The sequence below is a fragment of the Ambystoma mexicanum genome, chromosome 9 (genome assembly GCF_040938575.1).
Source record: "Ambystoma mexicanum isolate Mex_15411 chromosome 9, UKY_AmexF1_1, whole genome shotgun sequence".
Taxonomy (NCBI): domain Eukaryota; kingdom Metazoa; phylum Chordata; class Amphibia; order Caudata; family Ambystomatidae; genus Ambystoma; species Ambystoma mexicanum.
The window spans coordinates 723,093,451-723,165,539 of NC_090931.1; positions in this window are offsets into that span (position 1 = coordinate 723,093,451).

Below are 72,089 nucleotides of genomic sequence, written 5' to 3' on the forward strand. Positions count from 1 at the left end.
CGCTGGGCATGCATAGTTGTGCTGGAGCAGGCTTCATACCGCCCCAAGCCAGTCTTGGATGGCTGCTAACTAAAGCCACCAGTTCTCCCACTGCCCTGGAGCCTCTCATCCCGCCAAACCCTGTGGCCCCTCCAACAGAGGAGGAGGCCTGCTTTCAGTAGCATTTAAATGGTACATGCTTATTATCAGGGAAACAATCAGTCAATTACAATGCACGTATTAAGAGTTCGTGTGTCGGCAACGGGTAATGGATTTAGCTCAATGTGGGATGGTGTGCCATGCTCTTTGTTTGACATTGTTCAATGAGTCATGTCCATGTTGCTTTATTAGTTGATATGTGTAGCCAACTGACACTGTTATTTGTATTTGTAATGCCTCGGTGTGTGACTTCGGAAATGCAAAATGTAATATTAATGAGTCTGCCCATGTTTTCAGATTTTAATGTAAAGGATTTAGATGGAGGATATGTGTGATTTCTGGAGTATGAGCCACACTCCACATGTCCACCCTGAACTTCCATTCTCAGGTTGGTGTTTTCGGCCCAACTGTATTTGTCTTGTTTCATCATCAAAGGCCATCAGGGATGTGGCTATGGTGTGACTTTCACACTAGAATTAATTCATGTGAAGTATGTCTGGACCGGCCGATTGTGTATATGCTGACACCTCACCCTTTGTCCTGCTAATGGTATGGGTACTGCCTGTAGCTGTGGCTGCAACCCCTCGTGCACCTCTATTGATATGCCAGGACATGTGGTTATATTATACAAGATGCAACATGCCAATATGATTTTACATGAAACAGCTGGTGCATACAATACTGCACCTGAATGCTATGGGCAGCAGAACCATGATCTCAGCAATCCAAATGTACTCTTGATTATGCTTGTGGTGGCGTTGTGGGCGGCATTGTAGCGGGCCTCCACCGGTGTGGTTAGATTTTTGGGTAGGCGTCATCAGGAATGTTGATAGCTGGTAAGCACTGTCCCCTATAAATGATAATAATCACATTTTGTTGTGGTATGTGATTTAATAGTGGTTTGTTCGGCATGTGACCCCCAATCAGTGTGTTTTGGTGTGTGTGCTGGCTGATACTCACCAATGAGCCACTTGTTGCTGCACTTTCCCGCTGCCAGTGCCTGGTGGATGGCGTAATGGCGTAATATGTATCTATCGTGGGTGCATCCAGGGTAGTTTGCATTCACATGCATGATGTGACCCTTTGCATCACAGATGGCCTGCATGTTTAGTGAATGCTAATTCTTTTGTTTCTGATAAATATGTTCTGTGGCTAATGGGGGTTGTAATGCAACATGTGTGCAATCAATTGATGTGGAAGCTGAGCTACTGCATAGAATTCTTGAGTCACACTTTGCCTTGCCTGCACGTTGCATGGCATGTCTATGTGGCTGTGCACACGTGCTATGATGCAGCTCAGGCACAGTTTGAGGCAGCGTGATAGTGTAGGCTGTGAAATACCCCCAACAATGGCTGTGAACTATTGGAATGTGACAGTCCACTGAAAGTGAAAATCACTTAGGATTTTCACCAATGGGTGGTATTGGTTGTGAGCACATGTTTGGGGACACCAGGTCATTCTCCCACTCCCTTACCAATTCAAGGATGACATGTAGGGGGAAGCAATATGTGCCATATACTTCCTCATCAGGCATGCCAAATATTGTGCGTCTATGGTAGATTCTGGCCCTCCTCCTCCTTCTCCACCTCCTTCCATATAGCAGAAGGTATGCGAGCAATGCAGAAATGGACTTGGTTTGTGCTGTTTTTTCTTCAGGAATGTTATGAAAGTTTGCATTTCTGATTAAACAGAGGGATCACTATCCTCTTGAGTTAATTTTCCAATGGTCAGGGTTGTAAGCACCACAAGGATGATGTCCAACAGCCAGAGGGGCTGGTTGGCGATGCCTAAACTTAACAAGGAGGCATTGGAAAGAATGACTAATTCACAAGAAATTAAGATATTCCCTCAAAACTGTTCAACAGATCAGAGGTCACACACAGAACTGTCTGTTTTTGATTCTTTGGTTAAAACTATCCAGGACAGATATATTGGCACACAGCGTCTCCCAGTTCAGGGGGTCTAGGTAATAGAAAAGATGACCCATGGTTTGATGCAGAATGTAGAATCTCGTAAAGAAAATTGAACTATGATTTAATGAGTGGCATGTACACGACTGGACAGATTTATTTTTTCAAAAGAAACACAAGAAATAATGTATTGAGAAATCAGGGAATCTTTTTCGAAGTACATCAAATTGATTTATGTATAATGCAATTGTCGAGACAGGCACTATACCATCTCCTTGGACAATTAGTCCTTGGACCACCAGACCCCCATGGTTATAGACTAGTGAAAATCGCCATTACGATATCCTCCAAATCTTTGTTGCTCACAATGGAGATGTGGGCTCAAAGTAACCATTTCTTGAAGCCCTCCCAAATGGGCTTCAGGAGAGGGTTTATGTATGTGGACCACTGCTTGACTCTGAGCACCATAATGGAGAAATATTGTACAGTTATTTGTGGCTTTTGTCAGATTTGGAGAAAGCATTTGATTTGATTGATAGAATCATATTGTAGTGTAATGTGCATTTTATTGGGGTCCTTAATGTTTTATTTAATCTTATAAAACATGTGATACGCAGACATCTCAGGGTTTGCCCAAGATACAAGATAGTGGGATTATACATTGTTTTCCCCCACCAATAAGGGTGAAAAGCAGGGATGTATGTGGGCTCAATTTATCCATTTAAGACTTTTGACTCTAGTACTTCTCTTAAGAAAGTTAATCCACTCTCTCAGAAGTGGACATTTTAAAGCATGCTTCTTTATGCTGATGACACTGCTATTTTGGGATAGGAGCCGACAGGTCTCCAACAGGGCCTGCTATATCAAAATGATTATTTTGGGAAATATAGTTTGAAATTAAATATAATAAAAACAAAACAAATGGTGTTTTGGAAAAGGGCAAAGCCTTGTAGCTGGTTCTTAAATTAATTTTAGCCTACTCTTCTCAAAGAGCGGTGCTTGGGCCAACAATTTCAAGGAGACAGTTGAAAGGGCATCATTAAGGATTAAAGGGCTATTTACATTTTTATTTCAAGTTTGGGGCATTCAGATTGGACAGGTTTGTGGCGGTATATAAGGCACAGATCTGCTCCATGATATTTTATGGCAGCAAAACCTGGAGTGGTTCGAACTGTAATGTCAGGAGGAATTGTAAAATAAATTCCTGTGCCAAATACCAGGTCGACCTTAAGGTACAACTGGTAGCACCTTATGAGCTGAATTTGAGTTGTTAATTTAAAGGTGTCAAGCCAGTTAAAATGCGTTATTTATTAAAAAGCAAATGATTAAGGCCTACCCTAGTAAAAAAGAAAATTACTTGTGGTGCGGTGGTTTACAGGGGACTTCTAGGGAACTGTCCATTTGGATGAGGGGGTTGGATATAACTACATTTGGCACATTAAGTCGATGCAAAATATTTCTTAAAGCAAGAGCATGTCCGATGGGGAGAGAGGCAGATGTCCAAAGTAAGCATAAACTGCCTTCTTTAGCTTTATATGCACACTTACATACTCATAGAAAACGGCAAGGAGAAATCTGTGAAATAAGATCCCCAGAATGCAGGAGGCCGATGTTATTGGTATATTTCAATGTACTCACCCTTAATAAATGAAGGGGTGCAGGAGGAAACAGCGTGCCTGCAAAATGGGAGTTGATGAATATTTGGTTAATTTTCTGTTAATTTGTCATTGATCAGGTTTTTATATATAGCTTGATTGAATATGTTAAAACTGCTTTTTTATTTTGGGATTGCTCTATATTAATTTTATGAAATATGATCTTGTGTTTAAATGTTGCTAACTTAATGAAGAAATCAAATTAAATAAATATTGATTGAGTAATACTAGTCATTACATGTAGGCTTTAAAGAACACTTCACTTGTGCTTTGGAGTTTACCTCCTAAGAATTCTTTTTTTCGCATGTAATGTCAAATAGTGCATTTTAAAGCCTGTGGGGCCTGTTACTTTAGTGAAAAAGAGGTTAGGAATACACATTCTAATGGTTCTGGAGCCTCTACTCTCTGCCCAAAAGGGCACAAAATGTGGCAAACATTGGTCAAACTTTGAGCATTTGACAACCACTTCATAGAGGGATGTGGTGGTGTTACCTAGGCATTTGGATTAATTAATTGGCTTATTTAAAGGTATTAATAGTAACTTAATTGGATTTGAAATAGGGCAAATTAATAAGGAAAAATGAGGCATGCATTTGCTTTATCTGCCCATTCTCCATGTGAGAGAGTATCAAATGATGACAATTTTGGCATCAAACAGAAACCCGACTTGTATAAAAAGCAATGCATGCAAATTATTATTAAAGGAAAGTTGGGTATGCATGCCACTTATTTGTCCATTATGCTCCTGCTAGCTATACAAACAAACAGAATAGGACCATTTCCTCAAGGACACAAACATGGTTCAATTATTTTGCTCATTAATTCATTTGTCAGCTGGGCAAGGTATCTGAAGATGTCAGGGTTTTAACAATGAGACTGCTTTAATAATTAAGTACATTTACTGAAAAATGATTTGCATGGTGGCAACAGACTCAAATCTTGCACCTACAAAAATAAGCCACCTGGAACCACAGCAGGTTCATTGGCCAACATTCTCGAACAGTCCAGTCCAGGGGTCTGTCCCGGCTATAATGCTTGTGAGGTCTCATCCCTTCAGCAACTCCTTCTAGGCCTCCATAACATGGCGCAGAGCAACTGGCGACCAACAATTTAGGGTGTCGCGAACAACACGTTGCTCCTGACCTACACGTTGGGGATCATTGTTCTACCCCCGTCTTGGTCTTTGCACTGGCCATTCCCTCAAACCTCACACAGCCCACACGGACATAGCGCATAGAGCTGGGGACCTGCTCAGTGGGCGAACTGTAAATCAGTGGATATAGGTTTGCGTGCCGCATAGTGCACATTTTTGCTACAAATTGCTTATGCGACACACAAACCTTTCTGTAAATCAGGCCCGCTGTGTCCACAAAAGAAAACATGCAGTTCCTCTTGGATCCAACATGTCATAAATACATATATATTGTTTTTTAAAGCTAAATGTTTTCTCTGTATAAAGGCGACCAGAGTAATTCTTCTGAAGAAACACATGATAATGGAAAGCGCTCTACAAATCAGCGTGAATGAATGCTGCTTTTTAAATGTAATGTATAATATCAACTACTCAAAAGCACACGCTTCCACTTTTTCACAATTGATCACACATGAGCTGCACCACGTGAGAAATCGAAGAATAGACAGTCCCCAGAGGTTCCTCAGTATTTCCGAGCTTCATATATAGATTTGCGATCATTATTAGTTTACTTGATGGCAGTAGCCACTCACATGAGGGCGTGCGTTTATCCAAATGAGGAGTTACTCTTTCCTAGTCCTAAATCCTGTCATGCTCCAGATTCTTCTGTGATGACCTACACCTTCCCTGTTTGCTTTATGTGATCATCACAGAAGGTCTGGGACCACAGACTGAATTTGAGGCACGCCATTAGGTGATTTTGTAATGATGTTTTTACATGCACATTTCTTTGCTATATTGGGCCAATGTCACGTCATTATTTTGGCATGCACTGAACTATTGCAGTATGCACAAGGATGATTCAAACCTGCCCTAGCTGCAGGTCGTGGACACTACAGAATTTTACAGACAAGTCTTCCTAACCTTTCATTGAGATACAGAAAATGGATGTGAGGCACCTCTCCGCTTCGCAATTTCATGCAAAATATAACATTCTGAAAACTCTCTTTGGCTTTTATTTGTTTAGGTGACAGGAAAACTGATTGTTCCAATTTCTACCACAGGCCAATGATTTATTTAATTTTCCATGAAGTATCCATCAGATGAAAAGTCATGCCTTTTACAAATAAATTATTCAGAGATATTCTGTCCCTTCTATTCTATATCAAGTTAGCTAATAACGGATGGTGGTTTGCTTTAACATTTTTAGTTTAACATAAAAGTGAGGAAATTACGTTTTATTCATCCATTAAATACTAGTCTGTAAAAAAACAATTAATATATGAGGATGTCCCTATTTTTGCATTGTCTTTTTACATTCATGAAGCTGTCTTCTAGAAAAATATCAGAGCAATGCATGATGTTAATTTGCCATGATCGCTACAAACGTCGTGTTAGTTCCAGCTCTTTAAAAATTAGGAAAGGAAAAACAACTAGAAAACGACTTAGGCCAGATCAAGCAGCAATATATATCTTAAAATGAGCTGTGCTATGAGTCAGTGAAGTTGACCCATACTGACAGTAAAGGCCGCTTGACATGACAGCAATGCAAGAGTGGACGGCCATTTTGATAAGCCGGTAGCATCTGCAAAAAATTGAATGACTGCGCACCCAGCAAGTACCCTCAAGTACCGCTTGGCCACGCTTCTTTGGCATCGTTGACAAAAGTGAAGAAAATGTCCTTCGTTCTACTGCATCGTTGGACTTTGTACAATCTTATTCTGTGGACTACTACCTCCAGAAAGCTTTGTGTGAAAGGCTTGTATAAAAAAGGACGGCTGCGCGCACCGCGCCCGCGCACCCAGCAAGTACCCTCAAGTACCGCTTGGCCACTCCCCTTTGGCATCGTTGAGAAAAGTGAAGAAAATGTCCTTCATTCTACTGCATCCTTGGACTTTGTACAACGTTATTCTGTGGACTACTACCTCCAGAAGGTGATTAATGTAAGGGAAATATATAAACACTGAGTGTTTTATTCAAACTTCATCTAATTACACTCCTTTGCTCTGTTTAGGCTTTGCGTGAAAGGCGTGTATACAAAAGGACAGCCGCGCGCACCATGCGTGCGCACCTAGCAACTACCCTCAAGTACCGCTTGGCCGCTTAGCCGCGGAGCTGCGGTGCTGTAGGCTTGAAAGGACTGTTCATTTATTTAATTGTTTTTGTCACTTTTATCCTTTTCTGTGTTTAAAACAACATTAACATTAACATTACAAGAGCGTATCATTCATCTAAACTAAACTAAACTAATTTATTGAGTTTTATTTAATTGCATGTGTACATACACACTTAAATCTGACATGCCAGATCTATGTGATTTACTGCTTACACCGATGTAAAACTCTCCCACGGTAAAAGCGGGTGCAGTAACAACTAAGAATAAACGCATTGCGACTCGTAAATCAATAATCCTTACCCCGGTTGCAAGAACACCTCAACCGAATCAGGACATCCGTTCCTTCTGTGCTCCAGCAAAACAAATTGAGCAATGAGGAACGAATCCACCCCCAGTGTTGAACCCAGTTGAACAACGTGCTGAGTTTCCTTCTCCTATGACAGAAAAGGAAGATCAAGGCTCGATAGTGCCACAAGCACAAAGTCTACATGCTGACAAGCCAGTGGAAAAATCGAGTGATGTAAAGATCGTCGATGTAGCACTCACATCGAATTTTGGCGAAGAGCCCACACAGGCTATTTCAGATAACACTTTATTGCAAACTATGCTATCTCCGGGGCAGAGAACACAGCAGAAAAAGAACAGCTGTCCCAAATTGAAGAAAGCCCGGAAAATGATGAAGTATTTGTAAATACCCTGACACATGTCAGCATAATTAACAATAATTCTTCTCCAACCTCTAATTCACCGGATTATCGAGCGCCATGCTCCATGGACTCGAGCATTTCTCTCATGGTATCATATATTCAGCCTACCCCGAGACGGCGTATCTCATCCACAGATAAAATGGCTAAATCAGCAACAGATAATCTCTTACAGATTACCCTAACAGCAGTTCATTCAACCATCAAAAGTTTACATAAAATGTTCAAATCTCTTGACTCGAAACTCAATCAACAATCAAGACAAATCGACAAAAGTATAGCTTGGATGGATACAAATGCTGGTGCACTGCACGCGGCTAATGCGGCAATTAACTCTAAAAAAGTGATGAAAACTCTATACAGTTCATGAGTTCCACAGAGTCCCAATATATAAACAAATCATACGACCAACTGAAGGCGAAGAACCGGTCACGAAAGATGTGAACTCCTCATGGATCAGTGTGGATTGTTCTGTATGTACTACTGAACAACCAGCACAGATCGAGTTGTACAAGGTTTTCACCAAACAGCCTCGACCAAATAATCGTACAAAATTACTTCTTACGAAGCCATACCAAAACAATAATAAATCAAGAAAGGCGGCAACAAAAGTCAGACAATGAAATGTGGTGGTTGACTTAACACAGGCACCACCCGCCGCACGTTCACATACCATAATGCCGCCAGAGCAGGCGTAAAAAAGTCAGCAACCATTGACAGTTGATATGGGACCCTCAGCAATCATTGTGGTAGATATTCCAATGAACCAAAAAACAGATCAACAAATTCCGCGAATAACTAATCCACCGGTACATTCACTGCTGAATGCCTTGTTAGCATTAGCAGAAAAGTCTGATGCAAATCGCAAGAACAATTCAACTGGTAGACATTCCTCAAATATATCTGAATTCTGCCAAAAGCGTTTTTCACTACCAGCCACTAAAGAAGCAATGGCACAGCAATACACGATTGAGCAAACCAAACAGATCAAAGCCGCTGTGGATGAATATTTACAATCGAGAATAAAGAACTGCAACACCGCTCTCCCGAAGAAGACAATTGTGGCTTCTGCAACTTCGCAAAGAGACAGAAATCCTGACTCATCATACGACATCTATGATCCACCAGGCCCTTGCCAGACCCTTTCAAACAAGACGCACTTGTCTAACCAGAACCAACATCGAGATGAACAAGCGAGAACGACACTGAGATCCGAGCAATTCCCAGTAGATAATTATAGAACACAAGCAAAATAAGAGACCAAAACAAACAAATTCAAACAATTTAATACATTAATATTCAAATGCAGAAATGCACCGTACGAGAAATATGATTTACAAAGGTCCAGCATTTTAAACATCTTCAATGAACTGCAGGAACTAGAAGACATCTCCTCTGCTGATATTGATCAGGTTGAATTGCTATGTGACACCAATCTCTCTTTAGTACGACTATAGATTCACTCTGGCCTAGTTCTAAACACCCTATGGCGAGCTGAAATGGCCTTATTTGAGATGGGCTTTTTACTTGCTTAAGACCCTGAAAGAAATACTGAGAGATTAACAAATGCCAAAAATCCAATAGAAGATCAGCACAGAAAGCAAAAATCTGCACCGGAGTGTGGATGTGCCTTTTGCACTTTTCCAACAAAATCATAACCACCAGCAGCCCCAATAAAATGTGAGGTGTCCTTGGCCTCATGGAACTTGTGAGGTCAAAGCCATCTGCAAGTGAATCAAAGCAGTAATCTCAATAACTTTTAAATTGTGGCCTTACAGGAGACATGGATGCTGGACAAACCAATATGGGATGATCACTCCTTTGCCTTTCTTCCTGCCATCAAATCAACCGAAGGCCGACCTATGGCCGGACTGTTATTAGCAGTTAAATCTAGTAGAGTCTTTACCGTGGACGAATGGGAGACACCAAACCAATTCATGCAACTGGTAAAAATCTCCAAAGGCAATGTGACCATACCATTAATTAACTTGTACAGAAACCCAGCTGCCTAACTGATAACCTCTTTTATGGAGATCTTTCGCTTCTATTAGAAATAGTAGCCAAAACAGCAACAATAACTGCAACAATCATCAAAGGAGATTTCAACCTAAAGAACATGATCTCCAATTTCAAGCAAACATGTGAAGATTCAGTTAGAGGCCTAAGCTTTATGAATGAGTGGAATTTTCACATGGCTAATGGCTCATTACCAGGAGATACACCGCCCAATGCGACCTGGCAGAGAGGTTCCTCCACAAGCATCATTGACTATACATTTGTGACGGAAGACTTGTTCATGAAAGCTACAAAATTCAAAATTCAAAAACAGTTAACAAGTGATCATAACATCATGAGCTTTACTTGGCCGTGGCAGAATGATATCATTGAACAACCGTGGCAATGGATGGCATCTAATCTGCTCATCAATAATTCCAAGATAAGATTCAGATGGTCTCATGACAAGCTCAAAGCTTTAAATCAAAAGTTACAGACACAGGAATTACAACTATCCATTGATTCCTATTCTGATACCTTGTTGATGTTCAGACAAGTTCAGTACATCCAAAATGTTCAACAAAAAAAAAACATAAACATATGTATGATATTCAACTTCACAAAGAAAAAACAAGATACAGGCGAGCCCTGAGAACCATTAACAAATTACCAATGAGTGAAAGACAGCAAGCTAAGAAAAGCATGAAATACAGATATAAGAACTGGATACGGGCACATAAGAGTATCATGTTTCACCGTGATGGAGAACAATTTCTAAAACTAGCACATAACAAGAACACTAAACAGATTTGGTCAATGTTAAATGAAATCTCGGGTCATAGTCAACTAGACACTAAATTAAATGGAGTTACAGAAGAACAATGGATTAAACATTACTCCACTCTGTACAAGGATGACCAATTTGAAAAATATGAACATATTAAGCGATCATCAGCACCATGGCAGATGGAATGTACTCCGGAAATCATTGAAGAATTGATCAGCAAATCCTCATCATCGCGTGCAGCAGGCCCTGATGGCTTAACCAACTTTATGATGAAGGAACATCCAAAACAATGGTCTTTTATTCTCCATAACATCTTTTCACGCATCTTACAGACGCAATCAATACCAAAATCATGGCCCATGTCGCTAATTGTCCCCATCTTTAAAAAAGGGAATAGAGCGGATCCATCTCATTATCGACCCATAGCCCTCCTCGATACGCCTGGAAAACTTTGTTCACGTTTAGTATTGAGGGATCTCAATCAATGGATGAATTCAACCCACCAACGCGATTCGAACCAAACCGGTTTTATCCCAGGAATGGGCACAGCGATAAATCTCCTCACTATTAATGCAATAAAACAACAAGCCCATTGTAATATTTTGCCTTCATCGATCTAAAGGAAGAATTTGATTCTGTGTCAAGAGTCAAACTACTAATAAATTGAAGGAAGCACAATGCCCCGGTCACCTGATTGACATCATTTATGCGTTACATTCGCAAACATCAGTGATGATTAGCCTTTCAATCATGGGCCTTCTTTCGGCCTCTATCAAGACCACTAAAGGCCTGAAGCAAGGCTGCATTCTTGCTTCAGCATTGTTTAACTTTTTCATTCAAACTATTAAAATGGTTTTATAAGATTTCGCCTCGGATTCTCCAAAGTTGAACAATGTCGCTATAAGGGCCCTCTGCTATGCCGATGATCTTGTCCTCATTTCTAAATCTCCCAGTGGGCTTCAGAAATTACTCACAACTGTCACACTGTATTTTGACAACAATGATCTGCAGATAACTTTGAACAAATCCCAAATTGTATTGTATATTCCGAAGATCACTAGGTACAGTAAGATGAATTGGCAAATCAAAAATGTAAACCTTGAAATTGTGCCAAACTATACCTATTTGTGTGTGGTCTTCAATGCTGTGTCATCTACAACAACCCAACTGAAAATGGTCTCCAAACCAGGCTAATCTTGCACAAATTTAGCAAATTTTCCATCTCTGCGGCCATCCTATATTGGCGACAGAAAGTTACACCAACCCTACTTTATGGGCTGGAAACAGACATGGCTATCAAAAATCATTATTTTGAAAAATTAGAAGCCAAATATTGGCATCAGATTTTGGGAGTGCCTCAATGTACCCTGGGATCCTGGTTAAGATATGAGCTGGTTCTAACCTCCTTGCATGCTAAATACCAATGGCAAGTATGTGCCTTATATCGTAAATGTTTGATATATGATCAATCTTATACATTGTTTGCGATATTAGCAAGTTATATTTTCAGGTCCACGCACTATTTTGCTAAAGAATGGACTAACTATGCAATACAGATTATGGCTAAAGCTGAGATCACTGTAGACAATTTGGTGTATAACCCTGATCTTGCCAAAACAAAAATCTTCAGACAAGACTGGATCGATACACGCTCTACTTGTCTCTCCTATAATCACTTCAACCCTGATCATTTTGGTGATAAAAATATGGGGACCCCTGAACTGTATCTTTGTAAAGCTCCAAACCCGAGCATACGTTCTGTGATATTACGATTGCGTTTGAATCTATGACCAACTCGCAACATTCTGGCTCAGAGAAAGCAAATTAGCCAAGAAAGCAATTGTTGCAGATATTGTTGTGAGATAACTGTTAAAGAAACATTGGAACATTTGATCCTACAATGTGTCAATCCATCACAGTTGAGAAATATCCATTTTGTTAATCATATGCATGAAATAGCGAATATTCCTCCTGAATGCAGATGGTCTTTGATTTTGAATACACGTTCTATGGGCATTTATAAAGCCACAGTGGGCTTTCTTAATGCCCTAAAACTAGAAGGCTAGATGCTTTAAACAAATCCCAGGAGATGAGCTAGTAATGTAATGTTGATGTATGAACCAAATTTGCATTCTATTTTTCTGTATTTTATTCAATGTAACTTAAAAATTGTTTTGTACAAATTGAAAAGTTGAGTAATCAGCTAAATGAATAAAAAAAGAAATAATGCTGCTACTACCTACGGTGTCCTCCAGACATCATTTTGATGCATTACTGGGTGAAGCAGTCTATCAACAGAACTGCACACAAAGATTGTGTTACACAGTAGCTTCACCTGGTCTTTACGTGTGTAAAATCCATACGTAAATCCATGTTATCAAGTGAACAGTTGTGGAGTCAACACCCTGGAGCACATGAGGCTCTACACAAGCCGCCAAGGACTGAAAACAGCAAGAAAACGTAATATCACTTGCCTCATGCCTCTATTCCTTCACCTGATTATTTATTGTAACCGACACATCTAAGCGGATTTCCATACTGTAAAGTAGACCAGTGTCCAGAAATTAGACATTTTGTGGCAATTGTGTAGTTTTACCACTCATATCTCATTTCTGAATGCCGTGTAATATATCCTTTACTGGCACTCTTCCTCTTGATACAATGAAAATCCTTTTGAATATTTGGATGGAAGCAAATCTTCAAATTCAAAAAATATTCATTAGCTGATTACCTTATGAAATTGGAGTATCAGTCCTTCATCATATGTAGCACTTACCAGTGAATGTTTATTTAGACAAACCTGTTGCTAGTCTGGTTTGGTTTACAGAGTTGTGGCTGAAGAAGCATACATAGTTTAATGTAGCAGGGGATGAATCAGCAACTGCCATGTTTTATCTGTGATTTGATGGGTGAAGAGGGGTCTATGTTTTCTAACGTACTGACGTACCCACCCCTATTAGAATAAATTGTTGATTACTTCTGTTCACAGCATGACTCCAGCCATATTATCATGTTGTTATTGATCAGCCCTTCGTGACTGCCTGACATGCCCAACAAGACCATCCTTTAGCCCAGCATTCTGCTTTTGCTCATCGGGCATGGGCACACTGCGTCTGAAGCCAATGTTGTGCAATACGTGGCAGTTCTCCTGTGGTTGTTTCTTGAAGACACCACCTATCCTGTCAAGGTGCCTGAAGGGGTTCTTCTGTACACCTATTCACCAATTGATGAGATTACCGATCCAGGTGATTTACATATTGTAATGCTGCTACCTGTGGTTAACTAGCTGGTGTAGTGGATCCAATAGCAAAGATAAGATAGGTTATTCAGAGTGCGCTGAGCCCAGGCTTGACTTCAGGAACCAGCCTACAGGGCCTCATCATGATTTCAGCCCATCCAGGGGCCGATTGCCCGATGGGTCAATCCGACCCTCATTTGTACATGTTCTTGTCTATGCAGAGACTACTGTTCTACTGGCTAGAACACCACAATCACTGCAGTGGCTCATTAGCAGACCCTGAATTCATGCATAACTCTATTTGAGTGTTAATGTGGAGAAATCTGCAGTGGTGGTGTGCACAGCACGATGAAAGGCCAGAAGAGCATGCCTACTTTTTGGGTCCACTATAAGGCATTGCCAGTAGTCAATTCTTATGACTACATGGGAGTCACTTTTACTTCCAGCTTCAGTGGCAGAAAACACATTAAAAAGCCATCTTAAAGAATGTTTCAGGCTATGAGGGGTATGCCTTACCGCCATGGTGCAAATACCACCATCGCGGACCAACCGTAAATGGTCATGTGCAGTGTTCCCAGCTGCCACAGGTGCACACAATCAGCACAGGTGGAGGCAGGTGGAGGCAATACAGACTCACCAAGTACAAAAAGAGCACACCCCACCCCTTCCCACACCCAGTCACACTCCACAGTGATTCCAATAGGACTAGCAATGTTGGGGCTGGAGGACCTGATTGCAATGCAAGTGCTACAACAACAACAACAACAACAAGCAGCACAGAGGAGACACAGGAGGAGAAGGAGGGCAAGGCAGGGCCAGCAATCCCCACCAGCACAGCCAATGCCACCACGCAGGCATCCCCCAATCCCACGCATCAGAGCCAGCCCATTCAACCTCACCTATGAGCAGATCCACACATTGTACCGTTTGGACCGGGACACCATCATCACCATCGTGGACATGATACACAATGACACTGTCAGCATGATTGAAACACCCACCGCCACCCCCCCCACTGAAGGTAGTGTCCGTGCTCCACTTCCTGGCCACAGGCACCTACCAGCACACAGTGGGGCATTTGCATGGCATTTCACAACCATTATTCTCACCTACGCTGATCCAAGTGCTCGATGCCCTCCTCAAGCACACAGACGACCACATTTCCTTACCACGGTCTGCCCAGGAGATTGCAAACACCAAAGTGGGTTTCCATGCACTAGCCGGCATACCTGGTTGTGTTGGTGCCATCGATTGCACCCATGTGGAATTGGTGGTCCCACATGCCAATGAGGTAGCGGACCGCAACCGTAAACTATTCCACTCAACCAATGTGCAAATGGTATGTGGCTCCAACAGGATCATCACACATTGTTGTGCCCGATTCCCCGGATCAACCCATGATTCAATGGTCCTGCGTAACTCCACAATACCACGCTACATGGAGCGACATGCAGGGCCAAGATCCTGGCTACTCGGTGAGTCTCATGTCATGGCCATGGAAATGTGAAGTGGGTAGGTGATTGACGTATCAATGCATACTTTACATGGCTGAAAGGGGGGGGGAAATACTTTACATGGCTGAAAGGGGGGGAGAGAGATGCATACTTTACCTGGCTGAAAGGGGGTGGGGGAGTGATGCATACCTTACCTGGCTGGGAGTACCAGAGGCAATGGAGCCAGCTCATATCCTAAAGCAGCCCAAACGTCAACTGACACCTGAACACATAATGCCTGATGTAAGCAGCCCTACCATGTGAATGAAGGTGTGTCCCAACCATGACACAACCATCTGCAACTGCACTGTACCGAATCGGACCACATCGAACTCAACAAAATGAACCTACATGCAATGACTTCAGCCAATACACGGTACCAAACACCATCAACTGAAAGGCCAGTCCCCCATAACTGCGCACAAAGGAGGCACATGACGGACAAAAACATCAATACACCGCTACACAGACACCGAGGCCCCAAAAAATTGCCTAGCAACAATGTTGCCATGATGAGAGCATTGATATCACTGGACACCTGCCAGGTCAACAAAACAAACGCCATGGAATAACACAGTGGATGGGCACTCACAAGGCACTGGACCCCCCTGCATACACTGGTTGATGGCATGGAAAACAGTCCATGAGAGGAATACACACATACCGGTCACATAGTGTGACTCCATTTGTGCATGTAAATGTGGTACAAAGTAAGAGATGAATGCATGCCATGGTGGCACATCATGATTTGAGATTTAATGTCATGACTGACACATACATTGTTGCCCACATACAGGTGATGCAGGTGGCTCCTTACCCCAGTCCGGAACCCACAGACCCAGCACGAGGAGGACTTCAATCGTGCACATACATGAACCCGTGTGGTGATTGAGCAGACATTTGGCCTATTGAAGGCACGGTTTCGCTGCCTCAGCAGGTCTGGTGGGGCACTCCTGTACCGCCATGAGAAGGTGGCAAAGATCGTCATGGCATGTGTCATGCTACACAATATGTGCATCGGACGGAATGTGCCCCTGCCCCCTGACGCTGAACTGCAACCACCTGACGATGAGGATGAGGAGGGTGGGGATGGGGCAGCACCTCAGGGAGGCAGCGATGCACAGGAGGGACGTGACATGCGTCGGACTCTGATCAACCAATGTTTCTAGCACACACGGAGATGGCAATTGGGGCACTGTGTGTGTCTGGGATATGCACTTTGTGGACTGTTCACCAATAAAGCACACATACGCAATGAGCAATGTCCACACATATGATTTGTGCTCAAGCAAAAATTGTATTGTAAATGTGAATTCAATTAACACACCCACTTCCCTCTCCCCCTCAACCCCCCAACACACCCACTCTCCCCTCCCCCCTCAACCCCCAACACACCCACTCCCCCCGCCCCCCTTACCCCCCAACACACCCACTCCCCCCTCAACCCCCAACACACCCACTCCCCCCACCCCCCTCAACTCCCCGCAAAAGTGCATGGATGCCTGTGATGAAGTGCCTAATGTGGGATTGTTCCACTGGGCCGCCTCTATTGGCAGCCCCCTCTGCCAGTCCCAGGGATACTCCTGCCTGTACTCTGCAGGTTCCTGGCCGACCTGCGGACAGGGCTGCTTGGGGCAGAACTGGCAGCGGAGGAGGTACTCGGCTGATCACTAGCACGCATGTCCCTCATTGTCTGTACAAGCTCCGAGAGTTCGGCACAGATATCCTTGGTGGAGGATTGCATGGCTGCCTTCACAGTCTCGGCACATTTTAGCATTTTAGAATTTCCACACTTGCACCTCCACATTCGGCCACATGCTGAGTCAGGAGTGAGGACAGTTGGTGTTGGCATGTTAAGATTTGGTCCAGCGACTCTTGTTTTTTTTTGGGTATTGGATAATGCCAGTGGCGTGTTCATTGGGCTGCTCCCCTCCTCCACACCTTCCACTGGGCATGGAGTGGCTGGCCAGGAGTCATCAGGGGATTGCCCATGTGTGCCATCATCATGCAGGCTACATGGGGACAGGTAGGGGGAATGAAGGTGGGCAGTGCGGGAGATTCTACAACATCATCATCATTCCCCACATCACTATCCGAGCAAGCTGCAATGGCAGCAGTCTCCCCAATCGTGCTGCTTCCTGCAGACACAGTCCCTTCAGTGGCAACCAGTTGTTGGATGTCTGTTGCTGGTGGTACCGTGCTGCTTGCCTTGGTGCTTATCGGTGCCCTGGCCTGTGTTGTGGCCGTCGATTTTGGCTGCTGTGGGGGTTTGTTTGGTCCAGCAGAGGTGGAGAGTTGGTGTGGTGTCACTTCGGGCCTGGCCTTCTTGGCAGGGGTGGTGCCAGTGTCTTCCTCGCCAAGGTCCGAATGGGAGCCTGTGGTGGAGCAAAGGAGGGAAAGTGTTATTGATGGGTCTGCAGACAAGCAGGCATTGTGATGACTTCCATCATTTTGATAACTAGATGGTGCACATTGGAGGCAGTGACATACAGGTTGTCTCCCTTTTGGGTGAGAGAAGCATGCAGGAATGTGGGTGCCTACAGTGAGAGTGTGCATACTGCATGTGTACAGGGTGTAGGTCAATAATGCCTGTAGGCAGTCTTCTGCTGATGTGTCGCGTTAACCCTATTAGGGAACATTGTGCTTCCCATGAAACTGGACTTCAGAGAGTTTTGCATGGCTTGATTTGAGGCACCTACCTGCGTCACCTGATGTGGGGGCTCCTCTCTCCATTTCTCCGACCCCCTCGATGCTCTCGATGCCAATGGTTGTGGCACATATCTCCTCTCACGGCTGCAATTTTATCGCTGCCATGCCCAGGTTTCTGTTGGCAGACAGTATACTCCTTACATGGAGCCGGAGGTCGTCCCACCTTTTCCGGCACTGTCTAGTGGTGTGGGGTGTTGTTCCAACTGCACTGACCCGCTGTGCGACTAGGTCCCATATGGCCTTCTTCCGTGCTATTGCCAGTCTGGTCATTTCAGTTGAGAATACAACGTCCGCGTTTTCCTGTAGGGTTTCCGCCAACATGGTGAGCTCTTCCCTAGTGAAGCGCTCCTGCCGCAGCCGATCGCAACTTTTTTTAACAACTTTCGGCATTCTGACGATGGGTGGATGTGGGCGAAGGTTTGTGGCGGGTCTCGGGGTCAGATATGCAACGGTTGTGGAGGATGGAAATGGATTGTGTTTTTAAAGATGGCCGCCGTGCTCTTTCCCATTCCGGTGCTATGGCGCAACTTCCGGATCCGCTTCTTTACGGTCACCGCTAATAGCGGTCACCGCTATTTGCGGTGATCGCTAATATCGGTGGGTAGGGTGGCGGTAGGGCACCTTGCACGGCATACGATGCCGGTAGGTGCCGGTTTTGGGACGTTACCGGCATGGCGCAGATTACATTACCGGCATGGCGCAATGCTCGTGCCTGAGAGGTCGTAATGTACCGCTTTTAACGGTTTCTGGACAGCACGGACTCAGACCTGAAGACTGCGTTAACTAATGTAAGAATTCCTAAATAGACTGAACGGGATGCTTCCACGTATTCAATAGATGCGGGAGCTTGTATAATAGAGGTCGGGAGACTCTTTACTTCTAGAAATAGATACATAATACCCTTGTCCTCTCTGTTTACATTTAGACCAGATAGAGACTGGACGTGAATTTACAAAAGGCCTGTTTCAGTTTTTACAGTTCTGTCAATTACCCCCCATTAACAGAGCGATACATAACATCGAGTTAAGAGATTTCTAGTGCATGTATGAACTCGACATCTTTTCTAGCCTCAACACCTAGTAATTTACTAAATTCAGGATTACTTTTTTCGTAAACTCCTGATAAGTGGAGGATCTGAGATATCGAACATCAATAAGCAAGATAGATGTTTTGAAGCCCGTGATCTCTCTTCACTTTAGAGAGTTAGATGAAGGAGACTAGAGACTCTGACCACCCGCTACAGGTACAGACACCCCAGGTGTTTCTTTGAGTTAAATATACTCGAGCGGCAAAATACCTTTTTTTAAACATTGGCACTATTGTACAAACAAGCATATATGTTTCCCATGTTGGCCCCAGTAGGTCCAGGACACCAAGGATCTGATTAGCAATCATTTTGCTTTACAGGTGATTTATCTCTACATATAGAGGGAATATCAACCCAAGAGAAGAAATGTCTTGCTTGATTCAAGGCTACATCTTGAATGCTCTCCACAGAACAAATCAGGTACTTTTACCCTAGGCTAGTTCAAGACATCTGATTGTCTTTAAGAGATTCTATCAAGCACATAGGGCTGATTTTCTCTTTTGTTGTTTTTCAACAGCTACAATGGTTACTGTATGAAGAGATCTACAGCCACACGGTTTTACAAGCAGCTGTAGAAGTGCTACAGCTATATACATTATCAGTAGATCTTGTAATTGGTTTTATAGAATTATTAGTGACACTACTCCTGACGAAGGTCCCTTTAATAACTTACAGAGGACTGAAACATGTTGAGCAAATGACAATGGTTTATGTGTTTTCTCCATTGATAACAGTTATATGTCAATTAACTGATGAAGATGTTCAAGAGATACTAGCTTTATTGATCCTCGATCAATTAGGATCGAAGCCAATTTCAAAAGGCAGAGTTTGTCACATTTTTTGATTTGTATTTTGTATACAGTGTTTTATAAATGTTGAAGTTTTAATAACTTGTATTTTTACGATTCAATAAATTATGAATGATTATTTTCAGTACAGTTATGTGTTTAATGTTGATAATTGTTCAATAGAGCTCTCTATCTTCCGTTTAAATAACGTCTTCACTACCCATTATAAGGTAGATCTTCCACCCTGGTGGTAAAGATGGGACTCCATCCTAAATTTAGTGTTCAGCATACTATGCCTTTGTCTGTAAACAAAATAGTCATATTCAATTTTGTCATCAAATCTCGTACTAATATGTTGAAAAGTGTTTGCCTCCAATAAAGCAGTGGCACCTGCATATCGCATTCTCCTATGGAGACTGGTAATTCTTCTGTGTAAGGAACTCGACTCGTTGCTCCTGTGAAACCCTGAGTATTCATCGCATTGCCAGACATTAAAAATGTGCCTTCCCATATACATGAACGCGTTGCACCCGTGTCCACTAACAACGAAAAAGCTTTGCTGCCATATTTACGTCTATCCTCGGTACCTCATGAGGATTCGGCATTATAGATAGGACTGAACACATCAGGTCTCCCAGTGAGCTGTCCTATTGCGGGTACAGTCTCACTCCATCACTCATGAATGGATTTCTTCCATCAACAGTGACACTGCCTATTCTACGAGTCATTGGCGGTTCGGCATTTGTGTTCTGCTGAAGTTGCATAGGAGATTGCTGCGATTGTCTTTGCGGTTGGTTACTTGCCATTTGCTGTGATTGCAAGCCTTGCTGTACTCTCGGCGCTTTCTGCTGCACTGTTTGATTTTGCACAAATCCATTTCCGCTCTGCTGCCAATATGCAGGTGGATTTGGCATTCCCTGTCTTGAAAAATGATCATTCTGCACCATCATTTGGCTTCTACACATATGAGCCATGCGTCCTGTCATTCCACATGTCCAACATATAGGCGTTGATATCCCCATCTGCCCATATTGTATATTCTGATTACCGTTTTGCATATTCTTAAAACCTCCCTGGCTATTCTGCCAATTCCATTTATTACCTTGCCAGCCTATTCCTCGATATCCCCTTCCTCGTGGAGCATATCAACTATTTGTCTGATCAAACTGTTTTTGTTTATTCACTTGTGGCGTGTTCACTGCCTGCTGCGGATTTCATCCATCTACGCTAGTTAACATTGCCCCTTCAATGGCGTACTTGGACAGTTTTTTTCTGAACCAATTTTGCTTCCTCACCTTTTCACGTATTGTCTTTTTTGTTATTCTTTCCCTGCAGGAGTCTGCAGTAATGTACAATGGTTAACTGGATTTCTGACCATGGTTTGGCTTCTATACCCACTCATCTCTTGACTATAGTCACACTAGGGGAGCCTGCCCGTGTCATACATCATCAGCTTTCTCGCCAAGTATGGCAATCAGAAGATCTTTAATATCCCCTATCGCTAATATATTCCCTCCCGTCATTTTTTCTAAATCATGTATCCATTTTCCAGCGCCGGAAGTTAAACTCGGGAGTTTGCACTTTAAATTATCTCTGTCCATTTGGGGCCTCAATATGTAGTGCGACCTGGCCCCTCCCTTTTCTATGAAGGGGAATTGTGACGCCCCAAGCTCATTCTCATCTCTCATCATTTGTCTATCTACTGCTGTGGTAATATTCACACATCGTTGTCTACCTGGCAATGATCTTAACCTGCTTACTTAAGACGGGAACTCTCCCCTCTGACCGTGGGTTTGCCCCTTATGTCGGTCTGACTGTGTCAGTGGCTCTGGTGACTTTGCCCTAGACATAGGTATTTTTTTAAAAATCTGACCACCTTACTTCCTTATCCATAGGTGAATATCCCTCTGGACCACATACATTACTTCTCTCTTCCCTTTGGAAGGTTTCCCTTTCTTCGTCTGATATTTCTTGTGCCCAACTCGTGCGACTTCTCTAATCATCATCTCTATTTAATGTTAGTCTGTCTAAAGACCGCTCCTTGTATCTCGCACTACAGGAGGCTTCCTCTGTATCATACAACTGAGTGCTCTCGAGACAATCATTTTTTCTCTTCCCTTGTGATTCTTTCTGGGCTTGCATTTCATGGTATACTTTGTTGATCACTTCCCCAATACTCTGCAAGTCAAACTCGTCTTCTAGATTTATTCTAGACGGGCCTGGTAATGACTCGGATTCGGGGAAAAATTCCTCTATGTCTTCCCATGCTACCTATGGATTGGGATTTTGTACTTCTCTTTCCAAATAATCGAGATTGCATGCTTTGTGCCTTCTTTTGCGTTCCATGTCGTCATCGACTTCTCTGCGCTTTCTCGCTTCTTCTCTCACTCTGCCTTCCTCTTTCTTTTTCATATCCCTTCGTTCATATGCCCATCGTATCTCCTCATCCCTTCACCTCTGTATTCTTTTCTCTCTTATCCTTTCCTGTTCATCATCGTCTATTCCTTTTCTTCCTAGCCTTTCTTGTTCATCGGCTATTCTCAGTCTATTGTCACATTTTCTTTGCTCTTCTGATCTCTCATGTTCCCTTTTTTGTTCATCTTGATTTAACAGTTTTCGTCTTTGTCTATCCTTTCTTTTTGCTCCTTTATCTTCCAATACTTTCCATCAAGTTTAAGTAAAATATGACCTCCCATCCATTTGTTCTGTAAGTGCGCTATCTCATCAGTTTTATCCTTGTCTCCTTCCCATCTCTTTTTTCTCTCCTTATATTTAGAGAAGTACTTGCTTGATCACTTCTCTCCTTGTCTCTCGGGACTTCGGAGGTTGTATCTTTCTCGGCATCTTTCTCTGGTCCCTTGTCACTACTTTGCATAGGTGACTCATATGACGGAGTGCTATATCCCATCGCTGCTTTAAGTACCCTTAATGGGTATAACCCTTTGTCATTCTTAGTTTTGTCTTTTATTTCAAACTGAGCGGGCGGAGCAGAACGCTCTTCACCACCCTCTTTACATATGTTGAGTATCCAACCTAAAGGATGCTCCTCCTCCTTTTCTTGTTCATACACTTTCCAAAGCTCTAGACTCGCCTGGTGCTTTTCTAACTTTTTTCCTGCATATGCTGCATGCAAATATGTTGTCATATGCTGCAGAACTGTCTTCGATAATGATACGCCTTGTGGCCATGGCATAAACATTGTATCTGCAGTTTCTTTAACCTACTCTGCACTGTATTTTTTAAGTTTAAGTGCGTGCTTCGGCAGCTGTTTGCAAAGATGCACTAATGGAGTAATGGCCTACATTTTTAACCTTGACTTTTCTCTTTGCTACTTCTCGCTTATGCTTGAATAATAGTTTCCAAATTACGTCACAATCAAGATACACTTATGAGCAAGCACAATTCGTTGCAAGCTTCAATCCCATAAAAACACAATTTTTTACTTTAATTTTGCTAAAAAACAACCATCAAAGTTCAATTTTAAAACAATCAATTTTTGTGTCTCAACTTCACGCTTCTCTATTACATCAATGTTTTTCATTCAACTCTGACGTCATCACACTTTCAATCACATAAAACAAACAGACAGGCCACATGTACTATTCACAATCTGCTTTAATGTCTTTAATCGATCCTGTATCCTACATCATCCACTTTATGGGACACTAGATAAAGGTTTCTGCTAGCATTCTTTAAAGTCTAGGAACAGGGTGTATTCTCTTATCGTGGCCTCACTCACGACTATTCTTCTTTATATATTGCTCAGCCACACTCAAGTCAATATCTTGTTTTCCATATACATATATATTACACTCTTACTCTTGTGTTATATTTTATCCCACCTCACTCCATTACTGTCTGTTATTTACTATACATGCATCGCTTTGCCACACTCTTTGATCTATTTACTCACTGCACGCATGTTTTTCTTCTTTGGACCCTCGGGATCACTGCCTTCATAACCGCCTCTTCGAGCTGCTTGTCGATCCGCTTCTCATAGACGTGGGAGGGGTTTCTATCTGAAAATAGGGGTCCCGTCAAACCATCCCTTGCAAGGAGTTGTCTATTCTATCCACTTCTACAGGGAGCTTTGTTTCCTGTCATCCGGATGGCAAAGGTTGTGTGATATTGTAGAGACTCTAAAGTTACTTATGTCGACAGCTGATGGTTATCTTATCTAACCATCCTCTGCTACCAAGTGAGCTGGGTGTTGTTTCAGACGGTCCTTTAAGATGAGTAGCAATACCCTGTAGATGGATGAGTATGCAGATTTTATTCATACATCAATAATCAAGACGACACAAATAGCTTGGCAAAATTTGTCTGTTTTAATGTCAAGTATCTAAAACAGGGTGTAAAACAAACATCAGCAATCGCTCGATACTCTGACTTTACTTCATAAAAAAATGGTCATCTTTGACGTTTTGACCTGCGTCATTACCAATGTCATCCTACGTGGTAAACTACACAAACCTAACAGAGGGTGTGATTGGGTCTCAGTGAAGTTCTAAGTAGACGCTCTATATCTGTATGAAGTAACGAAAGAAGGTGGTAGGATAATTACCATCAGGTGGGACAACTAAGTCCTCCCCTTAAAAGGGCCATTATAATGTCACTAGATGTACGACGTCCTATTGGCTACACAAGCTATAGGACCCCCAACTATGTGGTCCCCTACAGTTGCTTAGCTGTCAACCCCGTCAGTACTTTTCCAACTACGTCTAGCAGAACGCAGACGGAACAACCAGGTGAGAGTGAGCTTGTTTTAGCACCAGCTTCCCACCAATTAGCAGATCATCCATCATCATCTCAATGCTCCAGTGTCAGTTGGTGCTTTGAAGTTGGCCTTGAGTTTGTACTGTTCTCTGAGAATTATTAAGGAGTATGGGCACCAACCGGTCTTCATGCATAGGTGTGATCATCTCGTTCTTCCAACTTCCTTTCATCACGTGAATGAACACCATGAATTTGAGCCTTTTCGTGTATTTGATTTTATTCTCCCGTAGTCCTCTGATGACTTTTGTTTTGCTTGACCTTGCTGAACAGGAGCTTCTGTTCTTTCACGTTAATTTTATCTAATGTCAACCAATTCCAGTTTGATAAGACCTTGGCTTTCTTGGCTCAGTCAACTCCTTAGCTGAACTTTTATTCTGTTATAATTCAATTGCTTTCCTTAACTGCGACACTGAAATTAGGCGTTCTTGCTTTGTTCAGTACTGCTTATATGCGTAGTGGAAACATTCATCCTTTATTTATCCATATGTTTCTATATATGTATATGTTGGTGCTTGCTGCAGTCTAACTATTCAAAAGCATGTGGCTAGCTTCATGATTGCTTTGCTGCTTGCATTTTCTTGCATCTTTACACATACTTTGCTTCATATTTTTCAGGTAATGTTGGAGTGGGAGTACTTGGATTTTTGTCTACAAATGTGAGTTACCATTTTTGTTGGGACAACTGTGGGAACGCAGGACGGTAGGACATGTGTTGTTGCCTGTGTGTTTCGGTGGGTTGGCGGTGGGAAATATCTGAAAATGTTTGTATTTTAAGCACATATCAGACTTTCCCAGGGCTTGTGAGTAATAAATTAAGGGGCGATTCGCGCAAGTCAGACCTCTGTGGATTCCCACAGCTGTCCTCTTTTCGGAAATGCATGGGGTTCTCTGTTTGCCTTAGGGGCTGCGACACACCAGGCCCAAATCTGTAGGTTGTCCACTAGAGCAAATTCCTGCAAAATCTGCTCTGCCGAAACACTTGGGGTTACCAGTGGTTTAGCCTTTGCCTTTTGTGCCCAGGACAGTGCACCCACACATGTGAGGTTCTGTTTTCGTCGGGACACCAATGGGAACGCGGGAAGGTAGGACATGTGTTGTTGATGGCGTGTTTCAGTGGGTTGGCTGTGGTAAATGTCTGAAAATTGTGTTTTTTATTGCCATATTTTGGCATTTGCTTGGGCTTGTGGGTAATACATTCTGGGGTGATTCACGCAAATCAGACCTCTGTGTATTCCCATGGGTATCTTCTTTTCTGAAATGCATGGGGTTCCCTGTTTCCCTTGGTGGCTGTGACACACCAGGCACATATCTATAGGTTATCCACAAGAGCAAAATCCCGCAAAATCTGCTCTGTCAAAAGGCCTGGGATTACCAGTGGTTTAGCCTTATCTCTTTGCACCCAGGTAGGTGCACCAACACATGCTAGGTACTGTTTTCGTTGGGACACCTGTGGGAACATTGGAAGGTAAGACGGCTGTTGTTGGTGGCGTGTTTTGGTGGGTTGGCGGTGGGAAATGTCTGAAAATTGGGCTCTTTTCCCTAAATTTCGGATTTGCTGGGGCTTGTGGGTAATATATTCTGGGGCAATTCGCGCAAGTCAGACCTCTGTCTATTACTATGGGTGTCTTCTTTTAGGAAGTGCATGGGGTTCCCTGTTTTCCTTGGTGGCTGCGACACCCCAGGCCCAAATCTGTAGGTTGTCCACAAGAGCAAAATCCCACAAAATCTGATCTGCCGAAAGACTTGGGGTTAACAGTGGTTTAGCCTTTTCCCTTTGCGCCCAGGAAGGTGCGCTCACACATGTGAGGTACTGTTCTTGTCGGGATAACTGTGGGAAAGCAATAAGGTAGGACATGTGTCGTTGCCTGCGTGTTTCAGTGGGTTGGCTGTGGGAAATGTATGAAAATTGTTGTTTTTTTAAACAATTTTCGGACTTTGCCGGGGCTTCTGAGTAATACATTCTGGGGCAATTCACGCACATCAAACCTCTGTGGATTCCCACAGGTGTCTTCTACTCAGAAATGCATGGGTTCCCTGTTTCCCTTGGTGGCTGCAACACCCCAGGCCCAAATCTTTAGGTTGTCCACAAGAGCAAATTCCTGCAAAATCTGCTCTGGTGCAACGACACATGTGAGGTACTGTTTTTGCCGGGACAAATGTCGAAACGTGGGAAGCTAGGACATGTGTCGTTGGCTGCATGTTTTGGTGGTTTGGCTGGGGGAAATGTCTGAAAATTCATTTTTTTTCGCCCAATTTCAGAATTTGCCAGGGCTTGTGGGTAACACATTCTGCTGCTATTCGCGCAAGTCAGAGCTCTGTGGAGTCCCACCGGCATCCTCTTTTCGAAAATGCATGGGGTACTCTCTTCTCCTTGGTGCCTGCGACACCCCAGGCCCAAATCTGTAGTTTGTCCACAAGAGCAAAATCTGCTCTGGCGAAACACTTGGGGTTACCATTGGTTAAGCCTTTTGCCTTTGTGCCTATGTAGGTGTACCCACATATGTGAGGTACCATTTTTGTCAGGACACCTGTGGAAACGTGGAAGGTAGGACATGTTTTGTTGATGGCGTGTTTCAAGTTTTGGCATTGGGAAATGTCTGAAAATTGAGTGGTTTTTGCCATATTTTGGACAATGCTGCGGCTTGTGGGTAATAAATTATGGGCCGATTCGCGGAAGCCAGACCTCTGAGGATTCCCACGGGTGTCTTCTTTTTGGAAATGCTTGGGGTTCCCTGTTTTCCTTGGTGGCTGTGACACCCCAGGCCCAAATCTGTACAATGTCCACAAGAGCAAATTCTCGCAAAATCTGCTCTGACGAAAGACTTGGGGTTGCCAGTGGTTTAGCCTTTTCCCTTTGTGCCCAGGTAGGTGCATCCACACATGTGAGGTACCATTTTCATTGGGACATCTGTGGGAACGCGGGAAGGTAGGGCATTTTTTGTGTTCTTTTGGTTTTCTTAACGTTTTCATACATTTGCTGTTGCACTTTGTCACACAACCCTTTCATTTCTCAAATGTGACCTACATTATGTCTCTGCTTTAGGAACTATATGCTTTTGTAACCTGCACAAGTCACCTACCCTTCAAAGGGTCTTCCTGTGCTCTTTCAAAATATGTATGCTTTCAATTCCTCACCACATTTGTTTTCCTTATTTCCACATGCTAAATACATCTGTTTCGGCCATAAGAATACAAATCCTGTGTACCATGGCTCAGTTTTTGGCTTGTGGTATTTCTTGTTTTGCCTTTCTGTCTTCCCATTCAGCTTTCCTACCCTCCTCTTCCATTCCATCCACGCATGTCCTATTGTAAAAAAGGGCAAAATCGCCTACCTCTCCCAAAACGGATGGTAACCATATAAAAATATGTTTTTTTGGTTTCCACTCATCCTGTTCCTGGAAGCCTGGGAAATGGCAAATTCAGAACAGCAAACCATATTTTCCTAGCTCATACAAGGAATAAACCACAGGCTTCTTTGTCCATCATTTTATTGCCATTTTCTTAAAAAAACACAAAATGTGCTCCCTTTTTCGTTATTTCCTGTCACCCCATACAGCAAACTAGGATTGCTTCGTGGTGTTATGACCATCTACATGTGGGAAGAAAATGGGCCACATTTGGCCAAGATATCGCATGTAACAAAAAAGGTACAAGGGATTAAATAGTGACATACCAAAATCACAAAAAACATGCCTTGGTACTGGGAGAAAAACATTTGGGAGTTAAAGGGTTAATGATGAAAATTGGTGTGAAGCATCTGAGGTTGAGAACTGCTAAGCTGAAAACATACCTGTAAATGTTGTCCAAGAAATGAATATTGAAGAGTGTGGGCATCCGTATGCAGATGTGAAGGTGAATGTGAAAAACATCTTGATGATGGCAGACTCGGATTTCAAGATATCATTGATGTCAAGAGCTATATTTGAGAGAGGGATGCAATGGAATGTGCGAAATGTGTTGATACCTGATATAAACCTGGGATGACACAATCAATGCAGGATTGATTTATTAGGCTATTTTGAAGCAGAAGTTTAGCTCAAAAGCAGGAATGCACAAGGGAAAGTTTATATTAACAAGAAGGCAATGACACTACTTGGTTGGAATGATCAAAAGATATTAATGGTGAGGTTAGATACCAATAGAGTTCAGCAAGTAATGAAGATCGGTACATCCATGGGAGACACCTATAAGGAGGTATTCAGAAAAGGTGTTCGTAAGGTAAAAGGCATGCAACACAAAATCATTCTCAAAAAGGGATGTACACCTGTTAATACAAAATTGTGTCCAGTGCCGTTAGCTTTGAGAGAAAATGTAAAGAAGGAGATACACAATCTGTAATGCATGGGTATTATTGAAAGAGGGGGAGGAGTTGAATGGACATTGCGTTTAGTAATTGTAAAAAAGCCATCAGATGATTTACGCTTGTGTGTTGACTTGTGTGAGTTGAACAGATGTGTACTCATAAACGGTCATCCCTTGCCTAATATGGGCAAGATGTTGCCATGATAGTTCAAGGGCCAGTGTTTTCAAAACTTGATATGGCCCTGGCGTACCATCAGGTAAAATTAGATGAGAGTTGTAGGAAATTAACGTCATTTATTACTCACAAAGGGGTATTTCAGTTTTGCAGAATGCCATTTGGACCTGTTTCTGCTTCCTCTGTTATTCAAAAGATTATAGATATGACGTTTTATGGTGTTAAGGGAGTATTTTGTTTTCAGGATGACATATTGGCGTGTGGAGAGAATGTATGTGGGCATGATTGGACAGTGTTTTAAGAATATTGGGGTCAAGAGGAATAACCCTGAGGGAGGAGAAGGGTGTTTTCCATGTAGATAGGGTTCAATATTTAGGCCATGAAATATCCGTGCAAGGAATAAGACCAAAAAATGCCATAGTTAGGGCAACACAAGATGTGGTGGAACCAAAATCTAAAGTGGAATTATGTTCTTTTTTAGGAATGTTGGAATTTTATCAGAAACGTGTCAAAACCTACTTGGAAAGAGTCGTTGAGATGAGAAAATTGCTTAGAAAAGGAGATGATCTTTTCTCGAGTGAGAAGTGTGATCAACAGTTTAAGCGAATTAAAGAAGAGATCAACATGGCAGCTCCCTTAAAGAAATTCAATATGGGTAGGGAAAATGTCATCATGGTGGATGCCAGTGATGTAGGAATAGGAGCTGTATTGTCCCAGATAAATGAATGTGGAGAGGAGGTAATAATCAAACATGCATCAAGAGGGTTGAATGGTGCAGAGTTGATATATTCGGTATTGGAAAAGGAAGCATTAGGTTGTTTCTGGGCAGTAGATAAGTTAAAAATTGTTGTATGGGGCATGAATTTTATAATTAAGAAGGACCACAAGCCCTTAAAAGCTATTTTCGAATGTAAGGGTCTTGATAAAGTGTCAAGGCGTGTTGCGGGAAGGGTTACGTGCTTACAATGTCACAGCTTTGAAATGGTTGTAATACCGGGTAAAGAAAATATGTTAGCCGATTGTTTATCTAGACTTAGTAGTAAGCGAGAGGAAAGTCAGGAAGATGATGGAACTTGTATTAGTGACACATGATGGTGTAATAATTAAAGAAGAATGGTTGAATGCTGTTAATAATGATGAAGTACTATCAAAGGTAAAGTCATATGTTGATGGTCGGCTGGCCCAGGAAGGGGGATATCTCACAAAAGGAGAGAGCATTCTGGGATGTTTGCGATGAGTTGCGTATGGTAGATGGAATTGTGGTTCCGAGCGGTCATCACTGAACTCATTAGGTCAAGGATTATTGATGTTGCCCACAAGGGACATGTGGGTGTTAGCAAGACCAAAGCCATGTTGAGGAATGATTATTGGTGGCCGGCCTTTGACAGGGAGGTTGAGAGGAAACACAGGAATTGTGTAGGTTGTATCAAAAGTTGTAAAGTGTTGATGGCAAAAGAACAACCCATGGTATTGTGTGGGGTTCCACAAAAGGTTTGGGATGATTCTTGGACCAGTTGAGATGGGTTTTGGCCGAGGTAAATATCTGGTGATATTGGTGGATTTGTTATCAAAGTGGTGTGAATATAAAGTAGTGAAATAAATAAATGGAAAAAGCATTTTTGATTTCTTGAGAGAGGTTTTTTGTAGGGAGGGGTTTCCCAGTTGTATCCTGGCGGACAATGCCTTACAATTTATGGGTGGTCGTTTTAAGGAATATGTAAAAGGTTGTGGCAAAAAACACAAGAGATCTGCGTTGTACCATCCTGAAGGCAATGGGGTGGTAGAAAGGATGAACAGATGCATTAAAGGCAATTAGAAAAGCTATAGCATGTAGGTTGGATAAAAAGGTTAATGTTCATGAAAGGGTGTATGCTTTGAGGATGTCTCCACACTCCACCACAGGTGTGTCACATTTTGAGTTTATGAGTCCTCCATGGTTGGGAAGGGGGGGGGAATCAGACTGTGTGGTGGATAGGGGTGTACCGAATAGTAAATTTACTATCTGGCCAAATACCAAATAGTAAATTTACTATCCGTCCGGAAACGAATAGTGAGCCGAATAGTCATTTTGGCTTTTGTTTAGGCATAGGAAAGTCACTTGTCAGGCACCGCCGTAGTGTTATTAACTGGCTATTGATGGTTGCAGGTGCAAAATGGTGCGAGTACCTAGGCATATAAAAGCTGTTGGCTTTGCCAATGCTTGTTTTAACACGATTTTGGTGAAGGACATGCACATTGTATACAAACATTTGTGCATAGGCGCGTTATAAATGCCATATAATATCATAGTGCTTATAAATTGTCCCAATGAGAACTTTCATTCACAGACCCATTGTTCCAAGGTAATTGCAACAAACAAACCTTTCATTAAAGCTTTACAAGGGGGACTTGCCATTCCTTCCCTCTCAAAGATATTATCTCTTATGAACAAATATCTTTTCACATCTAGTCATAATTCTGTTAGGACAATGGCAAGTCAACCCCCCTAGTCACTTGGGACACGAGAAGGGTGTCTGCCTCCAGCTCTATAGTTATGTGAAGTGGACTTGATCGTTCAAGTTTTGTGTGCTGGGACCTGGAGGGGGCATGGGATTCAATTAGATCTTTTTGTAATTGGGTTACACTCTTCTGTGTTTGCATTTGTGTAACTTCAACGTGGCAGAGCATTTTGTAACCATGGTATCCATTTATACATTTTTATAAAACTGATGTACTTATCTCTGCAAGTGGCCGAACAATTAGGGGGCAGGCAAGGAGATTGTGCATAGTCATGCCTTGCAAATAGCCACAGAGATGCAGCATTGTGTACATTTACTTTGCAGCTGTGTTAGCAGAGCAAGCCTGCATTCACTGAAGATCGTTTAGTAAGCTAACTGCTATTGAAATTCGACAAAGCAGCTAGCAACACATGCTTAAGGGGCCACTTCTTTGTACCGCCACACAAAGAGATGCCATTAAAATAATCATTGCCTGCCCAGCACCATTGAGGCGGGGGTTGAGGGGGCCTGGCATTATCTGTCAGTGGGCGCACCTGCAGGATGGCGATAGTCACTGTGAGCATCCTCCCGAGGGCTGTGCTAAGCTCGCTGCAGTGAGCCCTCTCCTGGTTTTGGCTGGTTAGCTTCATAGTGCTGAGCCTGTGCATATCTTTCGGCTCCAAAACCCCCGGCCCCTCTTTTACTGCGAAACAGGGTTCTTCCTGTTTGTGCAGCAAGTACGATGATGTCCGCTCTCCACTGTGCAGAGCACACTAAAAACATTATTGGGTTCATGCAAAGTCCAGGTGCAGCTGTGCATATGGCACTAGGGGTGGTCCCTTGGTGTAAACTGAGTTGGGCCCCTAACTTGACAGTGCAGCCTAAAGGTCAGCTCAGAGTCCACACTCCACCGCCGCCCCTTCCGATCAGAAGGCCAGCTTCAAAGTCGCAGCAGACCCATGCCTCTTCCACACACCTGGGTATTGCAGGTCGGAGGGCACACGCCCAACAGTATGAGAGAAGGTAGTGAGCAGATGTGAAGAACGCATGCTGAATAGTCCTTTCGAGAATGTAAGATAGTGAACTTCACTTTTGTGGTTGGTCAATAATGTTTTGCAGAAAATCCATATAAAGTGACTGGACTGGTGGCAACAGGAGGAACGCGATATAAACACCCTTCATGCTGATAGTTGTAGCAGCTCGGTTTTCAATCAAAGCAAGTTATTTTGTGTGCAATCCTACTACCATCTAGTGGCTCAAATGGTTTGTGCAGCAACTGTTATATTTAAGCTCTGCATACAAGGCGAACACACACGTTGCTTTTATATGGGAGCAGGTCTTTTCAGTGAAGGAGTGTATGGTGTGTTAACTTCGGCTTTGAGTAAGATTGCAGGAAGTATTCTGCCGAATACCGAATAGCTGATGTCAGACGAATTTCGGCAGAATACTTACTCGAAGCCAAAGTTTGGTACACCCCTAGTGGTGGAGGAGTTAAAAAAGGATATGAAGAAGAAAAAAGAAGTATATGTGATTAGAGAGAATAAAAGGAGAGGTAAGAAGGAACTCAGGGTGGAGTGTCGTGATTTGGTGAGGATCAGTAAACATTTTGTCAAAAGAAAAGGAGATGTGTTGTATTCTGATCCTGTGCAGGTGGTTGCAGTGATGACGGGTGGGGTGAGAGTAAGTGGAGGACAGGTGTGGAATAAGCATAGAGTTGCCATAGTGAGAAGAGGTTGTGTGGGATCAGTGAGGGAGATGTGTTATATTGTAGTTTATGTACATAGTGGTTAGTCTAGGTTGCTAATGATGTGGTTGAGGCTCCATGCGGACCACTAGCTTATGATGCTGTGTGATGTAGTTGGGGTTCCATCTGGAACACTAGCTCCTGATGTTATGTTATGTAATAAGGAATGTTTAGTCTTGAATATAATTCTATGATTGGCTGTTGCCTCTTCAGCCTGGAGGATGGAAGTGCTGTGGGTCTGTTAGCAGCTGTACTGAAATAATCATAATCAATCTGAATCTTCAAGGTGTGGATGTCCATTCTTACAGTTAGGTCATATAAAAGGCGGGGGGTAAAGTAGTATAGTGAGATGTGTAAATAATTAGTTTTTCAAGTATACAAATAAATAATTTGCTGATTCCACAACACACATTGGGCCTCATTACGACCCAGGCGGATTTCGCGGTGCTAAATGCACCGCGAAGCATGGCGGAAAGCCGCCGATAGCGCCATGGGGGTTGGCGGATTTACCGCCCCATTCCGACCTTGGCGGGGCGGTAAATCCCCAATCCCCATTCTGCCCTTCCCCATTCCCATTTTTGCCCCATAGGGTATAATGGGAGTGGGGAAGGAGTTAATTACGCCACCGTAAAATACGGTGGCGTAATTAACAACGAGGTCCCGTAGCGCCATGGTTTTCTCCGCCTGGTAAAACCAGGCGGAAAAGGCCGCCATGGCGCTACGGGAACTCGTAGTATGGCGGAGAGGTACGCCATGCACTACGCTGGCGTAAAACCCTCTCCGCCAGGGTCCTAATGAGGCCCATTGTCTATTTTATAGCTAATATAGTGGATTTTAAAGAAAACGTATACAGGACACAGAATCATGGCAACGGAAGTTGCGTGTAAAAAGGGGAATAGATTAGGAAATTGAGTGCGGCCAATATAAAGGAGTTGTTTTTGACACCATGTTTGAAGTGCATCATCCAGAATTTAGTAATGCGTGGTACAACCACATGCGCTTAGTGGTGACACAGAAGTATAATGGGAGCTGTTATATATGCTCCCTCATCCCAAACATGTTAGGGGTTCACAAAATGCTAGTACGTCGGGGGCGTGGCTTAACAGCCATGGAGTAGGCAGCTCTTCCTGTGAGCTCCTCTAAATCCGACATAGATCCTGATGCACGAGATGAAAAAAGAAGGCTGAAATGAGAAACAACATACTGGCAGCTGTCGGAAAACAAGGAGCATGGAATGAGCACCTAACGGAGTGAAACAGATGAGCAAATCGGCAGATATGGCCCCATGAGTGCAGAGACACGATCCAGCGAAGATGGCATCAAGATGGCGCCAGTCAGTGAACAAAGGAATTCGCCAGAGCACTCGACGAGGCGAGGATGGAGCCCACCGCATGGCGCGATGAATCAGAGACAAGCTGGCGTGCTAGATTATATCGAGTGTGCATGACTGGCCCGCCACAAAGTGAACAATTCGGTGTTACATTGTTTCAAGTGTTCGTCAACGATCCAGCAGCGCGGACCGCCGAATGATAAGGAGTGCCTACGGAAGCGGGCTAATGGTAGCTGTGCCGAGTGAGTCCCGGCGGACCTGCACGGAGCATGATATCGGCCCTGAATAAACAAAGCATGGCAGCGCGGGTGATCGGGTGACTGAGGAGCAGGCAAGCCTCCGGCACTGTGAAGCATTATCAAAGTAAACAAACGGAGCAGAGGATTACGTAAACACATAGACCCCTTGTACGCGGCCAAACACGGCTGGCGGGAGCTAACCGGAGCCAAAACACATATAAGGAGGCTGATCCTGGCGAGCGCCTCGGGCACTGGCAGCGGCGGAAGCAGAGTGCGCGCATTATACATGCAACACAAGCTACGAAGCTGGGCCCGGGAGATGCGCCAACAGAGACAAGAGCAACGCCGCCACAGACGGTACGAGGCTAACTGGACCTAAGGTGGGGGGGGCCCAAACGGAGGCAGGCGCTGAAAGTGATTGTGATATGGAAGAGGATTTGAAACGGAAATGATAATAAAGCATCAGAGAGAGGCCCCGTGACAACAGTAGAGGCAGTACACACCCGGTGAGCAAGCCAGAGCTTGTTAGAAACACTGAAAGGACACGCTGCCATGAAAAGGAGAGGTATGGCCCAGATGCCATGGTGCGCATAGCTCTACGCTACGGAGAAGAAGGAAGGGTTTCACCAAATAACACACAAAGAAAAGGCAAGCAAATGGAGGCTTAGAGACCACACGAGGAATAATAAAGGCAACGCTGGGGCAGAATAAGACCGATGTGAACCCCCCAACAAACTGCGAGACACAGGACTTCACTCGAGGGTATGGTGGTGCTTGGGACAGTACCCCCCTGGTCTGCGACCCATAATGAAAACAAACCAGTAGCAGACCGCAGAAGCCAGTGGGGGTAGCCACAATAATAAGAGCGTGCTGCAAAAGCAAAGCGCTCCACGAAAGAGCTGGGAAAGGTGTGCAAGTTGGCGCAATTGCTGTGGTGCGGTGTGAGACACAAAGTACAACTGCAGCCTGGACTAGGCACAGCCCATGATCAGGTGCCGGAACACGGCTTAGAAAACAACACATACTGAGTAGCGTAGCTACCTATAACAACTGAATGACGACGGAAGAGGTAGCCGAGGAAAACAAGGAATAAGTGTCCCATGAATGCTTAGAGGAGTGACAGACGCCAGCTGACCGTGCGGGCACGAAGTACGTGCCGCGGCCCTAGGAATGGACATGATTGTTGCAGGGAACCGCTTTTGAAAGCCTATATGAACAGCTGAGGGCTCCACGTTCGGAAGCGTACACCAGGCGAGAGGGTTGCAACTGGGCCCACGGTAGGATCACTTGCTGTGGTGGGAATTAATATGCGAAGCAGTGGCATTGAGGGGCTTTGGACGATTGCCAGGAGAGAGCAGGTGCCCAGACTGTGAACTGTCATTGCATTTGAGGTCACGAGTCTCTGCGACGTGGACGTTTTGGCCAAGCAGGCAGCGCAGCATCGGCGCCCCAAACAGCTGCTGCGGACATTGGCGCTGACCCCCCGATAAGAGGCGGATGGCCTGAGACGGGTTGTTATTACGTGGGAGGGCACAACCCATTGCGGCAATAGACGGCTGGCAGAGCCTTCGAGATCCTGAGGCCCCCATGCTTGGGTAAGGCCTAGGGCACTGGAACGGAGGGCGTGCCCTTCTCCCCCTAACTGTGGAGCATAAGGGGTGGGCTGACCCACAACATGTGGCTGCTAAGTCATGTCTACTAAGCCTCCAAGGCAGAAAGTGAAGCAGCCCACGCTGGACGAATTCACCAGAACGCCGCCCGGCCCGGAAGGTGCCAGTAGCAAGGACAAGCCCCCTGCAGGCAGCATTGCCGCTGCGGGTACTAATCATGAGGTCCTGGCTGCAATTGCGGACTTGAAAGCAGACTTGAAAGCGGACTGGGAGGCCAAGCTCGAAATAGTTGTGGCTGAATTAAAATCAGCGCTGGACCTTAAGGTTGGTGAAGTGCAGGAGGAAGTGAACCTACTCCGACAGGACGTGAGGGCCCTATCGGAGCGTACAGTGAGCCTGGAGAAGGAAGGTAGTCTGAACACAGCGGACTGCGCCTCACACAAGTCGGCACTGCATGCCCTGGTGCAGAGAGTGGGCGGAGGAAGCGGAAGGACGCGCCCGAAGGAATAACATCCGCATTGTGGGTATACCGGAGGGAATGGAGGGCCATAACCCCACGGAGTTTGTCGAAGGCATGTTGTTGCAGGAGATAACCGGAGGAGTTCTGTCTCAGGGATTTGCTGTGGAGCGGGCACATAGGGCCCTGATGAGGAGGCCGCCGCCGGGCAATCCGCCTAGGCCAGTTATCGCCTAGATCCTCAACTATCGAGACCGGGAAAGGATTTTGGAATACTTCCGTAAAGGTGGAACAATTAAGCGGGGGGAGGCAAACATAACAGCCTACCCAGACTACACCTTGATGGTGCAGCTGAGCCGAATGAACTTTGGGGCTGTTAAAAGGAGATTGAGGGAAGCGGGCCAGAAATACATGTTGCTTTATCCTGCGAAATTAAAGGTCTTTCATAAAAACAGAACTTTGTTTTTTGACACCCCGGAGGATGCCATGGGATGGCTTGATACGCAGGGATGCCCCCAGGAGCCCGACATCCAGGCGGACGAAGGAGGCGGACGAGATAAGTAAAGTGTTACGAGAGCGCTGGCAGTTGGTGCGGCTCTGGACTATGGGACTTGATTATAGTCATTGATGTGGCCCATTAGTAGACGGGATAAGAGTAGAATAGATATTGTATGGTGTGCACTGTGACTGTAGCTTTAATAAGGGGCCTGGCAGGGCTAGTCCTTACACCCCCATTTAGTATTAATAGTTAAGTGGCCATTAGGGCGCTTCACCCTACTGAGCTCTGTGTGTATCAGACAGGGCTAGATGTGGGGGTGCCTGAGATCCAGGGATGGAGCTGAGCAACAGTTGAGGAGGGCGTTGTTGGGGAAGGGGTGGGTGGGGGTAGTTGAAGGGGGTGAGAAGTAAGTTTGACGTGTATATAGTTTCGGGAGGAGCGGGGAGTTGGGTGTTTTTAGGGTCAAAGGGAGTTGGTATTTGGGAAAGAGCCTATGTAAAACGAGTAGAGACCTCGGAATCGTACTGCGCCTGTAGGAGGCGGAAGGCACTTGGAGGAAGTTCTGGGGGACCTTAGAATAATATCATGGAATGTGAGGGGGCTAAACAGTTATTTGAAAAGGAATAAGGTTATGCTTTTCCTGCGCAGGCATAAAATAGACATTGCATTGCTACAAGAGACTCACCTGACACGCGAGAAGACGGATATGATCGCCGGGAAGTGGAAGGGAGTGGTGGTGGGCTCATTTTATTCTGCTTATGCCAGGGGCGTGCTCATTTGGGTGGCTCCGCATGTCCCTTTCCAGCGGTTACAAGAGGTGGCAGAGGCAGATGGGAGAATGGGCATTCTGAGAGGGCCAGTGGAAAATAGGGAAATAAGCATAATAAATACATATGCCCCGAACCAGAATACAGCAGCGTACATTAGGACGTTGTGTACTAACGTGAGCAAGTGCGTGGGGAGTGCCGTGATTTGGGGGGGTGATTTCAACTGCGTGTTGGACCCAAGGGTAGATAGGTCAGACGGGAAGATGGATAGACAAGCTCCTGCGGCCAAAGCGCTGCAAGCATTGTTGAATGATTTTGGGCTAGTGGATGCATGGAGAGCGTGTCACCCCCTAGAGAGGCAGTACTCTCATTATTCTGCCCCTCAGCAGCTGCACACTAGGCTAGATTATTTCTTTACTACGTCTGAAGTGACAGCAGAGTTGGTACAAATAGAATATAAAGCAAGGGTCCTTTCGGACCACTCGCCCCTGATTCTCGCTTGGCGATTTAGCCCTTTGAGCGCGAGGATTCCGACGTGGCGCCTGCGAGCTGAGGCATTGAAAGACCCCATCTTTAGAGAAGACATGAGGGAGGAAATTGGGAATTTTTTTGAGGAGAATACAGGTAGCGTAGACTCGCGGGAACACTGTGGGAGGCCTTTAAAGTTGTGATGAGAGGGGCAGCTATCGCTAAATCTAAAGGGTTGCAAGGTGGCATTTTGGCTGACCTACGGGAGACAGAAGAGAGACTAGAGGAGGCCTTGAGAGGTGAGGACAATACTAAAGAGAAATTAGAGTTAGTGCTTATGCTGCAGCAGAAATGTGCGGAGCACTGGGACAGACTGTGTAACCTGAATTAACCAAAATATGTAGAGAGGCAGCACGCGGGGGGGGATAAACCAGGTCGACTTTTAGCATGGCTATATAAGAGTGAGAACCCCAGAGTTATGATTAGAACTATTACAAGGGAGGACGGTAGCGTAGCAGATACTCAAGAGGGAGTTAACCAAGAATTTGTGGACTATTATAAGATATTATATGCAGACCAGGGGGAAAACTGCCGAGATACAATAGTGGAGACAGTGGAGGATATCGGGCTGCCCAAGATAAGTGAGGAGGAGAGAGAAGAGTTGGATGCACCAATCACCCTGGAGGAACTGGGGGAGGTATTGAGGCAGTTACCCACCAGCAAGACGCCGGGGACGGATGGACTCCCCAGTGAATTTTATAAAATATATGCGGAAGAGATTCTCCTTCCACTGCTGGCAATGTTGAATGAAGCATTTGAGACAGGATGTCTGCCGGAGTCATTGAGGGAAGCAGTCATAATACCGCTGCCCAAGCCCTATAAGCCTGGGCACAGCTGTAGCTCGTATCGCCCCTTGTCAATGCTTAATCAAGACGGCAAAATATTGACGGCTGTATTGGCAAATAGGTTGCAGAGGGTGATTGGTAGATTAATACACCCTGATCAGACGGGATATGTCCCACACAGGAATATTTCGAATAATCACAGGCGACTCCAGCGAATCATTGAAGGCAGCAGCGAACACACCGGGGAAATGGCGATAGTGTCCCTGGACACAATAAAGGCCTTTGATTCGGTTAAGTGGCCATGGTTGTTGGCGACCCTAGAAGGGTATGGGCTGGGGCCAGGATATGTACGATGGGCGCCGATTTTGTATAAGGAGCCGCTGGCCAGGGTCAAGACAGGATCGGTGATATTGGAAAGGTGGCAGCTAGGTCGGGGCACCAGACAGGGTTGTCCATGGTCCCCAATGCTCTATATACTCGCCCTGGAACCTCTAGCGATATACCTGAGACAACAGTACGATACAATAGGCATTGAGGTAAAAGGGGAAAAACATTTGATCTCTCTATATGCAGATGACATGTTGCTGTACCTGAGGTACCCGGAAGAGAATCTTCAATATATCCTGGAGGTAATGGATAGATATGCGGGTCTTTCCGGTATAGCAGTGAACCCCCAGAAGTCAACTATGTTCCCGTTGGGAAGGTATATGGGGATCCCGGCCGAGGAGAGGTTACCTGTATTGCCGGTGCCATGGGCAGTTGATACGTTCCGATACTTAGGGTTAGATATCTACCACACTGTGGAAGAAGCGCATAGGCACAACACTGAGATGGCGTTGGGGAAAATTGAGAACTGCATGCGGTTTTGGGCGAGGTTGCCCTTAGCTATGATGGGGAGGGCAGCGATGCTCAAGATGGTGGTCCTGCCTAGACTCCTGCACTATTTTGCGAACATTCCATATCTGATACCTAAGAAGTTCTTCATCAGACTGAACAGTATGTGTAGGGATTTTTGTGGCATGGCACACGGAACAGAGTGGCATTGTGGAAGCTACAGAACTTCCACGAAAGAGGAGGGATAAAATTACCCAACTATGAGGTGTATTATGTGGCAAGCCAACTGCAGTACGTCGCTAAATGGCTTTCTGATGAAGAAACCTCTGAACACAGGCTGTTTGGGCGGGATTGCACACCGTTTTACTTGAAGGAAATGATGTGGGTACCCAGAGCTGAACTGAAAGGCCGTCCGGCGATGATGTTGCTGGGGTGGCAAGTGTGGCGTAGAACGTGTAAGATGTTAGACAATGCAACTCCATGCTCCCTGCAGATACCACTGGTTGCATTGACAAGGGCGGATGTACAGCTAAGGAAGATAATCAGGAACCACTGGGAGCCGGTGGGGCTTGTGACCATGGGAGACATTTGGCAGGAGGGCTCAATTGTTGCCTTTGAGGAGTTGCGGGATGTGTCTGGGTTGCATGCGGGTCAGTATATTACATACTATAGACTGGTACAGAGAGTAAAGGAAATATGGCCTGAAACCATGCTAGAGGGTGAGCCAGATGCCACAGTGGATATGATCTATGACATAGCGGAAGGGGGACATGAGATATCTAGATTATACGAGATGTTGATGCTCAAAGTGGGGAAAGAGATCACCCAACTGAGATTGGATTGGGAAACTGAAGTGGGGATAGGATGTGGGAACGGGTGCAGGGGTATCATAAGAAGGTGTCCAGAAATGCTAGATTAAAACAGATACAACTGTATGTCACGCATAGGGCATATATGACACCCCAGAGGATATCGAGGTTTGCGAATACAGGTCGACAGGCATGCCCCAAGTGCGACAAGGAGAATGCGGGCATGGTACACATGTTCTGGCCGTGCCCGGTCATTGCACGATTTTGGTGTGAAGTGGAAAGTAAACTGGCAGGGAAGGGGGTCAAGATCGTAGTGCACACGGTGTGGGCTTGTTTGTTAGGGGTGTTCCCAAGGTCTGATAAACTAAAACATGTGAGCAAACTGAAAGACTTAGCATATGTGCTGGCAAAAAGAAGAATAGCCATGGGATGGAAGACATGTCATAGACCACGGGTGGAGGTGTGGTGGAAGGACTTGCAGAAATGGGCGGAGGCAGAAACTATGGTGTGGCAGGAGGCTAGTAATGTCGGGGGATTGGAGGGAACGGAGTCCCTGATGGCCTGGAAGTCACTGATAGCGGAACTGTTCGGGCCAATTCCAGACCCAGATGACTCCACGGGGAAGGAGCATCTCCCACAGGATGCAGTAATGGAAAATGAAGATGGTTAGGCTCGGACCGGGGGGAGGGGCGGGAGAAGCAGTATATTGATGTTAAGTGTATGTTGTTTTTGACAACTTATGTTTTGTTTGTTTGGTTTGTATTGTTTGGTTGGATTTAATAAAAATTATTTAAAAAAAAAAAATGCTAGTACGACAGTAAATGCCATCATTGGAAGCCCAGTGTTTGGTCATTTAGCACTGTGTTGGGTTGGAAGCTTGTTCCAGGGGCACAAGGTACAAGTCGTATTCATGGACAAGGATAAGGATAAATGCACCAAAGAAGATAACGGTGCTCTATGTAAACCACGAGCTTTGCTGAAATTAGATGGAGTGTTGTTCATGTCAAACAGATGGGAAAAGGCATTGGTGATGTGCGCTGCTGCAGGGATTTCAGGATTCAGATAAAAAGTGATTTGGAATATCAATAAAAACTGGTTCACAATTTCTGTTGTAAGTTTTACCAGATGCAATAAGATGTTGTTAATCCCAGACCTTGCTAAAGGCAGGGAAGCCTTCATAGACATTTACAGGGAATGCAGTCAGCAAGCATACCTGCTTTTCCCACCATCCCGGTGAGGCATCTCTGCATTGACAACATTGCATTCAACTAGTTGCATGGTGCATGAAGCTCATCTAACAATTGCACCTAAGTCTGATATACATCAACAGAACCAAGTTCCGGCCCAACCCCCGCAGGCGAACAGAAAGATTCGCTCAGTGAAGATACAGAAGAGGAGGTTGAATTATTTGTCTGAAGAATTGTTCAAACTGCTCAAAGCAAGCCCAGACAAATACCACCTGTACACCAAGATGGAGGTGTTTTTTGCCTCTCTTCTAATGCCAGGGGTTCAGGCTGCATCAAACGCCAAGTGGTTGCAGATCGTTAGGTGGGAGATTAGGTATACTTATGGGCACCTAGCAATTCCCTGATTGACCCAGGTAATCTTATGTATGTATATATGTATGTAAAAATGACCAGGGAAAGCCTGCATAAAGAGTGACCCACGCTTATTTTTTCCATATTCCAAAATCCATAAGGGTACGTGTGAAATCACAAAAACAATATAATACAAAGATGTTAGACAATAACACAGACATATTGCGCTACATGTACAAAAGATTCAACAAAATGTTTTCAAAAGGCAACAACAGTAATGCATGTGAATGCAAATTGACTCCATTAACTCTTTTGGGGCCATATAGATATATAGATGCCCTAATAATGGGCCTATTTTATAGTGTTTTAGTTAAACCCTGTCACCATGGTTGTCGACACATCTGTGGTATGGCATACACCCGCTGACCCCCACATGTGGCTCTGTAATGAGTGATCCATGGTTTCCCACGAGGGCGGAACCAAAGCTCCACAAGAACACACAGGGAAGGAAGCCCAAGGCAACCGAAAGTGATGCCATGTAAACAGTACCTAAGATAAAAGAACACTAATTGACAAGAAATCTTTCTTTGACTTTCTCCGATTAACAGGGATCTTTTCTCAAACATGTCTAGAGACGTTCTCCAGGACTCTTCGCTCGAACGACACACAGCTTAGAGACTCTGCCTTTACGATCAAGTCGTGACTCACCGTATTGATGGTGGAGGTTACCTTCCGGGTCGGTTGACCAACAAGGGGAACTATACTCCATGGAGTCAGAATAACACTGCAACTCCAACAAGAACACTACAAAGGAATTTTTCTTGATTGAACTTTTGCTTTGTTTTTTGTAATGTTGAGTTATATTGTAATATGGTGCATGTCCTACTAACCCCGCACACAAGCCCCTGAAGAATTTCTGGGTATTCAACATGAGACACCTTGTACGGAAAGAAACATGTCGGGCACTTTTTATGGTTGTGGAATGAAATTTTGAAACTGAATGAAGGTAGAATGAATGGAATTAGATTGAGTGAGTTGTGAGTAATGAGGTATGGCCCAGTGCAATTAGCAGCACAGCACAAGACACTTTAACGGTTAGGTATCCTAACCACCATACTTACCGCTTTAAGGGGTCAAAACATGCAGAGACAATAACACACAGGTTTTCCTCAATTTCTTTTGGTAGAAGACCACACAGGTATTTCAACATTGTGAGTTTTAACTTTTTGTATGTATTTGACAAATAAAATATGTATATTTTTTGACGATTTGGTTGTCACGTAAATGTTCTTTGTAGTAATATTAGTGAAAATAGCTAGATAATGGAATCCACCTAGATCAGGTAGCAGTTACAAACCACAAGCTCTGTGTTTCAATTTATCAAGGGTTAATCCCTTTAGTTTAAGGGTTCGCTCGTGGTATGTTGTCCCTTAATCTCTCTCTGTTTGATCATGGCATACTAATACACAGGAAACAAACAAGTGCAGGTACAGGGAGGTGGGGGCGTCCTGTGGGCACAGGTGAGTAGTGTGTGGTGCATTTATTGTACACATTTAGATAGAGATAGGTTTTAGGTGAACTAAATATAGCCCTATAGATTGTTAGTAGGACATACTGTGGGAATATACCACGTAGAGTACACGTCCCCCCACCCAATGATGAGAAATATATAAATGTCACTACTTATGAAGTTAGGCCTGGGCCCTTGCAGGTAATGTTCATAACACAGAACAACGAGGCCTTGTGATTGAAGAGTTTCCCCTCACCCCGGGTGAGGCAGGGAAGATGCAAACACACACACACAAATGTATCATTTTAAATCTTTGCAAAATTACAAAGGCATGTGAATGGCCTAATACAAGTAGCACTGTGACCAGTTATGAAGGACAAACCCATGGGAGCAAGGGAAGAGGTCTTGAGCTGCCAAAATATCCATTGAGATTTGGGGCACCAGCACCATCCTGGATAATGGCCATTCTATTTGAACTATCAGATGGCTGTGAGCAAACTACCCAAATCCTTCACAAATTAGACTGATTAGTGGGACTTGCAGGCAAATCAGGCCTGGCCCTGGTAGAGGCAGCTGAAAAGGGCCTAGGACAGCTTTGCCTGTGATGTGTATCATGGAGAGCAAAGGGTGATGCCAACAGATACAAGATTGCGAAGGGGAGGCATGGTGGGGGCGTGTGTGTGTGTCTGGGATGAGAAGATAGTTAGTTCATTCACATGGACCAGACAGACCTCAAAGTTATCCACTGAGCTCATGTTGATGGCCAGGTGCACATCATATGATTAGGCCTTAGGACAGGGCAGTGATTTCAGTAACCTAACCATTCACTTAACAGCAACCCAAGGTGAAGAGATCGAAACCTGTGTTTGGAGAAGTTGGAGGTGAAGATGATGTGGCCAATGAACTGGGGGTTCATGTGTAATCAGAAGTAGCATAAAGGTGGCAGCCAATGAGGGTTGGGCATGAACACTGTATATCATGTGCATCACAGATGATGATTTCTGAAGTTAGGCCATGCTGTATCCTTTGAAGAAGAGATAGAGCTCTGTGGCAGTGTCTTATAGTACCCTGTCACCATTTCCTTTTTGTATACAAATAAAGCTCTTGTTTTCTCGCAGGAGGGTGCATCAAGCTTTTTTCCCTAGAGGGTTGTTATTTCTCTGTCTGGTTGATGGCAGTTTACCCTTCACGGGGAACACAAGTTTGTGCTGATATTTGTAGTATTGGGTTGTAGGAAGGAACTCAAGTCCCACAAATGAACAGAAACCTGACATTTTACTGGACATTGATCTGCTAAACAACAAAGCTGATGAACAAAGTACATTTACAGTAGACACTATTCCAAAGATAGGTCGAGCAGACCATGAACATCTTTTATGATGGTGGACACAGCTACCCCCAGGTAGCTGTCTTTGACTACACGAGTAACCTACACCAATGGCTCCTATGTAATGTATGATCACATGTAATCATTTTGATAATCTCTAGCAGGCAGCAGTTGACTACAAAGTATTTTATCCTGCAGTACAGTGGTTTGTGATTCGATGGTAGTGGATAAGTCCTCCACACTTCTGAAACATGTTCTGTATTGTCTGTTTCTTCTGGGTGACATTGTGTGTTGTAACAATGATCCATGGTTTCCATGGGTCAGTGGTGACAATCAATTACATTTCTGGCCACTGGACATATGCATCATGACTCTGAATATCAAGAGGACCATGCTGAGCCTTGGTTTGGCAATTGACATCTTTAGTTTGTGTTGTTGTCTGTGTCTTTCTGCTCATCTTCTTCCTAGGCCCCAAATCGATTTTTTTTAAAAAGCATGCTTAATTTAGAGCACATGTACAGAAGATAAGAATGATAACCTCACAATGTAAAATCAATAAATAACTTTGATAAATATAGTTTTAAAAAGAAAATTGCTATTTACCCTTGTTTTCCTACTTTGCCGTGATACAGTCAATTTTGATTTGCCGGCCACAAGACCAAGCTGAAAAGGAGCTTTTTGAAACTGTATACAGCAAACAATTTACTCTTTCGTTTCAAGAAACATATATACATATTTACAAATGGAATTTAGCTTCCATATTAAAACATATGAAAAATTACATGAAAAAAAGATGGATTATAGCTGATCTTTTACAATATCTTATGTATACCTCTGGTCCATGTGTCTCCATAATTTCGACCACTTCAGTAGTACATAACAAATTCAACAAAAATAGTTCAATTGTTAAACAATTTCATGTTAAAAACTTTGACCTCCAAAAGGACATTTTGAGAATTTTGTTTGAATGATTGTCGACTTTACAACATCAGTTTAATGTTGAAAAACGATACGGTTAATAGTTGGAATACATTTTTACATTCTTAATGAGATAAAGTTGAACTCTGTGTACATATAACATTTTTAAAAGACACATTTGAAAATGGTACCTGATAAGCTTCCGAAATGTCACAGGGAGTTGGTGTGAGATCATCCTGCAAAACATAGTAAGTCAATTGTTTCTGCCTAAAGTATGGCGAGTTGTAATTTTTTTTGGCACTTTTGAGATTTGGGAAGGCAGCAAAACTTTATTAACAAAAACTTAAACCATTCAAAGAGTGAAAGGTCCGATGTATTTCATTTACAAAGTATGTTTTTTGTGATGATTTACTTTAATTGTTGCATGTGTGTGGGAAAAAACACACAACACGGTTGTTGATCAAATGCTTTGAAATTTGTTGAAAGTATTAGAAATTCGAAAAAATGATCACTTATAATAATTTGAAACAAAATATTAGTGTAAGAAATAATTGTTATAATAATGATGTAAAAGCAAATTATAAAAAAATGTCATGTACAAGATGGTCACTATTGAGTTACAATCCCACATGCCATTTTGTAAGAATAGCTAATATTATATATAAACATGATCAATATGTTTAAATTTGAAATTGACCACATAAATGTTTTGTGTAGTTGCATCTTAAGGATTAATATAAAAGAAGTACTTGAACGGTGAGTGAAGTTGCTGTTGACTACAGAATAGTGGTTGATGTTGAATCTCAGTACTTTATTCAATATATATATTTTCATAACAGTGTTCAATAGAAAATGTACATTAGCATTACAATTTAGACCACTTCAAACACTCTAAAATAAGTGTATGTGCTTGTTCGCTTGGCCTCACCATTTGGATAATTGACATGTCTGTGACTCCCACCAAGGTAATGGTCTGTACTACCATCAATGTGGTCTGTGTAAAGAGAGACATGATAATTAACACATTTACCAAAATAATCTATTTTCAGAGGACGCTACTTACGTTTTTAGAAAGGCTCCCATTGCGCTGAACTATTTCTGTATCCCTAAAGTAGGGATACAGAAAGGAGTGTGTTGTACATTGTGTCACAAAGGAAACTTGAGTAATAAATTATCAATGGAAATATTCCCAAAACCCTCAAAACCTTTCATCGTGTTACCTTTTCACGCACTACAATCAATTGAGTTATAATTTAGAAGACATATGTATACAAAACAATTAAGTACATAGGGAACATACATACATATTTAAACATACACTACTCACCAGAGTCAGTGTGTGCTGAAATTCATTGGGAAGGAATTTGCAAAGTCTGTGGTGATGCTTTTTAGTGTACTTTGATGGTTTGTACATATCTTCTGAGAAATGCATGCTGCAGATGCAGAATTGATTGCCCCGCACGTCTTCCAAGACATACTTGGCTCTGCTTTCAGTCTAGGACAATGGAAATATGCAGGTCAACAGCCATGTTGTAGAGGAGGAGCCAAGTACCCCCACTTCACTGCAACTGCCCCGCCTACATTGCCTTAAAAGTATGAACCAAAGTATGTGACATGCACAGAACAGTTAAACTAAGAGAGAGAAGAGTGTGGTCTTTGTGCAGTACCCATAAGAGTACCTATACCTAAGAGAATATGGGAGGTAATGTTCACATTAAGGAAAACATACCTGCATACAAGACTATATGATGGCCATTCAAACGAAATTCCTCAAGAAGCGGAGAAACTAAAAGGCAAAGATGAATGGTGATGGTGAATGGTGAGAGATAAACAGACCAGAGGATGCAGACGATTTATAACCCATCAAGAAAGTATCAAGGATAAGTGACATCTTGGGATCAAGGTGAAGCAACTTATGCCACAGAACTGATGAAGATATTTAGTTAGTTTAAACATGTACAGATGCAATGAAATGCAAGCAGCAAAGCTAACATGAAACTAAACTAGCTACATGTTTTTGAATAGTTAGATCGCAGCAAGCGCCAAAATATATAGATACATATAGACTAAAGGATGGATGTTTCCACTACGCATATAAGCAGTACTGAAAAAAGCAAGAAGGCTTCATTTCAGTGTTACAGTTAAGAAAAGCAATTGAATTAAACAGAAGAAAAGCTCATCTAAGGAGTTCACTGAACCAAGAAAGCCAAGGTCTTATCAAACTGGAAATGGCTAACATTGGATACAATTAATGTGTTCAGAAAGGTCAAGCAAAAACAAAAGACATCAGAGGACTATTGGACAATAAAATCAAATACATGAAAAGCTTGATTTCATGGTTTCCAGTCACGTGGTAGAGGGAAGTTGGATGGGCAAGATGGATACACCTACGCAAGAAGGCCGGCTGATGCCCGCACCTTCTAAACATTCTCAGAACACAGTACAGACTCAAGGACAAACTTCAAACACTAATTAACACTGGACCATTGAGGGGATCATAGATGATATGCTAATTGGTTGGAAGCTGGTGCTATGACAAGCTGACCCGCACCTGGTTGTTCAGTCTGCATGCTACTAGACGTAGGTGGGAAAGTACTGACGGGGGTTAGGAGCTAACCAATTGCAGCGGACAGTGGAATTAAGGGTCCTATAGTTTGTGTAGCCAATGGAACATTGTGCATTTAGTGACGTTCATAGTGGCCATTTTGAGGGGAGGGCTTAGTTGCCCCACCTGATGTTAAGTATCCTATTACCTTCCTCCACTACTCTATACAGATATAGTGCCTATGCTTAGAAATACACTTAGAACCAATCACACCTTCTGTTAGGTTTTTGTAGTTTGCCACGTAGGATGACGTTGGTAATGACACAGGTCAAAATGTCAATGATGACCAGTTATTGGTATAAAAGCCCAGTTTTTTATGAAGTAAGTCAGAGGAACGAACGATTGCTGATGTTCGTTGTACTCCTTGTTTTAGATACTTGACGTTAAAACAGACAAACTTTGTGAAACTATTTGTGTCATCTTGATTATTGATGTATAAGTAAAATCTGCATCCCCATCCATCTCCAGGGTATCACTACTCATTTTAAAGGGTTGTCTGCGAGAACACCCAGCTTACTTGGTAGCAGAGATAGGATGGTTTTATAAGATAACCATTGGCCGTCGACATAGGTAACTTTTGAGTCTCTGCAATATCACACAGCCTTTGAAATTCGACTGACAGGATGTATAGCTCCCCGTAGATAGTGGATAGTGTAAGCAAATCCTTGCAAGGGACGGTTTGACAGGACCCCTATTTTCAGATAGAAACCCCTCCCACATGTATGAAAAGTGGATCGAAAATTAGCTTGAAGAGGCAGTAACGAAGGCGGTGATCCCAAGCGTCAGAAGAAGAAAAACATGCGAACTATGAGTACATAGACCCAAGAGTGTGGCAAAGATATACATGTATAGTAAATAAAGGCGAGTAACGGAGGGAGGTGGGATAAAATATAATGTAAGAGTAAGAATGTGATATATATGTATATGGGAAAGAAGATATTGTTTTGAGAGTGTCCGAGCAATATATAAAGAAGAATAGTCGTGGGTAAGCCCACGACAAGAGGATACGCCCTTTTCCTAAACTTTAAAGAGTGTTAGCAGAAACCTTAATTCAGAGCCCTTTAGTGGGACATATAGAAGACGGGAATGGTTAAAGACGATCATAAAGGAATTGGTTTATGTTCCAATCAGAGCAGATTTGAGAGGGCAAGACGGGTCTTAAGGAAAAGATCGTGAATAGTACATGTGGCCGGTCAATTTTGTCTGTTTGTTTTAAGTGATTGAAAGGAGTGATGACATCAGAGTTGAAAGAAAAGATTTTATGTAATAGAGAAGTGTGAAGTTGAGACACAGAAATTGATTGGGTTTTAAATTTGCAATTCGATGGTTGTTTTTTAGCAAGATGAAAGTAAAAAAATGGTGTTGTGAGGGGATTGGAGCTTGCCAGGATTGGTGCTCACTCATATTGTATGTTGATTGAGACATATTTAAAAATCTGTGATTGAAAATTAAGGGAGTGTTAGCAAGGGGAAAAGTGAAAGGTTAAAAATTGAAGAGGTTATTCCATTAGTGCATCTTTGCAAACAGCTGCCGAAAAATGTGCTTAAACTTAGACACTACAGTGCAGAATGGGTTAAAGGAACTGCACATAAAATGTTTATGCGATGGCCCCAAGGCAGATCATTATCAAAGGCAGTCCTGCAGCATACGATGACATATTTGCATGCAGCATACACGGGAAAGAATCTAGAAAATCACCTAGTGAGTCTAGAACTTTGGAAAATGTACCAACAAGAAAAGGAGGTGGAGCCTCCGTTAGATTGGATACTCAGTCTATGCAAAGAGGGTGATGAAGAACCTTCCACTCCGCCCCGTCTGAAACAAAAGACCAAGTTAAGAAAGATGATGGGTTATAACCATTAAGGGAAATTAAAGCAGCAACAGGATATAGTAATCCCTTATATGAGTCACCTACACAAAGTAGTGACGAGAGTCCAGAGAAAGATGCTGAGAAAGATGTATCCTCCAAAGTCCCGAGGGTCAAGGAGAGACGCGCTAAGGAGAGAAGTGATCGAGCAAACACATCTCTAGATATAAGGAGAGAAATAAAGAGATTGAAAGGAGACAAGGATAAAACTGATGAGATAGCGCTCTTATGAACGAATGGATGGCAGGTCAGATTTTACTTAAACTCGATGGTAAAGGCATTGAGGATGTAAGACAACGGGAAGATCAAGAGGGACAGGATAAAAAGAACAGGGAAAGAGAAGAACAATTGAAAGATGAAGGAGCAAAAAGAAAAGATAGACAAAGATGAGAACAGTTATATCAAGATGAGCAAGCAAAAGAACAAGAGAGAGCAGAAGAAATTGTGACAATAGACTAAGAACGGCTGATGAGCAGGACAGGATAGAAAGACAAAGAATAGATGATGAACAGGAAAAGAATACCAAGACGAAGGGATGAGGAGATATACAACGGGTATATGAACGAAGGGATATGAAAAAGAAAGAGGAAGACAGAGCAAGAGAGGAAGCAGGAAAGTGCAGAGAAGTCGCTAATGACATGGAACGTAAAAGAAGGCATAGAGCATACAATCTTGAGTATTTGGAAAGGGAAGAAAGAAATCCCGATCCATTGGTAGAATGGGAAGATATAGAGGAACTTTTTCCCAAATACGAGTCATTACCAGGCCCATCTAGAGCAAATCTAGAAGTTTGTTTGACTCAAGAAGCATTGGACAAGCGATCAATAAAGTATACCATGACATGAGAGCTCAGAAGGAAGCTCAGGGGAAAGGAAAACATTATCGTCTCGAGAGCACTCAGTTGTATGGCACGGAGGAAGCCTCATGTAGCACAAGACATAAGGAGATGTCTTTAGACAGACTGACTCTGAATAGAAATGAAGATGAGAGAAGTTGCACGAGTTGGGCATAGGAAATGTCAGACGAAGAGCGGGAAATCTTCCAGGGAGAAGAGAGAAGTAATGTATGTGGTCCAGAGGGATGTTTCGCTATGGATAAGGGAGTAAGATGGTCGGATTTAAAGATACCTGGGTCTAAGGCATCAGTCCCCGCCTTATGTAAGCAGGTCAAGATCAATGCCAGGCAGACGGCGATGTGGAAATATCACCCAGGTGGTGGATAGACAAATGACGAGAGATGAGAACGAGTTTGGCGCGTCACAGTTCCCTTTGCTAGAAAAAGGAGGAACAAGGCCACAGTATATACCATGGCCTCAAATGGACAGAGATAATCTAAGGTGTAAACTCCCGATTTTGACTTCTGTTGCTGTGAAATGGATACATGAGCTAGAAAAGAGGACAGGAGGACAGGAGGAAATACATTGGCTATAGAAGACATTAAAGTTCTTCTGATTGCCATATTTGGTGAGAGAGCTGATGATGTATGGACACAGACAGGCTACCCTGGTGTGACTACAGTCAACACTGAGCATGATGGAGCACCATTTAACAATTGCAGAGCAGCAGTTTGGAAAGCGCTTTGAGTACTATATCCGGAAACATCTGATATGGGAGCAATAATGACAAAAAAGATGAAAGAAGGAGAGGATCCTTTGCATTACAGTCAAAATTTCCAAGACGCTTGGGCTCTTGAAATTCGAGAATCTTGGGGGAAATCTATACCTGTATTCTACCATATATTATGTCAAGGGCTGCCAGAGCAAGTACAGAAGCAGTTAAAGAAATTAGTGGGTATAGAAGCTAAACCATGGTCAGAAATTCAGTACACCATTGCACATTACTGCAGACTTCTGCAGGAAAAGAATCGCAAAAAGGATGATACTCGAAAAGGTGAGAAGGCAAAATTAGTTCAGAAAAAACTGTACAAGTACGTCATTGAAGGGGCAATGTTAACTAGTACAGATGGATCCAATTCACAACAGATAATGAACATGTCAAAGGTGAATAACCAAAGGCAGTTTGATCAAAGCAACAATGGATATGCTCCACGAGGAAGGGGTTTCCGAGGAAGAGGTTGGCAAGGTAATCAAGGGATATGCAGAATGATAGGGGAGGTTTTCAGAGCAAACAAGGTGGGTTTCAAAATGTGCAAAATGGGCAGATAGAAAGGCCACCGACTATATGTTGGACGTATGGAATTACAGAACATTTTGCTCGACATGTAGAAGTCAAGGCATGGTACAGAATGATCAATTTTCAAGAGGGGGGATGTCATTCACAGCAGAATGGAGATGGGTTTGCGCAGAATCAAACAGTGCAGCAGCAAGCGCCGAGCGTGCAGCAAGGCTTGCAATCACAGCAAATGACAGGTAATCCTATAGTAGGAAGTGTCGCTGTTGACGGAGGAAATCCTTTTACAAATAATGTGACAAGGCTGTACATGGAATAGGACAGCTCATTGGGAGATCGGATGTATTCCATACTATCCGTGACACCAAACCCTTATGAGGAGCCAAGGGTGGATGTCAGTATAGGAGGCACACATTTTTCGTTTTTAGTGGACACGGTGCAACACGTTCATGTAAATGAGAACACACATTTTCAATGTCTGGCAATGCCATGAATACTCAGGGATTCACAGGAGCTACAAGTCACGTTCCTTTTATCAAAAAACTACCAGTCTCTATAGGAAAATGTGACATGAATTTTGCCACTACTTTATTTGAGGCAAATGCTTGTCAAAATATTAGAACGAGATCTGATGACTAAGTTAAATATGACAATCTTGTTTACTGATGAAGGCATAATATGCTCAACACCTGGAATGCATTATTTAAACGTCAGCAAAATAATTATGGCATACGCAGGACAAATGGCTATGAGAGCAAACTAATTAGAACCAGAGATTTTTTCAATATGGGGTGCGCAAATTGTTGTCCTGGCTGACAGGAATAGCAAGCAAAACAATGAGAACTGATGAATTTTTGTTTAGACCAAGGATACCCATGTTTAAAGAAAAGGGACAAGTATTTCCCTTAAAAATACAAAAAGCCATAGTGCAAGGGGAAATAGCATTGCTTGATGGCTGTAATGATGAGGGCAGGCAATGGTGTGCAGTAATAGCCATTGGAGAAGGCTACAGATTGACGGACATCATGGATGAGGATCTGTTTGAAGATCACCCATCTGATGACAAAGTAATATTTGAAATTAGCATCACTTACTGGTTAAAGGCAATTAAATGAGAAGTGCCTCAGAGAATGATGCTAGAACTGAAATGCCCTGAATATTTTGCCAAAGACATGGCGAAAGTGCCAGTCTCATTATGGACCGCTGGCCACTATGACGTAAGCCTACTAAAGGGGATTTGGGAAGTGAAAATTAAATTAAAACCAGGAGCAATATTACCTCGAGCACGGCAGTATCCCATGTCTCGAGAGGCAGATGAAGGAATTTTCAAGACAATTTCCGCCATGATGGAGCAAGGTATCCTAGTTGCGCCAGAGTCACCATGTAATACGTCAGTTTATCCTATCAAGAAATCTAAGGGCAGGTTGTGGCATTTAATGCAAGATTTGAGACCAATAAACCAGATTTTAGAGGCCGAGTTCCCTTCAGTCCTGAACTCGTCTACAATTCTATGTAATATACGTGTTGATGCACGATATTTCATGGTGATTGACTTGAAAAATGCATTTTAATCAATCCCGCTGCACAAAGACCAACAAGATTTGTTTTCATTTACCTTCAGACAAGTTTGCCTGAAAAGCAGACGGCTGCCGCAGGGGTAATTTGAGTCTGCATCAATTTTCAATTGAGTCCTCTAGATGGACTTAAGCAATATTACCTAAGAAAGCATTGTGCTGCAATACGTAGATGACATTTTAGTTTGCAGCACCCCAGAGGAAGAGTGCAGACACGATTCTGTTCAGCTGATGATTATAATTGCTGACAAAGTGTATAAGATTGACAAGGAAAAGTTACAATATTGTCAACAAGAAGTGCTGTACATAGGCCAATTGCTTTTGCATGAAGATAAGAAAGTCACTCCTGAAAGAGCTGAGGCCATTTTAAAAACAGCTAAGCCACACATGATAAAAAAGATGCAGAGTTTTTTGGGACTATGTAATTACGTCAGAGCATGGGTCTTTGACTACAGCTCGTTTACAAGGCCTCGCTTACAAGCCTTGAAGAAAGCACAGGCAACGCAAGAAAACATTGTGTGGACTGAGGCAATGGAAGAAGGGTCTGATGAACTGAAAAAAGCCATTTGCATGGCACCAGTTTAACGGATCCCTAATTATGCAGAGGAATTATTTTTATTCTCACATACAAATGGTACTATTATGACAGCAGTGCTCACGCAGAGAAACACGTTGGGGTACAAGCCCCTTCCATATTACAGTGGAATCTTAGACCCAGTGATGAGAGGTCATTTTCCGTGCGAACAAAGTTTGACAGCCGCCGCATTTGCCATAGAGAAGGCCACGAGCATAGTGATGGGATGCCCTATGACGGTATTTGTTGAACACGCATAATTTGCCATTTTGGAAAAACCAAAAGGCACATTGACTTCTGAAAGGGCTTTTGCCTATGAGGTAGTTATATCAAATCCAGCAATCAAAATAGTTTTATGTAAAATAGTCAATCCAGCTAAGTTTATTGCTGAGGTAATCATGGAAGGAGAGCCCATACACGATTGCGCAAACTATGAAGAGTTCTATGATGAAATCCCTAGAATAAAGGAGGATGCACTAGCAGGGGGAGAGATTGTGTTTATTGACTGGTCTTCGAGAATTGATCAAAATGATGGACAAAGATACACAGGTGCCATTGGGGTAAAGCACACGGCTAATGGGGAATTTCGGGTGCTTGTTAGTACTCTACTACCATCTCATTATTCAGCACAAGCTGCAGAATTATTGGTTCTGATACTCATGCTCGAGAATCACGCAGATCAGTAAGTAACAATGTACAGCGACTCTGCCTATGTGACGTCAATGCTACATGCAGGATTGGTGCACTGGAAAAGGAGGGGCTACCTCCGAGCGGACGGCATGCCAGTGCAGCATGCAGCCTTATTGAACAGGCTTATTAAGGCACTACAACTCCCAGTGGGCATAGCAGTCGTTAAATGCACAGCTCAAACGAAAGGGACATATTTTATCTCACGCCGAAATCAAGCAGCAGACACCGAAACTAAGCGCATAGCAACTACAGATATAGGAATGATGAACATTGGAACATGTAATATGAATGAAAGAATGACTGTAATGATGACAATGGTTGAAGGATATAATCATATGTCCATAGCACAGATAATGGAACTCCAAGGGGAGGCACCTCAAGAGGAAAATAATTTATGGACGCGAAGAGGGTGTTCTTTAAACCCCTCGGAGGCATTGTGGTGGCAAGACAGCACTGGTAAACCAGTGATGCCTATAGCCTTATTAACAGTGGTGCTGGAACAGCTACAATACCCCGCGCACACAACTAGGGAGAATCTAGCTGCAACTATTGCTGAGGAGTGGCTTGTTTCGAATTTGATGGAGCATTTCGCATTTTTTATAGTGAATTGTAATGTTTGTCAACAGTTCACGGCTGGGCACACACTGTGCACAGTTAGGGGAGTCATTCAGATATCTAATGGCCCTTTTCAGCACTTGCATATCGACTATGTTGATATGATACAAGTATGTAATGGATACAGATATTTAATTGTTGTGGTGTGTCCTTTCTCAAGATGGATGAAGGCAGGTCCATGTACCTACCCAGACTCCACTTGTGCAGGCAAATTTCTAGTACGGGAAGTATTTCCTAGATGGGGAGTATGTGAAATCACGAGGTCAGATAATGGTCCTCATTTTGTTAACACAGTGTTTGAACAGCTCAGCTTGTTGCTTGGTATAAAGCACAGGTTTTCTTCGGCTTATCATCCACAATAAAATGGAATCGGTCAGAGGCTCAACGACTTGCTTAAGGAAAGGATAGCCAAGTTGAAGCTTACTCTAAAGAAAGGGTGGTTGCATTGCCTACCACTGGCATTATATGCATTGTGGAACCAACCAGCTTCTGACCACCATCATACGCCTCACAAACTTGTGACAGGAAGGTGAATGAGAACACCCTTAATGCCTCCATCCCAAGTTAGAAATTATTGTCAGCCAACAGCAGAAGTGTTACATTTGGATCTGCATAACTATTTGAACTGTATAACTTCCAATATTTCTGTCATTTCAGGACAGTTTCAGAGACGAGGGTGTAGAGCAGTACAGAACACAGAAGGAGATGCCTCAACAATCCAACCTCTGGAATTTCGTCTTCCCCAACTTTACCCCGGAGATGCGGTCCTAGTCCATAATCACACAAGACAAAAGTGGGACAAGCCACGTTTCAATGGTCCCTTTGTCGTTGAGGACGTAACGCCATCTGCTGTAAAATTGCAGGGTAGGCGCACTTGGATATTCCTGAGGGACATAAAGATCTACTCTGGAGAAACTCCTCTGCCTACACCCCTGCGCGAAGAAGCTGCAATCATCCCGGAAGAACCATTGCACGTGCAGACAAGATCTATGTTGATGAAGAAGGACGCATAACCTAACAAGTGGAAAGATTAAAGAACTTTTTAGTTGGACTGTGGCTTGGATTTGGACACTACCTTTTGAGCTATTCATAAAAGGGTCAAAGAAAACATTTGAACATGCTGTGCATCTTTGTTGCAACGTTAAGGGAATATCCTCATTCTTAAAGTCAGAGTAGCTTATTGACTTTGGACTGAGGCATGCTTAAAGCCTTGAAGAAAGAAAAGTGATAAAAGTTTATTGATTTTAGACTGAGGCATATTCAAAGCCTTGATAAGAAGAGGAATATGGCAGACTCTGATCGTGGAAACAGCAATTGGAAGAAGGTACAAAACCCCGATTCATTCCACACTGAGTTCTTGTTTGGATCTACTTATGGTGTTACCCAGTGATGACCTTTCTAGGAACATACTCACGTATTTTGAGTTGGTGTTGCGTTCTTACCCTCACTGGTGGGGAGATCTTGCCGCATTCCAGCTTTCAGTTGAGATCCTGACAATTGAGAAAATTATAAGAAGATTGCTCATAGTAATCAATGAACAATTCTTACAGCTTCCAGAGTACAGAGAGAAAGATACAAATGCCCCTATCAGAAGAAGCAGCTCATAGACTAGTCAGTGTGATGTTCTTTCGTCTAAGTGAGGAATACCCGCATCTCACCGGGAGACACAGTGATGTGGTTTTCTGAGAGATCCAAGAAACACTGCAAATTTGAATGTGATCTTCTTGGGAATTATAATCCAAGTGAGCATCTATTCTGAAAGAAATCACAGAGCGGTGTAGAAACTTTCATCTAAGGGACAGATCGAGAAAGCATATAAAGGGCAAACTTTGTTCATGCTGACAGGGAAGCGACATGTCATCTGGACTGAAGCAGATTCGTGGCATCGATTGGGAGCTGATCTATGAAGTACTGCTCGTATAGACTTGCAGAGGTAATTTTTCTTCACGATAAAGGAACATTTACATCTTGATTGGTGAAAAAAAAAACTGGTTCCAGACATAAAGATAAAGTCGTTCCTAGTATCCAGTTGGCAGACGGTTGATCGAGGAGGAGTTTCTGGTTCAAGACAGCAGCTTCCAGAAGTAATCTACAAATGCAGAACCATTAAAATACGTATTTCTTCCTTAGCATCAAATGATCGAGATGGGGAATTTTGACAGCAACTTTGTGATACCCCACAAGAACAGACACACACATTGTCCAAGAAGTAAATGTTGTAAGGTAACATACCTTTGTGTCATCTACACCTGCATTGTGTTTATACTCATATTGCTTTCACTGACTGTGAGAACTGCATTTTACATAGGTGCAAATGGAGCTAAGACTCCTGTGTATCTTCCTAAACATAAGGAAGAAGTATGCGTGGCAACTACAAGGCAGCCTAGACCCTACATAGTTATTCCTGGCAGGATACCTGAGCTTGTAATGGATGTTGTTAGTAATCAGTCACACACAACACTTGTTTCATAGAATGCTTTTAAATGCCAGAGGCAGTGTCGGCAGATCAGGAAAAATAAGGGGCTCATAGAGGTTGGGCCTACCCAATTAATACATATCAATACAGCTGGTCCAGTGACAAGTGACCCAAGAACAAACCCCAAAAGAAAATCCCAGATGAAGATTATGAGGGACCTTTTATACCTAAAGGACTTGATGAGAGAATAAAACTTGTCGAGAGGAAGAGACCTGCTGAACTTTCTTCTATATAGGGAACCTGGACGGACGCTCCTATACTTAAGGCAACCAGAAGGAGTTATGTTGATACATTTAGAGACATAGGGGGTCATTCCACGGTTGGAGGTAAGGGTAAAAACGATGCCAGTAAAGGATCACTGGCATCGCTTACCGCTCCGGGCTATTCCGACCTGCCAACCCGCTATTAGCGGCACCGTAAATGACAGTGCCGCTAATAGCGGAATGGGCGTGGGAACGTGACCCTTCATGTCGGCAAAACCTCCATGCCGTAAACTGGAGGACATCACACGTCAGGTGGACATGCAAATACCAGCATCATGAAGGCGTTAAAAGTGGATACCGGCATGCCGTAAATACCGGCATCGTGGACCAACCGTAAAATGCTATGTGCAGTGTTCCCAACTGCCACAGGTGCACACCATCAGCACAGGTGGAGGCAATGGAGTCTGGGCCTGTACAAACGGAGCACACCAACACACCACACCCCTTTCCACACCAAGATTAATACAATAGTAACATCAATACCTGAGCTGGAGGACATGCTTGCATTGCAACACCAGCAACAACACCAACAGCAACAGCAGACACCACAGAGGAGACGCGGCAGGAAAAGGAGGGAGAGACAGGCCCAGCATGCCCCACCAGTGCAGCCAGCGTAACCATGCAGGCAGCCCCCAATCCCAAACATCAGAGCCAGTCCTTTCAACCCAACCCCGGAGCCGAACCACACCCTGTACTGCCTGGACCGGGACACCATCAACACCATTGTGGACATGATATACAACAACATTGTCAGTCCTCTACTGAAGGTAGTGTTGGTGCTCCACTTCCTTTACACAGGCACTTACCAACACACAGTAGGGCACATGCATGGCATATCACCACCCTTATTTACTTGCATCCTGAAGCAAGTGCTGGATGCCCTCATCACGCACACAACGGAATACATATCCCTACCACGGACTCCCCAGGAGATCGTTGAAACAAAAGGTGGCCTCCATGCACTGGCAGGCATGCCAAATTCTATAGGTGCCCTTGACTGCACCCACATGGAGTTGGTGGACCCGCATTCCATGGAGGTAGTGTACCGCAATCGCAAGCAATACCACTCCAACAAGGTGCAGATGGCATGCAATGCCAGCAAGATCCTCACACATTGTTGTGCCCGATATCCCGGATCAACCACAGGAATGCTGCATGTCATCATGGGAAAAATCAGCACTGAATGCCTAACATTGCAGAGCCTACTGCCAATGCTCCCCATCAGAAAATCCTACAGAATGCTACACATCACTAAATGGACTCGGACACAGCTGTATGCGTACACAGTGCATGAGCAACAAGACAGCAGAGCACACCGTGTATCATCTTGAAGATGCAAAGCACACCATTATTCCATGTCACAGGACACATTGAGGGCATAAAAATAGCGTGCATACAACCAGGGACATGTGCATGTGGCCAACGATAATCTGCCGGCATGTGTCACTAGTACACCTGTCAATCATGAATCGACTGACATACACCTTTTTGTTTACCTCCCATGCAGTTGACAGTGGCTATCCCTTGATGACGTGGCTCCTCGCCCCTGCCCAAAAATCCACATAACACGCATGAGGAGGCATACTATCGATACCACGCCTGTACCCGTGTGGTCATTGAGCATATCTCCTTCCTGTTGAGTGCATGGTTTTGCTGCCTTAGCCCCTCGGGTGGGGCACTCCTCTAGAGGCATGAGAAGGTGGCCAAAATGGTAATGGCATGTGTCATGCTGCACAACATATGTATCCGACGCAATGTGCCCCTGCCCCCTGACATTGGACTGCAACCACCTGGTGATGATGAAGGGGATGAAGAAGAAGTGGCAGCACATCATTGCGGTGCCGATGCACAGGAGGGACGTGCAGTGGGTCAGTCAGTGGTTGCACAATATTACTGCCACACATGGCTGCAGAGGGTGACATGCTAGTTTGACAGAGGGCACTGGGTGTGGGGGTACATGTACGCTATGCACTGTATATGAATAAATGACACATGCGCAATGATGAATGTCCACTCAGGCCTTGCTTTTGACACATCGGGTGTATTGAAATTATCAATGAAAACCCTCCACCACCCTCACCCTCCTCCTGCTCCCCCACAACTCCCCCACACACCCTCCCCCCTCCCCCTCCTCCCACAACTCCCCCACACACCCTCACCCCCCTCTGCCTCCCCCCACAACTCCCCCACACATGTCCCAACAAGTCTCTAATGCCTTCATCAGGCTGGCCAGACTATTTTTTGCACTCCCTGGACCTGGTGGCGGCATGTCCGGGCAGCGCAGGGTGGGCAACGACTGACGGAGTGGGCTGGTCTGGGTAGAGCTTGATGAGGATGGTGTGGCCCCCTCTTCAAACTGGGTTGCCGGACAAACTGACTCCATGGCATCAGCAATGCGGCTGAGAACTTGCCGCAGGGCGGATACCTCCTCGCACAGGAGGCTAGTATTCTCCGCAAATATCTTGCCGATGGAGGCGGTGTTATCACTGATTGCCTTGCCTAGAGAGGCGATGTTCTCCCGCCACTCCTGCCTTGCCTGGGTGTTGTCCTTCACAAACTGCAGCACAATGGCAGTCAGCTGCTCATAATGCTGCGGCCCTGTGGGTGCACCTGTGGAGGTGGACATTGCCTGGGTCTCATGTTCGGCCTCACAGCTCTCCACTATGGGACTTATGGCCCCTTGAATTAACTCCCTCCCAGAGTGCTCCGGGGTGGTAGCATGGTCTGAACCAAGAGATGTGATTTGGGGGGATGGCAGTGGACTGGGCGTGCGGGGTAGTTCGGAGGGATTGTCCTCCACGGGCACCCATACGTCTTCTTGTGCCTCCTCCTCAGCCTGGGGTGCTGTTTCTGCCACCTCCCCAGCCAAACTGGACTCTGCCGAGTGAGGAGCCTCAGCTGTTTCCTGTGGCTGTGTGACAGGTGTTGGCGCTTCCGCCTCAATGGCCCTTGGCAGCACGGTGCCCAGGCAACTTCAGGTGTTTTCCATGTTGGTGCACATGGACCTTGATTTGGCCCTTTGAGGTGGAAGGCCAGTTGGCCTCACCCCAGGCCCTCTTCTGGGGTGTGGTTTGCTGTGGGGGTGAGTCCTGGGCCTCGCTGTCATGGTCTAAGCCTGTGGGTGTCGAAGAGAGGGGCGGCATGAGTGATGGTTTGATAGGCATCATATATACATTTGTACAATTGATCATCCACACAATCGTGGGTAAAAGGCATTTGAGTTTGGATGATCACGTTGTTTCATACATGGGTGGGTGATGCAGGCATACGTCTGGGTCACTCATGCTGGGGAAGACGTATGATATGAGACATGCATATTTGTTTGGGCCTGCATGCAGTGTGACTTATGCCATTTACATTTTGTGTGGTATGTGTAAGGTACAGCATTGCCTTGCTGCAGGAAACTGCATGTGTCTGTGATGCATCCGACAACTTTGCTGGGAGTGTCTGTGTGTTGGGCCATGGCTTGCCTCTTTGGACAGACATATTGGTTGACTTTTATCAGACTCTGCATTACAGTGTTTTCTTAGGACACTCACCTCCATCCGCTGATGTTGTGGCGCCACACTCCATGTCTCTGACACCTTCCATGCCCTCAATGCCAATCAGGCTGGCACAGATGTCCTCCCATCGGGACAGCTTGATGGGGGAGCTGGCACCTCCGCCTGTTGGCAGAGAGTATGTTTCGTATTCGCAGCCGCAAGTCGTCCCACCGCTTCCTGCAGTCTTTTATGGTGCATGGGGTGTTCCCGACTGCGCTCACTTTCTGCGCCACAAGTGCCCAGATCCCTTTTTTGCGAATGATGGCCTCCCTCTTCATGCTGTGGGCGAACACGATGTCAGCATGTTCCTGCAGGGTCTCAGCTAGCATGGCCAGCTCATCTTCATTGAAGCACTCCTTGCGCTGGTGGGAGGCGCCCTTCTTAACAGCCTTTGGCATTGTGGTGTGCTAGAGGATGAGTTTCCACAAACAGCAATGTCCCACAGGTCCTGTGTGCTGAGGATGGCATTGGATTGTGTTTTTAAAGATGGCCACTGTGCTCCTTCCTGTTCCTGTGCGATGACGCTACTTCCGGTTCCGCTTACTTATGGTGTCCGTTATTAGCGGTCAGCGCTAATAGCGGTGACCGCTAATGCCGCATTGCTTCATGCCGGTAGTGCAATCTGTGCTATGCATGATGCCACTAAGGGCCTTTTTCGGGTCTTTTACGACATGGCGGTGGTGCCCTTACTGGCATGGCGCAAAGCTTGTGTCCGCAAAGTTGTAATAGCCCACTATTAGCAGGCTCTGGACTACATGGACACGCTATTTGCGCCATGCCGGTAAGTACCGTTACTTAACTGAAACCTAGGAATGACCCCCATAGTCATAGAAAACTACATGAAGAGGTTGAGAACCAAAAGAAGCACCCAAGAGGATAGTTATGAACTGAATGATTATCTGAACAGCAGATCACACTTGTGAAATAACATATGGTACCAACACATGAAAGAAGTTGGAAGAAGACGTCAAATGAAGAATGCTTTGTATGTGCATTCCTGCCATACAGCATGGGGAAGTCGCAGATATACATAGCTATTGAAATAGATGTCCTAACTGCTCACTGCATAGTGCACCTAGCTTTCTGTAGTATATGGGAAACTGAATGGACAGATCCAGATGATTATATCCAAGATATGAAGACAAGAAACAATGCCAAGACTAAAAATCTTGTGATCAGGTATAAGAAACCTGGAGTAAAAGGAACTGAAATAAGAAGAGAATTAAATAAAAAGCTGAAAGTTCCAGGAAAATCTGCCGAAGAAATTTGTAGATGGAAAAACAGAGGCCAGTTGCAGATTTGGGGATCTGTTCTATCAACAGATGGCTGGGAGGAAAGAGTAGTGATCTGCAGAGACTGGGTAATAATGGGTCAATACCAACCAACAATCGAGAATGCAAAAATGATGTGTAAACCATTATGGCGGACCCCTGCAGATAGTACCTTTGTAGAGTTCTAAACTGTGCTTCAGGAACAATGGTACAAGAAAATTGGGGGGAATCAGAACTGTGGGTGAATCTTCGATGCCCAAGGAATAAATATCGGGACAGCAGTAATCATGGATCACTATTGGGTTTGTGGATCCAAATCCTACAACAGACTGCCTCAAGATTGGCAGAGGAATCTTCACATTAGTAAATGTCCATGTTCTTGCGTTGGCGATTCCTAAAGGTGACCTGACCATTAATAGTGTCCCAAAAGCAGATGCTCACCTGAGGAAGAAGAGATTTGTGGAGCTGATAAAAAGTATGAAGAGAGAGAACTACTTTTCAGCCAAATCAAGAGAAACTTTTAACTCTATCCCATATGATCACAGACTGTTCAGTCAGACTTCTTTAGTGTTCACGATAATCTTCATGCCAAGGATCCAGGTTGGAGCAAATACCAAGTGGCTTCAGATCACCAGATAGGAATTGCTGCAATCAATTAACACTACCATAAAAGGATTCAATGCAATCAGAGAAGAACTGAGAGCCATAAGAATGATGACTCTCCAGAACAGAAACGTTCTGGATATGATCACAGCTATGGATGGATGTGTTTGTGCAAAAATTGGAGAATCATGTCGCACATTCATACCTTCTCACGATGACGAGAATGGGACTTTGACAGAGGCTATAGACATGCTGACGAAACTCCATGGCCAGATGATAGACGAAGTAGAAGACATTGCTGATGACAGCTGGTTTGGAAATCTTTTATCTTGGGTTCCACAATGGATGGCAGATATGTTCACATTTCTTGGAGCCCTGTTATTGTTAGTGATGCTTGGATTCTGAGTGATCAAGATAATAATCTCACAGTGCAAGGATACAGCAAAGAACGCCATAGGCATAACAATCATGATTGACATTGAACAAGGATGGAAGCCCAAAGATCTGACTGAAATCAGAGACTTTGTGAAGGCCAGTATCCATGCACCTGAGGGAACGAAGGTCCTACATCCAAAGGACCATAAGATGTATGTGGGAAGATTGATATATTGCAGTCCAAGTGGACAGTGCATGCTCATGACATGTTACAAGGGTGAGCATGTGAAATCAGCTGGATGCCTGAAAGTAGTAATACAAATATGAATTCTAAAGAAACATTTCTTCACGCCAAGATGCCTATATGTAACAAATGATGTGAGAGTGGTCGATGAATTGCCCAGAGGGGGGAGTGTAGAGGAGGAGCCAAGTACCCCCACTTCAACTGCCCCACCTACATTTACCTGAAAAGTATAAACCAAAGTATGTGACATAGCCAGAACAGTTAAACCAACAAAGAGAAGAGTGTGGTCTCTGTGCAGTACCCATAAGAGTACCTATACCTAAGAGAATATGGGAGGTAAAGTACCCATTAAGGAACCCATACCTGCTTATAAGACAATATGATGGCCATTTAAACGAGATTCCTGAAGAAACAGAGAAACTAAAAGGCAAAGATGAATGAAATCAAATTGACACAAATAGTAGAGATAAACAGACCAGAGGATGCAGACGATTTATAACCCATCAAGAAAGTGTCAAGGATAAGTGAGATTTTGGGATCAAGGTGAAGAAACTTATGCCACAGACCTGATGAAGATACTTAGTTGTAACGTGTACAGATCCAATGAAACACAGGCAGCAAGGCAATCATGAAGCTAGCTACATGATTTTGTATAGTTAGATCACGGCAAGTGCCAACATATATATATATATATATATATACATATGGACAAGTAAAGGATGGATGTTTACACTATGCATATAAGCAGTACTGAAGAAAGCAAGATAGCCTCATTTCAGTGTCGCAGTTAAGAAAAGCAATTCAATTAAACAGAATAAAAGCTCAGTTAAGGAGTTGTCTGAGCCAAGAAAGCCAAGATCTTAAAACTGGAGTTGGCTGACATTGAATATAATTAATGTGAAGGAACAGAAGCTCCTGTTCAGAAAGGTCAAGCAAAAACAAAAGATATCAGAGGACTATTGGACAATAAAATCAAATACACGAAATGCTCTATTTCATGGTGTCCAGTGACTTGGTAGAGGGAAGTTGGATGGGCAAGATGGTCACACCTATGCCCAAAGGCCGGCTGCTGCCCACACTCCTTAAAAATTCTCAGAACACAGTACCGATTTAGGGCAAAAAATTTCAAACACTTATTGACACCGGACCATGGAGGTGATGATGGATGATATGCTAATTGGTGGGAAGCTGGTGCTAAGACAAGCTCACCCGCACCTGGTTGTTCAGTCTGCGTGCTGCTAGACGTAGGTGGAAAAGTACTGACAGGGGTTAGCAGTTCTATAGTTTGTGCAGCCAATGGAATGTCGTGCATTTAGTGACGTTCATAGTGGCCATTTTGAGGGGAGGGCTTAGTTGCCCCCCCTGATGTTAAGTATCCTATCACCTTCCTCCACTACTCTATACAGATATAGAGCCTATACTTAGAAATACACTTAGATCCAATCACACCCTCCGTTAGGTTTTTGTAGTTTGCCACCTAGGATGACATTGGTAATGACTCAGGTCAAAACGTCAAGGATGACCAGTTATGGGTATATGAGCCCAGTATTTTATGAAGTACGTAGAGTCAGAGGATCGAGTGATTGCTGATGTTCCTTGTACTCCCTGTTTTAGATACTTGACATTAAAACTTGCAAACTTTGCCAAACTATTTGTGTTGTCTTGATTATTGATGTATGAATAAAATCTGCATCCCCATCCATTTCCAGGGTATCACTACTTATCTTAAAGGGCTGCCTGAGAGAACACCCAGCTCAATGTTCTTATTAAATTGAAATCCTTTGGAAGTACATGCATCACTGTACCATGAATTTTGACACAGCTGATATTAGGATATGCGGCCAACCGAAAATGATACATGAAGGCATTTATTAAATATCACAGTGAGTAAATCAACCATCACACAGCTTTGACAGTAATCTCATTTTTAGATTTTAAAAAATGCCCTTTAAGCGGCTCTGACCATCACAGAGATCAAATTGATCAAATATCATCGGTCTACCACAAGCAGAAACACATTACTCGTACATTGAACAAACTTTGAGCCACCTAAAGAAAACATGCATTTAAAACTTGGATTATGAAACATTACATTTGGAAAAAATATTCTGCAATGTTATGTGCCAAATCCAGAGATACGAATACATAGAACGGTTGATAATGGTGAAGACTTTCACATACATTTAAATGAGAATACAGTGTACATTGAGTATAAAACAACAGAAAGTTGCAGAGCTAACTCGATGACACTCCAGAAACCAATAGTTGACTAACTGTTACTTGGAAAAACAGATGAGCAGATTCAGCAAGCAAGGTAAAAGGTGGATAGATGATGATATCCTTTATAGATTACAGAGACTTTTTTGTGTAACTTTCAAGGTATTTATAAAGGCTTAGAAAAGTTGGGGTGTATCTGAATGTGTGACATGTTCGTTCACACCCACCCAGCCTCTATGTGAATGTCTGACGTCCTCATTCCTGCCAGACAAGCCCCCTTGTGATAGCATGGTCAGAGGTGTGAACTGCCATTGATACTGGAGGGGGGATGGGAGCATAATAGGCCTGTAACACAGTCAACGGAGACATACATAAGTTGATTGCAGGGACAGGGTCTTCGAAGGGGAGTCTGGAGACACCGGGTCTGGGGCAGCCATGTGGCAAATGGTCCCTATACGAAAGAGCCCATTGAAGTGTACATGGTATTCAGCACCTATTTCCCAACCAGCCCAGCCGCCTTGCGAGCGCATGGCCACAGGTGTGAACTGCCATTGATACTGGCAGGGGGATGGATGAGCTTGAGGGGGGCATAATAGTCTCAGAACATAGTCAAAAGACACATACATATTTTGATTGCATGGGCAGGGTCTTCAAACAACAGACAACGGGTGTGGGGTGGCCATGTGGCCTATGGTCCCCGTGCAAAAGAGCCCATTGAGGTGTACATGGTATTCAGTATCTTGTTAGTTCCAAACCAGCGCAGTCGCCTTGCAAGCACATGGCCACAGGTGCGAACTGCCATTGAGGGTGGAGGGGGGGTTGGATGTGCATGAGGGAAGCGTAAAAGGCGCAGGACATAGTCAACGTACACATACACATCTTGAATGCAGGGACGGATTCTTCAAAGGGGAGTCTGGAGACTTCAGGTCTGGGGTTGCCATGTGGCCAATGGTCCCCACGCGAAAGAGCCCATTGAGGTGTACATGGTATTCAGCACCTTGTTAGTTGCCAACCAGGGCAGACCCCTTGTAAGCATACAGGTGCATGTGGGAAGTGACTGGAGAGGGGGGGATGGGGATGCGCTGAGCCGAATATGCAATTAAAATTGTTAATGGACACTGATCTTTCTTCATCCTCTTGGCATATCATTTTAAATTTTGAATTTTTTAGTTTGGTTAGGTGGATGTCAATGACAAACTACAAATTGTAATGCTGCGGGTGAGGTACTGTCAATATGAATCCTTCGTATTATTCATAGTCACTTGGGAATTTCTCATGAATGGCTCAACCCACACAGGCATGTATTGTTCATTAAACACTGAATCCCAGTCTTCCATGAATTCACTATTTAAAAGCTTGAGAGGCCACAACCCTGTACCCCCTGCGTAAGACATATAGAAATAGTTTACTTGAATGAAACCAATGATTGCATTTATTTTGTTTGCACTACCTTCTAAAATGTAATGCATTGTTATGCTTACAAAAGTACCCTTTTGAACAAAATACTGACGGTACTTTTGTTTTTGAGTAGCGATCAATTAGAAATGTGAACGCCCATTCCAGCAAAAACATTTTGGGACATAGGGAAATATTGTTTTTAACTTGAAAGTGAAAGAAACCTAATTGCTCGGATGTTTCATCTAATGATGAATACTCTTTTTTTGAGATTAGAAGGAGAAATGTATTCAATTTAGAGAAAAAATCTTTTGTCAGTGATCCATCTGAGTTACAATGATGTCGAAGAACAACATAACATGTTAAACATATGTTTAAAGAGTTGGCATAGCCTCACAACGATGCCAGGTACACCACAGCATAAAAGCAAAAGAGAATCTGCTGCATGGAAAATCCACTGTAATTTAACTGACTAGAAGTAGAGAAAGAGGGCATTGTCACAGCTTACCAGCTAACACTGCATGGAAATAAGTAGGTTTTTCCTCAGGTCAACACTTCTGCACTTGCTATAAACCATAGTATTGGGAACTGCAAACACTGGACCTTCATCTATTTTACATAATTGAAGTTGTAGGTTTTGTTTGTTTGGTAAAACAGCTGGGGCCATGATACACAGTGCTTGCTACCATTTTTCCACAAATGTTATACCTGATATGCATAAAAAAGTGTGCCATAAAACTGCAGTTGTGATCCAGCGTGTTTAGAAAATGAATTCACAGTAGATATTTGGACCTTGAAAAACACATTTAAATCTTTATGAATTTAACAGGCCACTGTCTATTCTGCAACATTACAAGTCATGGAGTTGTGTTGGAACGTGTTGAGAAATTGGCTAAAGTGCAAGTTGTGCAAGCCAACACAGGACATTTAGAGAGGGCGAAAGTGTAAATGTGATGTGTTTTACACATGACTTACCCAGCAAATATGCAAATGCATGCCTGTTTCTGGCATGCTGCCCCATGCAAGAAAACCTGTAGGCCATTTTAGACTTTCAAATTCTGCCACCTCTCATATGCATGCCATGAAAAAAGATCTTTGGTTTCCTGAAAAGCAGTTAATCCATGGTGACATGTTGGAACTCTTCCTTTACGATACTGTTAAATGTTTGTTGACAATTGCGATCCACAGCATTCCAGTAATTATTCAATAACTTAATAAGACGCAGATCCATCAATGAAGCTGTTATTCGTTTAATTGCTTTAAAAGTCCTGAAGAACGAGGAGTTCTGCCTGATGGTGCCCTGCGGGCTTGCAGAGGTTATCATTGACCCATGTATGTGAGTCACAGTCATTGGCTCGGGCTTGAAGGCTGGGGTGTCTTTGGCATTTTGATTCTGTCGGACCAGGACTTGGTCACCTATTTGGATGGAGTTTGGCTTTGTGTGTCTCCTGAGGTCTGCATATTCTTTCATCTTTATTTTGCCCTCCTGTCTTTTGCCGTGGCTGTGTCGAGGTAGATTTTGGGAAGTGCAGCCTGCAGATTGTGAGGTAGCATAGTTCATATTACTCATCCAAACATCAGGGCTGATAGACATTCCCCTGTTGAGCTGTGAGGGGTGTTTCTGTATTCTCATAGTATTGTGCAGATAGCCTGCATGAACAATCCCTTGGTGATAGAGTAGACTTGAAGGGCCCGTTTTAAGTTGCTCATGAATTTCTCCACCATTCCATTTGCTTGTGGTCATAGCGGTGTGACTTTGCGATGCTGGAATCCAAGATGCTCTGTAAACATGGCAAAGTCATTTCCGCTGAATGGGGGTCCGTTGTCTGATCTTACTATGGATGGGATCCCATAGTCTGCTAAAGTTTTGTGCAGAGCTGGTATTACTGCTTGTGCACTTGTGGAGTGGATGAGGTGCAATTCAGGGAAACAGACATTTCATCGATTGATCACTAACACATACTTACCATTTGCCAGAAGCCAAAACATGTCAATAGCCACCTCGTCCCATAGTTGGTGAGGCATCAGTGATGTTTTGAGTGGCTCTAGGAATGTACTGGGGCGACTGCCTGGCACGCGATGCGCTTGCCCAGTAGTTGTTCCACCATTTCGTCCATCTGAGGGAACCACCCTTTGGTTCTGAGTTGCAGTTTAGTCAATACTATTCCTCTGTGTCCCGAGTGTGTTAGGGCTAGCACTTGTTCCTGTAGGCTTGCTGGTATCACAATTCTGTTTTCTTTCAACAGAAGATCTTCCGGTGAAGTTGAGAGTGTGTCTGATGAGCTTGAATGTGCGGAAATGTCTTTCTTCACTTGGAGATATGATTCGTTCATGGTTGAATTTGCCGTGCCACTGATTGGACTGCAGGCACACCTGTATCATTTGCAATAGTTAGTCTTTCTTCAGGACTTCTATTAGATGAGCTGTTGTGATGGATTTGGATATTGCATTGCTTATTAGGTAGTTAAGATATTGATTCGCTTTGGCAGACTGACATTCATCACGGGCTGGGAGCGGGTATCTGGATAAGAAGTACGCCGGGTTGTTGTCCTTGCCTGGGTGATGTATGATTTTGAACAAGTATTCCTGTAGCCTTAGTCCCCCATGGTGGTGAGGGCCTGGTGGTCAGTGCTGATTGTGAATGGGCATCCATATAGGAACAGATGATAGTGTTCACATGCCCATACCACTGCTAGGCTTTCCTTCTCGGCTTGAGAGTATGCATATTCTGTTGGTGACAGACTGCGGCTTGCATAGGCCACAATGCGTCTCAGGGAGTCTGGTGACGCTCCTGGCTTGGATTCCATGAATCAGGGTGTTTGTTGACAGTGCAAAGTCACTTTGCACCAGTGAAAAGTACTTTGCACCGTGCAAAATATTCTATGAATCAGGCCCACTATGTCTGTCGTTTTAAAACAAGATGGCGGGTCTCATAGGGCCTTATTCACAGAAGCATTTTATATGGCACACCCCCATTGAAAAACGCTCTGTGAATCAGGCTCATGGTTTGACATGTTCTTGCTACTTCCTGTGTGGGGAGAGGCAGCCAGCACCTCGACAGAATATGCAATTCTTTCTTCTTTTTAGCTCCCATCTTCATGTTGTTCTAGGTTAGGTATGACGCTCGGCATTGTACCCACACTCAGATGGTAACTCCACATGTTAAGAGGCTTCATGGCGGAGCCAAAATAGTATAAAGTGTGCTGAGTAGGAAATGTCATTGGCAGACTGTTGGGCTGGTAATTTGTTAGACGCACTTGCACTTCTGGATA